The 67,326-nt window shown below is 38.6% G+C and overlaps 1 long non-coding RNA gene across 2 annotated transcripts; it reads right to left on the bottom strand.

Annotated features, from left to right (window-relative positions):
* Positions 1–8,235: 8,235 nt before the first annotated feature.
* Positions 8,236–24,287, bottom strand: LOC120433797. Of its 2 annotated transcripts, none has more exons than XR_005608762.1 (3): positions 24,230–24,287; positions 9,608–9,729; positions 8,236–9,084 (listed from the first exon to the last, which is right to left on the bottom strand). It is a non-coding gene; the product is annotated as an uncharacterized LOC120433797 (long non-coding RNA). The 2 variants fall into 2 exon arrangements; XR_005608761.1 differs by lacking the exon at positions 24,230–24,287 and adding an exon at positions 9,909–11,273.
* Between the last annotated feature and the right edge of the window lie 43,039 nt (positions 24,288–67,326).

Here is a 67,326-nt window from a genome sequence, read left to right as displayed (position 1 = left end):
GGTCTATGAATTTACCTGGACTCTCCTTCCTGGACTGTTTTGCTTTTTGGGTGCAATAATTTGATAAATATTTTATGGCTTATAAGAGTTACTATCTTGAGTCCTACTGGACATGGCCATAACGTCATCATCTTCTTCAGACCATGTACAGAGGAATTTCCTGCTCTCAAACAACAATTGACTTTTACCCATCGTTTTCAATTTTGGTGGCAATGACTGGCATAATATTTCTCCTTCACCTGAAACTTAGTGAATTAGGAAACATTTCCAACTATATTTGGTAATGTCATCTAATTTTTTTTTCATTGTATTACAACACACCCTTGTTTCTGAAAAGTGTGTTGTAATATAGAAGTGAAAACTTCTATAAAACATACATACATTCTAAACTTTTTTTTAACAAGCAGGAAACAAAGAGAAAAAAATTTCTTTGAAAACTTGCTGATTTGCCTCGGTGAAATGCTAATTTTAATTTTAAAAGACCCCTTGCTGCTTCACTGCTTTAGATGTACCTTGAAAAGAAGATGCTGTTTGTTTTGCATTTATCAAAGGGGTCCATATGTGCATTATTTGAAGGAGATGATGTGCTACTTTTTAGCTTGTGCTGTGCCCTTGCTTTTACTTTTGCTAGTGCTTATTTTTCTTTTTTATTTGTACGAGTCTTAGCGCCTTCAGGCGACTGTGTTTGTGATTTGGCGCTATATAAATAAAAATGAAGTGAATTGAATTGTCAGGCTTTTTCTACTACTCTAAGTTGATTTAATGTGAATAAAGCTCTTATATAAGTTTTAATTAATATGTACAAAAAACACTGCAATCAAAGCAGTGTTCAGAACCTGGTTATTACTCACTGTTACATGTGTTCCTACTGATATTCGCACCTTGCCTTCTCTTAGATTCCAGCAGCGTCATTCATTGCCTTCCCTCTCCTGAGTCTGCCTATCTCTTTCTCACCTACATCTTTCTGTGTGCTTTTTATCATCTCTGCCAGCCTAGGCATCCGTCATTTCAGTGTCGCTCCCACTGAGTAGATCTGCAGTACACGCAGACAACCCCGGTGTCTTCGGTGGACCAATTAGAAATGTATCTTTATGTTCATCTCCAAACACAGTATGTACTTCCCTTTCGAAAACACTGATAAAGTACCTTTCGTCCTTCCTCTTATCACCTGCTGTACTGTTGCTTCAGTGTCATCCTTCTGATACAAGGAACGAGAAAGCTGTTTGCCGCTCCCAGAATGCTCTCTCTAACCCCCATCCCCAGTAAAGTTTATCTGAATGAGGAGTTAAGTAGATATATGCTACATTTTTTGTATTTCTTAGGGAGTGTCTCAGGTTTGAAAATTGCTGGATCTGTAAGCTCATATCTGCAATACAAAAATACCCACTCCTCAATATCTCTAAAGCAATGGGTGGAACAGCTCTCATTTGCCTGTGTTGTTATTTCAAGGGATCTTTGAAACTGTCTGATATTAAATATGATATTAAAGCTGGCAAGGTGTGTCAGAAGTGACATGAAAAAAACTGTGACGTTAAGCACTACTTAAATTCAGCTACATAGACAGTGTTACATGTGTGTATATTTTTTACAGCAGGGCTCCATGGTGTAAATTAGCCTTTATACATTTAGTGTTTTATTTACACTTTAAACCTAATTTTATTTTATTTTGTCCAGAACTGGTCACAATGTGATCAACTCACTTTCCATGTCATACACTTGTACTGGAATCAGCTCTGATCTTTTAGACACCTATGATTAAGAGGTTAACACAAAGATTTAACATAGAATGAGTATATTTTGAATAATTCAAGGGGAAACTCACTGATTGGTTAAACTACCTATATGGAAAAGATATATATAAATCTTATAAGGTTTGTATCTGTTTTGTGTGAAACTTGTATGAAAAGCATACAAAAGTGAAAAGAGATATAAGATCCCTTGAAAAATTATATAAATGGAACTTGTATGCTTTGGATATTTCCTAAAAAAATATATATGAAAGTAATGAGAAAGTGGCCACTTTCATGAGTAAATCATATAAGCCTTATATTATTCACTATATGAAGCAAGCTGATGCAAGTCTTTTATAAGTTTTTCCTATTTCTTTTCCATATGGGTAATGACAGATTTTCATGCATGTATACATCATGATAGGAGGTTTCTAATGAATGACTCTAGGCACTTTCTAGCTTTCATTTATTTCAAATTTCTGTTTTCTCAAGTCTGTTTTCTGTGAGAGGACTTCTGAAGGATCTTCTTCATGGCAGAGTGAATGTTGGTCAAAAACACATAATTTCGCTTCTTACTGAAGTGAATTCTGCCTGGTACAAATATGGTGTTGTCATAATCTCTCAGGGAGGGATGCTCAATGATGATACCTCTATAGGAATTAACTGCCTTTCTCGTGACTGAGTTTACAGTTGTCTTGTCCTTATTGATGTACTTTGGATTTCCGTACCTCTACATTTGGTGCTTGTTGATGCAGGAATATATGATTGTAATGGAGGGGAACTTTGCATGCAGTTCAATCATTTCTTTCTTCATTGCAGAGGGTATCCAGGGTGGATATGAGTCTCAAGTCGTTGCGGCCGGCATAAATGACCAAAATATCAGGTGGACACTTTGTGTGGAAATCTCTGCATAAAAACGAGGAGGCACCCATTCCGGCGCATCCCTCCTTTTCCAAACCAGTGAACACTGGCATCAAGTCCAAACTTTTCCTCAAACATCTGGCGCATTGCTCATTCTCCTTGCTTTATGCACCCTGATTCAATGATCCATATCTTAGGTACTCTCTTAATTACCCTCTGCTCTTTCTTTTTTTTCTCCGTGTGGTTTTGGATGTTCTGCCACGATTGTGAGGTCTTAACTTGACAGTGGAAGAGGCATCTCTTGATGTGCTTGCGGTCACTGCTAATTCTCTGTCATCTCTATTTGTTTTTCCTCTGTGTTCTGGGCGACAGATCTCTGATACACATTTACTGCTGATTGCAGTGTGACTGTAACGTCTTTTTAACAGTGCTCTCCCTTCACAGATACGCCGTTGCTTCTTTGCTGGGGAGAAGATTTTTTTGCCATGAAGTTCAACCTCAACTTTGGATCGCTTTCTTTTCGATGCAAACTTGGTGCTTGTTAAAGCAGATTGATCAGCCTTAGATGCTGGCAGCACACTGGGTGGACTTTGCACTCCAGTGGAGGAACTGCTCCATACTTGGTTTGGACACGTGCTCGTCCTTAAGGCTCAAAGCCCAAATCATTCTAATGATGGTCTCCATCTCAGATGAAGAATATTTTTTTGGAGTCAGAGCCATGATTTCACAGCGATGAGTTCAGGGATGTTTTTTAACATTTTTTGTCTAGACGTTTATGAATTTGAGTTTTGTTGTATACTCAAAAACAACAATGAAATGACTCAAGGTTACAACCTCTCTTTATAGACCTTCTTTCATGTGGAATTCTTTTCTCCAGGATTTCTTCTATATTTACTGTGGTATTTATCAATGACATTGCTGAAACTATCAGGATTTCTAATCTGTTTTTATGACTTTATTTTACATCAATGACATAAGAGAGCCTAATAAAAACTAATAAGACAGAGTTTTAAAGTGTGTGTGTGTGTGTGTGTGTGTGTGTGTGTGTGTGTGTTAAGGGGGAGTGAGGAGGGGACTTTAGGATTTCACTGGGGACAGCATGTGACACATAAATCAGCAGGGCCAATCTTAAATGACAGATCATCAGGCAGGTGGTACAGTGTTCTGATGCACCTATGCTAATTAAATGCTAAATAAAGCCCTGCTATGATATTAAATCTCACTTCATTCAACCTGAGCAATTACTGGTTAATCAAATAAGTTACTTGGTGGGATAAATGATTGACTGGCTGATGAAGCTTGTTTTAATCTGCCACGAACAGCAGGTTACAGGTTGCCCCTCAGGGTTAGCTTTGAAATTGTGTCACTAAATGGGGACAACTGGAATATGACTTTGTAAGGCCATGACGAATAGGTTTATATCCAATCAGACTGCCCAGACTATTTAAAATAGTACCCAAAGTGACCCATTGGTCACTTTTTCCAATGCTAGATGTTTCAGCAAATGGAGGCCAAATTGTAGATTTTCACAGCCCACAGAGAGTGAGTTTGCAAACAGCTGCTAATTTCCTAAAATTCTGAAAAAAAAGAAAAAAATGCAACTGGAAAATAAATTTCATTATTTATAATACTTTATAGTAGTTCCCCAGTTGAAAAATGGGGGACATATATTGTATATTATTTCTTTAAAAAAATAAAAGAAGGGGTGTGTGGATGATATGCATAAGAACAGGTCCTACTGGCTTGGCTCTGTCTTTCTCCTTCCCTTTTTGTTTCTGTTGGCCTGCCCCCTCTACACCATGATGACCTGTGTGGTGCAGGCCTGACTCATTTTCCTTTCTCTGCATCTGGCTCTCTGGGGTGGAGTGGGTGCCATTTGCTTTGTCATGGGTGGTGGGAGTGGGAGGCTTGGGTGGACACCCCATGGGAGTGGTTGTCCTGTGCTGCTGGGGGTGTATCCCGGTGCCCGGAGTCTGCTGGCTGGTGTCTTTCTTGGGCTTAGGCTCTGTTTGCTGTACCTGTGGGCTTTCTGGGGGCCCCACATGTTGAAGCATTCAAATTGCCGTCTGTTCATTCATCAGTGTCTGAGTGTCTATAGCTGAATGGGTTAATTTTTGTCCATATTGACATAACAGTGTCAAGCAATTACTGCTGATTTGTCAGTCTCCCATTCCACCACATCCCAAAGGTATTCTACTGGATTGAGATATGGTGACTGTGAAGGCCATTTGAGTACAGTGAACTGTATGGCTGTTTCAGCTTTGTTGAAGCAGTCATACTTCATCAAATGGGTGACGTGTGTTTTGTCATTAAATCATACTGAATTGGTACGGTACTATGCCTGAACTCTTAACACAATGCAGTATGGATCAATGCATTTACGTTGTTTACACTGGAATTCTGACCACACCATCCCAATATCACAAGAGAAACTGAGACTCACTGACCACTGACATTTTCAACCAGAGAATTGCTGTTTACTGGATAATGCTACTTTGGGCTGCTCCTTTATTTACAAGGGGTTGCCAGCAGGTAGCTCGACCTATTTGATTCAGCAGATTTTTACACTGCATGTCTGTTGTGTCGTAACCCTAAAAGGATTTGTGTCTCTTCACTGAAAGTTTAAGATGAATTTATAAATGCAAGTGAATAAATCATTGGCTTAACAACATGGCCAGTGTGTAAATGCCATCCATTTACTTTTTTGTTAATTAAAGTCTTTTCACACACACTTATGTTGAGTGTTATTTGGACACTGAGATTTCTCATTCTCTGGACATCAAATAATGCCTATTTGTAAAATCTGCTGGCATCTCCAAATTACTCATAAGCTGTCCTTTGATGTCTACGCCCAGTTAGGCGATCCTGAGAAAGGTTAATTTGGAGTACTTTGTAAAATCGACAACATGAGGTAGACCCAGCCTATGGTTTATTCTGGCATGCACCTTCCCATATACGTAACAATAAGTACCCATAGTATCGTATTTTCGGACTATAAGGCGCACTTAAAATCCTTTAATTTTCTCAAAAATCAACAGTACCTTGTGTATGAATTCTGGTTGTGCTTAGTGACCTCGAATCTGTCAAAAAATGTTTTAGTACGACTTTGGTAAGCTACGAAGCCGCACCGCTTGATGGATTGTTGGAGCATTACAGCTACCGTAGTCAGGAGCCTCGCAGAGTAATCCAGGTCCAAACTCCACTTCAGGTCCCAAAGCCAAACAAACACTGCGGCATCACTGAGAGTTAAAACTGTTAATAAAATGATCAGCGTTGCTTCTTTACCAGGTGTAACAATTAAGTTTAACATCCAGGCATCCATGAAAACAGAATTTATTAAATTTAACGGAGGTAGAAGTTAGCAGGAAGTTAGCTCACTAGTTTCCCCCTGAGGTGGACTGGCTGGTATATAATGATGTGCTACGTGATAGCTAGCGACACAGCTATATTAGCATAACATAAACACAGTGAAGCTGGAGGATGAACGTTAACTTTGGTTTCCTGATGGTTAGGAACAAATGTAATCGCATGGCAGGAAGCTGTAAACGGACCAAACTACAGTCAGGAGAACAACTGAAATAATCCATCCACAATACGAAGTTAGTCATTAATATACTGCAACAATATGGGAATAGAGCAGCTGTGAGAGAATTCAATATTAATGAATCAATGGTACGGAAGTGGAGGAAGCAAGAAGAATGAGTTGAGTAAAGTTTGACTTATCTGAGTTTTTTTTTTTTCCTTTAATATGGCTTATAATCCGGTGCGCCTTATAGTCCGAAAAATATGGTAGTTATATGAGCACAGTATATTAGTTATCTACAAGGATAGTAGCTCTCTGATGCTGTATAATTGTATCTAGTTCGTTCATTATGCTAATGCAACACCAAGTATTCTGCCAGTACTATAGTACTGGTAAGACACTATTATAAATTATTCTTAACTATAATGCACTGTTTGCATCATATTTAAATACACTGGATGAGGTAATTTTTCACTTCATCTTTCATCTTTTCTTTAACTTAACCAAGTATAGTTTTTAGTCTTAAAGGAATTAAAAACAAATTCAACTGCCAAGTATAAACCAAGCAAATCAAAGATTAGAGCAAAAAGCAAACCATGTTCTCCTGCCACACCTATGGACCTCTAGTACCATTGCCTCAGGCTTACAGTGTAAAAAGGCACAAATAACAAAAGGACACCTTGTAAGAAATTTGGGAATGCCAACAGCATCTCACAGAACAGCATCTCACAGAACAGCCCTGGGATGAAAACACTTTGGTATCACATATGGTGATGGTTCCTTTTGTTGACAGTACAGCTGTTAACAAGTCATTTAAATTCCTGATTCCATCACCAGCACACACGAGTACAAGAGGATTATATTATGCTTTATTACGAATACAAAGCTACTTTATGACGCTGTAAACCATAAACCTATCATAGTTACTTACCCAAACATACTTCAAGTTTGGACATTATTTTAAAAGGGAATTCAAAACCCCATCATCTTATATCATCAACTTCTTTACACAACTGGTGTTTACTCACTTACTTTGCATCTCTAATATCTGCAATTATGGTGCTTTTACTCAAGTGTAATTTATTAGTACAGTTTAATGCTACACTAATTATGTTAGGCTGTTAATAAATAATGATGTTTATCCTCCATAAGCTCCATAAGCAGTTGACTGGAGAGCTAAGCCATTCTGCTTTATGTCAACAACCTCTCTCTCCCACTTCACATCAGGCTCCATAACATTTTGCTGTATACCAGAGCACTCTGAAATGTCTCATTAGATCAATCAAATATATTTGCACCACATCTTTCTCAACAAGACGATCTATTCACTTTACTTGTCAGTGGTTTTAATGTCCCATAACTGGTGTGAAGTTACAGTTAGAAGTTGAGCAGTCTTCTGCTAAAACCACCAGAGTTATAGATTCTGCACATTTGTAAGTGGCTGCTTATACATTGTTCCATGACACTAATTGCTTGTGTATTCGTGTCATATTGACATGATGTTGGTTTCTTCTGATAGTGAGTGGCTCCACTATTAGGAAGAAAAGTGTTTCACAACGTTGAAATACATTCCTCTCCTCTTTTGTGCACTGAAGTGTCTTCGAGTTGTGTCACATTTGTTCCAGGTGTATCATAGGAAGGCTGTGAGACAGAACAGCGTTTGGCAGATAGCTGACAGTGAAGGAACACTGGCATCCGTGACACTTCCGTTTAATTAGCAACCACATTCAGATACCTGCTGTTCTTGTCAACTTTTTGGGGGGGAGGGGCATGCTTGCTAACTGCTGTTAATTGGACATATTCGCATAATGTAATTGTGCTAGTACCATTTTACCTGGCTGGAGTTGGGGTTTTTTTGGTCTTTTTTTTATTATTGATGTGTTGTGAGTTAGTAGGGAAAAGGGGGAGCAAATTTTTTCATTCAGGTGCATAAGGCAGTTTTTTATTGTGTATTTATACCCCTATCCTACTATAGTATGCTTGTACAAACATTTGTGAAAGAACTGGTTGATCTAAAGAGCTCACTGAATTCAAGAATGGCTCTATACTAGGATGTCACCGTTGCAACCATATTCTACGATCAGCTGTAAGTGGAGGTGTCTGGGGACCACTGCAAATCCATTATAAAACAGCAAACCACATAAACTTACAGAGTTGGGTCGCTGTGTGCTGAAGCACGTAATGTGTAAAATTCAGAAATGCTCTGCTGACTCAGGAATTGCAGAGCTCCAAACATCCTGTAGCCATTAATATTAGAGCAAAAGTTGTAGACTGGGATTTCCACAACCAGACAGCTGCATGCAAGCTTTCCATCACCAAGTACAATGCCAAAGGTCAGATAAAATAGTGTAAGGCCAACCTCCACTGGACTCTGGAGAAGTGGAAAGGTGTGACAGATCATGCTTCTCTAACAGGCAGTCAGATGAGAGAGTAGGATTCATAAATGCCAGGAGAACGTTGCCTGCCGGACTGCGCTAGCCGTAAAGTTTGGAGGACAAGGGATAATGCTGTGGGGTTGCTTTTACAAGTTTGGTCCAGGCCCCTTAGTTCCAGTGAAGGGAAATCTTAATGTTTCAGCTTACCAATACATTTTGTACAAGTCTATGCTTCCAACATTGTGGGACAGCTTGTTGAAGGACGTTTTCTACCTCAGCGTAGGTGTGTACTGGCAATCCTTACAGAAGAGTAGAAGCTTTTATAGCTGCAAAGGGAGGACCAGCTTCATTTCAATATGGAGAGCTCAGAAGGAATTAAATATGAGTTATTGATATACAGAATTCAGTTAAGGTATTTGGCAATTAGATTCCCACGCCCCATCACAGCAGAACTGAATCTCAGTGGTGATGGGGATTAGGCCACGGCCCCCTGGAGTTTAGACGCTGGTGGTGGAGATGAAGATGGAGGCTTAAATGGAGCCTGAGTAAAAAGGAAGAGGCGGAGATGCAGAGGTGGTGGTTTCCATGAAGGCATCTGCAAGGTAGAGTAACAGATGAGCAGTGAGATTTAAAGTATGCAAAGTAGAGGCTGATTGGGCTGAAAAAAGGGGCAGAAAGATGATTGGACTAGACCAGTGATGTCACAATAAGGTTAACAGCGTGGGAAAGTGGAAGTGATGTAAAGCTTAAATTAGCCACCAAACACCTGGAAAGCAGAAGCGTGACTACAGATCCTCCTTATTAAAATTATTAAGCTTCATATTAATGCCTGCTAATTTAGAATGAGACGCTAAAAACACTCACTAAAACTCTGGGTAACATGTGTAGATCTTACATCGTGAGGCATCCCCTTTCCTCTTTGCAAAAGAGGAAGGGGGAACATTCATATGAGTTTATGTGAGAATAATATTAGATCCATATTCCCGACCTGTGGTATGGCAAGGGCCCGCTCTATTTGAAATATTAGCCCACTTAACTGCTCTTCTCAGTTCACTGGGCTGTTACCAGTAAGCTATATTTTCGAAGTCAAATACAATATTTGCTACCAGAGATTTTACATGCACTTAGCTGCAGAGAAAAACTTCCACTGGCCATTGGCTCCTCGTCAACATCATCTTCTGGCTGACCTGATGCTACTCTCCTCTGCATGTCTCTCGCTGTGGTGAGTGTGTCTGCTTTTCTGCACGAGTGAAGACAGGTGTGTCAGAGTCAAACAGAGCTTCACCATCTGTAACCACTTCCATAATCAAGAAATCTCCAAATAGTAAGCTCTGCTACCCCCATTAAGCGATATCGTAGTCTCTGCTAACAGCTAGTGCCACTAGTTTGTTGCTATTAAGCATTTTGATTATTGCCCACCTTCCCTGGCTTTTGTTTTGTTTTGTGCCTTCTTGCCTCCTGTGTCCTCCTGCTCAGAAATCAGTCTTAGCACACCATCCTGGAGAATGCCTTCAATCTTAAACTGCATCAGGTAGAAAAAATGAGGAGAGATGATGTTTGCCAGAGCAGCTATGATTGAGGATGCACAAGTGTGACACCAGTCAGTATGACACAGGTGAAACCATGGCAGGTGGACTTCATAATAGTAAGGTATTACACTTGTGTGTGTGTGTGTGTGTGTGTGTGTGTGTGTGTGTGTGTGTGTGTGTGTGTGTGTGTGTGTGTGTGTGTGTGTGTGTGTGTGTGTGTGTAAAACCTGGGAAACCAATTATGAACTCTGTACATGCTTCTGATGTTGTGAAAACACTGTAACCTCAAATAAAAGGCCTATATATGGTATGGTCTTTGGCCGCCCCTTGTTTCCTAAGGTTTTGCTTCCAAGGAGACAGATTTTTGTGTATTTTTTTTTTTAATTGGCTAGAAGTGTAGTTCTTCAGGCTTTCTGATGGCATTTCTTTTTTTTTTGTCTTTGAACACTGGCTGATTTTGTTTTCATCTAATTTCAGTCCAATCCTTGTACCTGACCATTTTCAGAATCATTCAAGCATTACAAAAATTGTTCCGAGCTAAAGGGCTGCATTTCAGCCGGTGGTGTTTCGGATCTTATCAAAACTGATGAAACTTTGAAGGCAGAAAAGTACCGTCAGATTTTGATCCACCATCCAAAAAGAGCCTGACTGGCAACAGCCTCATTTTTCAGCATGACGGCAATCCCAAACACACATGCAGTAAAAGCATTCAGTCATGAATCGGCCTTCTCAGAATCTGGATTTCATCATTAATGAAGCAGTGTGGGAACACGAGACAGTCAACATCCAAAGAAGTGCTTTGAAATGCCCTTCAAGACACCTGGAGAACTATTCCTGAAGACTACTCAAAGAAATTATAAGGAACTCTTCCCCAAAAGACTTCAGGCTGTGTTTAAGAAGGAGCTCATAACAAATATTGACTGTAAAGTTTGTTTGTTTCTTACACACTGTATATCCACATACATTTGCACATGTTTTAAGAACCCATTTGTCATCTTCCTAGCAAAATATGAAGAAATGAGGAGTGGCTTAAGACTTTTACATCGCCCTGAATAACTCACCGGCTCACGTTTCTCTTACTTTTGTCAGCTACAAGACTCTACAAATGTAAAGCAGCAACCCCCAGTTTTCATCTCATTTCACCTAAACTTCATACTTGGTCTACTGAACTATTTCCTGTCCACTTATATGTGATTGCACTTGGATTCAAGTAAAGATAAAGTGTTATATTTTTTTTATTTTATTCATATATTCACATATCATATATTTATTATCTGTTTTATGTTGATGCCAGTACTATCAATGTAAAGTATGATTTGATTCTCTTTTATGAATGCAAGAATTCATGCTGTCACTGCAAAGTATTATTGAAAAATAATATTGAAAAATATTAGTCTGAGTTTCTCCTCTGAGGTTCAAAGAGTGTCTAGCCTTAGTTTTTCTACAGCTAAATCACTGCAGAAAATCTTGTCATGTTTTTGTTTGGGTTATGATATATAGTGCACCAAAGATAAGTGTTTTTCTTTTATTTTCTAGTCTGAACTAGTCACTGTATGACAAATGATATGAGTTCTGCAGAGAGAACAGAAAACTCCATACTTGCTGGCAGGCGATCTTCACACAGATGCCGTAGATGCTCTTTAACAAACTAATTGTCGCAAATGTTTACAGTTTACAGATTCTACTAATCCATTAATCTCTCTTTGTTTTTCATTAAAAATCCAGAAAAATCCATTAATCTAACAACCCAACAATCAAGGCGTCCTGACTCAGATAAGTGATGCATTTATGTTCAAAGACAAACTGGCCAAGTTTTCTCATAGACGGGAAGTTATCTTCACCCACGTATATCGGAGCAATGAGATAGGCGCGAAACTCATTAAATGATTATGTGTGAGTTGTTTGGCAACACTGAATTATTCATGCTTATTTGATTGCTGTGTATGAAGGATTTATTGGGAGGTGGTGCATCAAGAGAGGCACTCCTTGTCTGGGTTGCTGTAGTTCAAATTCCACAGGCAAAGTACTATTTATGTGAAGTGACATTAAACAGCCACTGAGGTATTTGAATCTGCTTGTTCTCCTCATTATTTTTTATTATTTTGCATTTATGCTTATATCTATGGCCTTGTTCCACATGTTTGCTCTCCATCTGTCAAATCTTTTTATTTCTTCTTCTGCTCCTTCACACGACTGGTGATACTGGTATGAAGTCAATGCCAACATCACTTATTTTGCCTGCATATACTATCTGTGGACCATGACTGGTGTCTCCTAGCAACGGCATTTAACAGTTTCGATTGAGTCCCTCCGAAGAACAAAAGAAGATTTAGCTTTAAACACTTAAATTAAGCTCCTCCTATTCCAATGATTCATTTTCCGTTTTAAAGAGCGTGTCCCCCACACTCACCCATTTATTCCTTGCAGCAGGCCAAAGGGGTTCTCCTTAGTCCCCTTGCTAGGCTTTACACTGTCATCAGGCATCTTAGAGTGCACAGTATGCAGATATGTTGGAACAACCTTGTGTGGATGGATTTTGAATGGTCTGTTGCAAAAGCTAAAGCTGCAGTCCCCCCAAAAAACTTGCTGATTGATGTTGCTCAATGACGCAATAAGACTATAAAAAGCTCTGTTCATTCTCCTCTCAGCTGGGTGCAGCATGGGAGGTGAAGCCGAATGCAGCTGTCAGGGTGGGTCATCGGACATCTGGCAATTGTGGCAAGTGGTGAGGAGATAATGACCATTATCTTTATTTCACCAACCTGCTGCCTTACTCTGCCCTGCAGCTCCATTCAAGACAGCCCATCAGCTTGGCCAGAAAGAGACAGCGTTTCATCCATTAGTTTCTCAGCAGGGGTTACAAGCATAAACCTGACAGAAAATGTAGGTAGTGACTAAGTCAAAAACAAGACAGGCTAAGAGAGACTGTAAGTGGGCTTTCCAAAGATAAAACATAGTGATGGAGCAGGAATACCAGCAGATGCATGTCTTTGTAAAAACTGCAGAAGGAGAGCTTTGATGGCTAATCTATATTTTAGTTTGAATTCAATCAAGAGTTTAAAAGACACATGAAACAGACACAGTACTCCCAACCTATTTTTAGATGATGCTTTAAAAAAAAAGTGGAGCAGCACTAAAAAAACGTGGGTCCTCTAACTTTTTCAACAATGTCACTGCTTGGGATGTCTGGCAGGTGTTTGGGAGGTGGTTTTAGGAGGCTTTCCAATTCAGAGGGTGAAGTTATACCTGCCTGCTGTTCAACAAAAGTCACATCAGAAACCGGCTGCACCAGCTGTCTTCCAGTCAGCTGTAAGCAATTTCGAAAATAAGGATGCCACCAAAAAAATGAAGGAAATTTCTCCCTGAGGTTTCTGCTATGAGGCATATTTGCTTAGCTTTGTAAGCTGGATCCACCATTGATAAAGTGCAATGACAAATACAAACTGGCATCTGTGCCCCATAGATCTCAAAGCTGTAAATATTTAGGAAATAAGTTAGAGAATCTCTCTCGGACTCCCTAGTGTAGAACTCTTGCGCACGCATACACGCACCTGGAGAAATAAAGCTCTACTAAACCTTTAAACGTTCTCTTTTTTTCCTCTTTTTATCTACAGAGCTTTTTTGTACTTATCTTTTTATCCAGCCCTAAACTCTCTGATTCTTTGATGCAAACCGAGGCTTACCGTTCTGCAGGCACCCTGCATTGCTGCTTTTAAAGCTTTGTCAGCAACTATCACTGAAATTAGGAACAATCCAACCCATTTGCAGCAGGAAGGGTGACACTTCAGCACACTTTAGTAAAACAGAAATGCAAATAGAGTATGACCAGCATTTATACAACCCCGAGGTGTAGCTCCAACTCGTCTCATTTGTTCAAACTCAGTGATGAGATAAAGAAATTATCAGATTTCCTTGGTTAGCAAGCTGCATCTGTAATTTTCCGTGACGTTAAATAATATGATGATTTCCAAAAGGTCAAACAATGAGAAATCTGAGCACGACTCCTTATTGTCTTGGTCACATTTGACAAAACTTATTGCTAAAAAATGACCACACAACAAGTAAAGGCTTAATAAAAAACCAAATGGATGTTTATCTTAGCTGTAAATCTGGACATTGTAACATAGAGATCAATAAAGATTGCCATGTTTTATGTGTACATTTGGGAAACTGTAGATTTTTGCTTTTCTGAACTGTCTTTGTTTTCATAGCTGGCACTTGGGCTGAGATAGCTTTTTTGGTCAGTATATTCCTCACATAATTCAGATCTGTAGTGACCTACACCTCATTACTCATTAATGCACACCTCAACTCCTTTACCTCACTTCCTTTTCTCATTATTGATTGGCTAATGAGTTTGTTTGTTCCTTAACTTAAACAACCTGGGACACATTATTAAGGACTGCACTCCCTTACACTTGTTCCACTCCCACATAGAGCGGCAGCTAAAGTGAGTTTACTTTGTCCTTCTCTTGAGTTGATTTAATTTAAACATTATTTAGTAACTCATTCATTTTTAAGTTGATGGCTTATAGTCTGACCTTGTTTCCTCTTTCAGAGTGTAGCAGTCCGTGTATGTCTTTCCTTTTGTTATGTTAAGCTTAGTTGATGGCTGTGCTCTTCTGACCGGATTCCTGTGCTGATAACAATCCTTAACTTTGAACCTCCCAATTAACAATATCTATTTTTAGTTTTTAATGCATGTATCCATATCTCTACATATCTATATTTATATGTGTATGTCTATAATATATGTATTAACAAATACTAAAGTCTATATATGTGTTTTGTTACAGTAGAGACAGCATGTTGACGATTTGTCACCTAGCATAAAATATTACGCTTTGGGAGTGAGAACGTGTTGCAAGAATGTGTTGGTATAACATGGGTCTAATAAACTTGCAGAGGTCAATGAGTTTGCATTCATGGAGACTGGATAATAGATAAAATAGATAATAGATAATAAATAGATAATAGATAAAAAAACAAATTTCCCACCTGTGGGACTAATAAAGGTCATCTTATCTTATCTTATCTTATCTTAATACCGACTAAATCATGGGCTACAGTGTAGGCCACGGTTCCTTAACTACTTGTTTTCCTGTCTTTCGTCAGGGTAACTAGAGAGCACATCATACAGAATTTCTGCTGTCAAAACTCAGCTAGAGGTTCTTCTTCGTTGGAATCCTGAACAATTTTTTTTCATATTTTTTCTCATTTCTTTTCCATTTAATTTTTAGAATTCATTTACCTTTTTAACAAGTTCAGGTATCACACTAATCAGTGTGTCATTTCATGCTGCATTTCTATTGATGAGTTACTACCTGCAGTCACTTTGTGAGATGTCACCATTGTTATTTTGCATTGAGTGTCTTTCATTTGGGAAATCTTTCTTTAGAGATGTTTATAGATACCTTTCATAGAGCTATGAAAAGTAAGGTAACACAAATTGAGCAAAAAGTTTAAAAATGTAATTAGTTTTTTCAGCGGATGACAAGAAATTATATAATTTTGCACTAAACACTATAGTCTATAAGCTGGTAGTAAAATCACTTTTTACTTATGATATTAGATGACCAATACTTAGCATATTAGATATTAGATATTGATATGGTTATTACATCATTAGCTATAATGTACAATTTGTAAACTTGTACTTTGGTAACAAAGGGGTCAGATGTGTCAAAAGAGTACCATTCGTCCATCAGGTTACCCCTATGGTTCTTCATCAGCTCCGGCTAGCTGCAGAAATCTCAGTATCCATTCTGATGTTCAGCCACTGTCTAAATACTCATATGCTCTGAAGCTCTGAAATCAGAATGATTTGAGAGAGGTGCTGTGCTGAGATGTCTCTGCAGCTCCTGATTGGTGTCTATTCATACCATCGTTTTCATATTCAAGCTTAACGCAGTGAGATTGGCAGATAAATCTCCATGCATGGGTGCTGTGGGAGTTTAGACTATCATAAAGAAGCAAGGTACTTCTCATAATTTAGAGCTGCGTATGCAAGCAGTAACGACCCCAATCAAGGTGATGAAGGAGAAATATTACAAATGCGTCAAGGGTGTATTTTCAGACAGTAATGAGCAAAGTATTTCAAACATTATGTCTAAGAACTCATCAAAATGAAGCAAATATTTAAAGGTAGCAGCTTTTTTTCAAATATTTAAATGACAGAAAAAGATTGGCTTTAGTGAGTCCTCAATTTCCCCCCCAGGATGTTTGCAAGTACCTCAAACTCAGAAGGCAGTGTGAGCTCTTGAATCATTCATGGCTGAGGGCAATTGCATCGTTTTCTCCTTTACCCCCAGGGTTCAGGGACAGAGCGGAGAGAATTTTGAAAAAGAGAAAAAAGACCTGATCTCATCCTTGCTGGGAAACTAGAAAATGCTGGCCTCTTAGCTGCCACTTACCGCTTTAAAACTTGGAATAAAGTTGGTATACATTGTCGAGCGACGTAGCTGTCATGGAGATGATTGTCTTAATAGATGGAATTTTTAATTACTTAAGTGAGTGCTGTCACGCAAGGCTGGTTTCAGAATTTGCTGGATTTGCAAAATGAGTCTGCTTCCCAACAGAGCTTTCTTTTTTATTATTTTATTTTATTATATTAAAGATTTTATCATAGTGGTTCTAAACAAATGCCTCCTGTCAAACCAATCCTCCTCAAGCAAGTCTACCACTTATAGTCAATCATGATCACTAAGATGACTCTAATAGGCTTGGCCTTGTCAAGTTAAAAAATATGATAGAACCTTCAGCTCTACTTATATTAATTAAAGGCTTTGAGTGGACATAAATATATTTGAGCCCGTGTGCATACTTTTGACGCTTATGTGGATTAGAGAAAATCCAAAATACATTCAGACTTAAACACCCAATTCTTGTTTGTTTTTTTAAGTCATTAAAGCCATTAAATATATATGCTGTACAATCATTCCACCCTGGAAAAGAACAGTTCACAGAAATCATTAAAAGCCCCAGATTATCAATCATTTGACACTAAAGATGGGTGGTCAGCATTTGGGGACAATATCTTGAAAGAAGATTCCCAACCGTGTTTAATAAAGTATATGAGCATAAACAATACACAATACAAAGATAAAGTCTTACTTTCTGAAGTGTTGTTTTAGTCTCAAGTGGAATAAAGGTTCATATACTGACCATTTTAATTATCAAAGTTCCTGATTTTGAGAAAGTTCCGATTTTGACCAAACTGACACAATTAATAGGCCTCTGCTGGCTCCACACCATTTATCTTTCCAAATGCAAATAGGTTTCACATTGGGTGATTGGTCATTTGTAGACTTTTCAGGGTTTTACTCATTAATTCATGCCCCGCAACACTGAAAATGACAAGCCACCCACCACGAATCATTGTTTAGAAGAATCCTTTGTCAGCTTTCGGGATATGAGTGAGCCCACTGGGATCCATTAACAGTGACATTACAGAAAACAACCGCATACCCTATGCTCTCAGAACTGGAGTTTGGGCAGTAGAAAAAGATTGTGTGAATTCTTTTTTGCACACGGAGCCATAATCTGATGTCAGAAAATGAAAATACCATGACACGCTTGGCTTATTAGTACATTCAGTTGGGTGATTGGTTCTGGTTGTTTGTGCTGCCTACCGTCAGCCAAAAGAGATAATGATTAGTTGAAGTCTTGAGCCTGAAACTATTAGTGTGCCACTTGAGAAATATCTTAAATATGCTGACTCTGTTACGCTAACTATATGAAGTAAATAAATGTAATAGCTGACTAAAGACCATTTTTGACAAAAGCAAATATGCCCATCAACTTATTGATGTTCTCACCCCTATGTACTCGGTGTTCATCAGTTAAATATTCAACTAATAGTCACTACTCACTTCACACAACGGCGTTTAAAAACCAGAGGTCAACTGTCTAAAGCAACGGACAGTGAGAAGCAAAGAAAAGAGTGCAGGCAGGGTGGAGTGAGTGGAGATTAATGTTAGGGGAAATTTGTGAGAAAAAGAGCACCAAGAGTGAAAGAGGGAAATTTTCCAAGATAATAGTGAGACCTGCTGTGATGTATGTTTCGGTGGCACTGACAAAAAGACAGGAGGCCGAACTACAAGAGACAGAGTTGAAAATCCTAAGGCTTTAATTGGGAGTGACCAGGAGGGATAGAATTAGAAATGAGTATATCAGAGGGAGAGCTCAGGTTGAGAGTTCAGAGACAAAGTTAGAGAGGCAAGGCTGAGATGCCTTGGACATGTGCAGAGGAGGGATAGTGGATATATTGGACTAAAAGTGTTGAATATGGAACTGCCAGGCAAAAGGAGAAGAGGAAGAACTCAGAGAAGATTCATGAATGTAGTTTTGAAGGACATGCAGAGGGTTGGTGTGACAGAAGACTGAAGAAGAATGCTTGGCATGAGTGACATGAGGACGGCTGTGTGCTGTGGTGACCCCTAAAAGAAGAATTGAAATTTATTTTTTCAGTCAACAACAACACAACAAATTATAATTTTACATAAAAGCACATAAAAGCACTCAAATAGTAACCGAAAAAGGAATAGGCTGAAGCCTTGTGGCTTATACTTATCCTATCCCTTACCCCCATAGAAATAATCAAATCCTTAACCAAGAAAATAAATAGCATTGATAAATAAGTTGTATAACAGTTTGAAAAGAAAACAATGATAAATCAAAAAAAAAATTTAAACCATCACAAAAAATTTTTAACAAACCAAATTTCTATAACCTTGTATAATACAAATTTTTAAAATCCTCCTGAAAAATGACAAAGAAAAACACATCTTCAGTTCATCATTAAGTCCATTCCATAATTTAACTCCCAAAACTGACACACATCTATACTTAACATTGGTTCTCACTTTAGGCATTTCAAACTTATAAGACCCCTCAAATCATATTTTCCATCTCTTAGTTGAAACATACTTAAAATACAAATTGGAACATTCTTTTTTCATCACACGATATATCATTTCTAAAGTTTTAGAATATATAATGTCCATGAATTTTAACATAGATGATCCTACAAAAACTGGTTGGTGGACTCCCTATATCCAACTTTATTTATTATTCTAATAGCTCTTTTTGCAATTTAAATATTGAATCCAAATATGTTTTGTAAGTGTTCCCCAAATTTCTACACAGTAGGTCATATAAGGCAAACAAAGGGAAGTATACAATAAATAAAGATAGTTCTTATTCAAAAATCTTTTGTTTTATAAAGAATAGAAATAGACTTGGATAATTTCGTTTCACATATTCTATGTGGGGCTTCCAACAAAGTTTATCATCAATAATTACTCCTAAAAATTTTGTCTCATATACTCTTTCAATTTCAACATTATTTAAATTCAATTTTACTATAATATTACTTTTACTACCTCCAAACAACATAAATTTTGTTTTACTTTCATTCAATGATAATTTATTAAATACAAACCATCTATTTAACTTCATGAGTTCTGTTTCCACTGTTTTCAGTAATTTCTTTATGTCTTTTCCAGAGCAAAATAAGTTTGTATCATCAGCAAACATCACATATTTTAAAATATCACTAGCTGTACAAATATCATTTATATAAAGTAAAAATAACTTAGGTCCCAAAACAGATCCTTGCGGAACTCCACAAGTTACTTTTCTAAGTTTAGATTTCATGTTATTAATACTCACATATTGGAACCTATTATTCAAGTAACTATTTAACCAAAACTGTACAACACCTCTTAAACCATACCTTTCACACTTCTGTAAAAGTAAAGAATGATCTATCGTATCAAAAGCTTTTACGTAAATCAATAAACACACCTATTCCAAACTGTTTTTCATCCACAGCCGTTGCAATATTTTCAATAAATTCCATCACAGCTAGAGATGTTGAGCGATTTCTTCTGAACCCATACTGATGATCATTCAATAAATCATATTTATCAATAAAAGAATCTAATTTGTTTGCAAATAGTTTTTCAAGAATCTTTGAAAACTGAGGCAGTAAAGATACCGGTCTATAGTTTGACACAATCTGTTTATCACCAGTTTTATATAGTGGGATCACTTTGGCAATTTTCATTTTATCTGGAAAAATTCCAGTTTGAAATGATTTATTACAAATATATGTTAACGGTTGAAGGACACTATGAAGAACTTCTTTAATTAGCGACATATCAAGGTCATCACAATCCATGGATTTTTTACTCTTGAATTTGCTCACCACTTCTACAATGTCACTCTCACAGACTCCACCAAGAAACATTGAGTTACATTTACAAGAAGTAGAATCTACTTCATCATTTCCTCCTGGTACAGAAATCTCTTTTGCCAAGTTGGGACCTACATTAACAAAGTAATCATTAAATTCATTAACTATGCTCTCAATATTCTCAATCACTACATTACCTCTTTTTACAATACGTGTTGGAGAACATATATTATGTTGATTTTTTATTATCCTATTTAATACACTCCAGGTAGCCTTAATATTATTTTTATGTTTTTGAAGCAGCTGTTCATAACATCTTTTCTTTTCATATCGCATAATAGATGTTAATTTATTTCGATATTTTTTATATTTGTCTTCATTTTCCTTTGTTCTATGTGTCAACAAAATCCTGTATAACCTATTTTTCTTTTACAGGCTCTTTCCAGACCTTGTGTAAACCATGGTTTTTCTTTTTAGAATTTTTGGAAAACTTTTTAATTGGACAATGGCTGTCATAGATTGACAAAAATATATCCAAAAATGCATTGTATGCATCATTAGTGTCTTCCACATAAACTTTTTGCCAGTCATAATTTTCTAAGTCTGTTTTAAAAGCCGCAATTTATTCTGGTGTTTTTATTCTACCACTGTAATCAATTTGCTTTTCCTCTTGAAAATGAAGTTGATTGTTCATTTCAAACACTGAAAAGACAGGCAAGTGATCACTTACATCTGTGACTAACAGTCCACTATGTATCTTGCCGTCGATCTTATTAACTGTCACGGTCCTGGGTCTGTGACCCAGTGTTTTGAGTTTCTTGTCTCTGAGTTTTGTATTATGATCTCAGTTCCCTTTGTTCCCCAGTTTATTCTTTAGTGTCTTAGTTTGGCTCTCTAGTATTCTCTTTAGTTCTCTGAGTATTTAATAGCTCCCCTCTGTGTCTTTGTTGTTGTTCTGTGTTCTTAGTTGCTCTGTCTCCCCTAGTCTAGTTTGCGTCTGTGCTACTTCCTGTTTTAGTTTGAAGGTCCATGTCTCTTGTGAGTGTATTCTACTTTGCTCCCTCGTCTCGTCAGTTCTGATTTCTCCCAGCTGTGCTCCCCTTCTGTGTCTCATTCCCCTCGTTACTACCCTGTGTATATTAGCCCTGTGTTTGCCCTTGCTCAGTATCGCGTCGTACCCTCAACTAGCTGTGTGTGTGTGTGTGTGTGTGTGTGTGTGTGTGTGTGTGTGTGTGTGTGTGTGTGTGTGTGTGTGTGTGTGTGTGTGTGTGTGTGTACTTGTTTTCGTGACATCTGAGGACAATTTTATGATAACACACTCACAAAATGAGGCCTTCGGAAAAATGAGGACATTTTTGAGGTCCTCATTTTTCCGAGCCTTCTAAAGTGTTCTAGAGGCCCCCAACATGCTCCCAAACCAAAAATCTCGAATGTCCTGAAATATCACAATTTTATGAAAAGTGTGTTTAAGTGTGTTTAGCGTTTTTGCTCACTTTCAGTTTCGCCGCCTACTGGCCAGTTTTGGAACAAAACACACTTTTAACACACTTTCAGTGACGTCACTCTGTGAGTCCTCATTTTGTAGGTGTGTCAGACACAATAACACATTTGACCCAGGTTATAGTGGCGTCACTCTGCGAGTCCTCATTTTGTAGGTGTGTCAGACACAATAACACATTTGACCCAGGTTATAGTGACGTCACTCTGCGAGTCCTCATTTTGTAGGTGTGTCAGACACAATAACACATTTGACCCAGGTTATACCCTTCTTGGGGCTTAAGCAAGGGTAACAACAGTTAAATCAGGCAAATCTTGACAAAAATGAAGGTCTTTAGATTCAGTTATTAGTGCCTGCACATCTTGGGGTTTTTGTTGTTGACAAAATGTCTCAAAATATAAAGTTTCAACATTTGTGTAATTATATTACTGTTATTTAATGAGTCTTACTTCTCAAAATCAATGCACAAATTGTCTGACCTTCACTAAGCAGAATGATGTGTGTGCAGATTTTGACCCTTGAAGAGTTTATATTAATCTGCATTAATATAATTGCATCTGCAATCTGCAGTTGAACTTAGAGATTCCTGCCGCTGTCATGTGATTCAGTATGATCATCAGGCTCAGTCTCGACTCTGAATTCCAAGAGGGCAGCAGCATGTCTCCTTGTTGAATGTCTGCTTTGAATTTTGGGTTGTTTTTTTGTTTTGGTTTTTCTCCTCTGCTACTACCAGAAGTTGTCTGCACCACACCAGGGCCTGTGCTGCTAGCATAAACCAACTGAGCCTCAACCAGGGCCTGTGCTGTTTTCTGAGGCCATCTGCACCGCACCAGGGCCTAGCTAGACCCATAGGCACCACACCAGGGCCTTTACTGCTGTGTAATCAATTACTGTAAATGTACATGTTATCAGGAAATGATCAGACGGCAGAGGGTTTTCAGGAAACACTGTTAAATGTTCAGTTTCTATTTCATATGTTAAAACAAGATCTAGAGTGTGATAAAAGTGGTGGGTGGGTTCTTTTACATTTTGAGAGAAGCCAATTGAGTCTAATAACAGATTAAATGCCATGTTGAGGCTGTCATTTTAGCATCTACATGGATGTTAAAATCACCCACAATAATTATTTTATCTGAGCTGAGCACTAAATCAGATAAAAGTCTGAGAAATCAGACAGAAACTCTGTAAGGCCCAGGTGGGACGATAGATGATAACAAGTAAGACTGGTTTCTGAGTTTTACAGCTGGGGTGGACGAGGCTAAGCATCAGGCTTTCAAATGAATTAAAAGTCTGTCTTGGTCTTTCGTTAATTAATAGGCTGGTGTGAAAAATTGCTGCCACACCGCCCCTCCGCCTGTGCTTTGCGATTTCTGGTAGTTAGAATTACTCGGGGTGTTGATTCATTTTAACTAACATAATCATCCGACTGCAACCAGGTTTCTGTAAGGCAGAGTAAATCGATTTGTTGATCAATTATTAAGTCATGTACTAACAGACTTGGAGAGAGAGACCTAATATTTAATAATCCACAATGTTTTACTCTTTGGTTCAGATGTGGATACTGTATTGTTCTTTCTTTTGATTTTTTTTATGTTTAAATTGTTTTTGCTGGTTTTAGTTTGTTTTGTCTGTTTGGGAGCTGACACGGTCTCAGTGGAGATGGGTTTTTGGGGGTAGCAGGAGGAGAAGCTGCAGAGAGGCGTGTAAGACTGCAACTCTGCTTCTTGGTCCCAACTCTGGATAGTCATATTTTGGGGCTTTAATAAATTTGTCCATATTTCTAGAAATGAGAGCTGCTCCATCCAAAGTGGGATGGATGCCGTCTCTCCTAACAAGACCAGGTTTCCTCCAGAAGCTTTGCCAATTATCTATGAAGCCGACATCATTTCTGGGACAACACAGACAGCAATTTAAGGAGAAATGCAGCTAAACAGGTCACTCCTGGTCTGATTGGGGAGGGACCAGAGAAAACTACAGAGTCAACATTGTTTTGGCAAAGTTACACACTGATTCGATATTGATTTCAGTGACCTCCGATTGGCGTAACTGGGTGTCATTACTGCCGATGTGAATTATGATTTTACTGAATTTACGTTTACCCTTATGTGGTGGCGCGAATGAGGAATAACCGGGACGGTAACTAAGATGTTGACAACGCCACCTGGGGAGGGAGTTACACCCCAGGAAAGATATCTCTAGCCAATGTAAGTGTTACACTGGCAACCAAAGCCCACAGACTTGTTATTAACGGCAAAGGTGAGGCAGGTGAATTTTACAAATCAAGGTTTATTAAGAAGAACTACTAAAAACATAGAATTATAAAATCAAAGAGGCACCTAAGGTAGCAGGGTTGAGACGGCAAAATAGTTAATTAAAACGACCAGACTCCCTACCACGATGCTACCCTAAAACAATCACAACATGATAAAGAGCAACTAAACAAAATGGTGGAGACCCGCCACTTGAGGAGGCAACCTACAGGGAGGAGTGCCCAAGGGTGCCACCAATTACTCACCCATGTGATTTCACTGCAGACCTCACTCACACTAAACGGTGCAATCTACCTATGCCCGGTGTGTACACTCGCATGCATCGGGAGGATTCCACCTCACGTGCCTAGCCCCTCAACAAGCAGCCACACCTCCACTAAAGCAATAAAAGAAAGCATAAAACATTAAACAGATTAGTAAAAGATCTACATAAAACAAATACACCCCAAATTACTGTTTGTTATAAAAGCATTGCGTAACAAACAAAACAGCATATGACAAGACAGCAGTAGTATAGTGCAAGCCTGCAACAAAAGAGGGAAACAGTTGTCAAAGTCCACCCTACTATGCCACGTTATGATGAACACAAGAGTCCCACTTACCACTCTCTAAAGGGCAATACTAAACTGAGTAACTTTCCTGGAGAGATCTGCAGCGCTTAACTGCCTAATGCTCGCAGCCACCTTGGATGGACAAGACTACCAAATGACTCCTTCTGGTAGTGAAGCGCAGCTGTTTCTTATAAGCCTGCTAATTGTCAACTGGGAAGGTGTGGATGTTAGTGGTGCGTTTGTGGACATCATGTAAAATCCTACCCCAGAATCTACTTCACTACACTTAGCCAGCAGTTTTAAATTTCCTTCAATGTCGCCTGCTCTGGCCCCTGGAAGACAATTAACTATGGTTGCGGTGTCTCTAGCTTCACATGTCTGAGAACAGAATCACCAATTACCAGAGTTTGACCCCGACGGGTGTGTCGCCGAGTGGGGAAAAAGCAGTTAGACACATGTATGAATTTGAGGAATGGACCCAAAATGCAGACACAAAGGAACGTGAAAGAAAATTTTAATATTAACAGAAAGCAAGCTGTTTATTAAGGCTGGTAAAATAGGCAGAACCAGCTTCCAGTTTGGATTCGGGAGACAGACACTATCTCTACTTTTAAGATTAGGCTTCAAACTTTCCTTTTGCTAAAGCATATAGTTAGGGCAGGATCAGGTGACCCTGAATCCTCCCTTAGTTGTGCTGCAGTGAACGTAGGCTGCCGGGGATTCCCATGATGCACTGAGTTTTTCCTTTCCAGTCACCTTTCTCACTCACTATGTGTTAATAGACCTCTCTGCACTGAATCATACTTGTTATTAATCCACAGCATGTCTTTATCCTGTCTTCCTTCTCTCACCCCAACCAATCACAGCAGATGGCCCCGCCCTCCCTGAGCCTGGTTCTGCTGGAGGTTTCTTCCTGTTAAAGGGAGTTTTTCCTTCGCACTGTCGCCAAAGTTCTTGCTCATAGGTGGTCGTATGATTGTTGGGTTTTTCCTCTGTATCTATTATTGTGCGATCTACTGTACAATATAAAGCGCCTTGAGGCGATTGTTGTTGTGATTTGGTGCTATATAAATAAAATTGAATTTAATTGAATTAAAAGATTACAAAACAAAAGGCAGAAGTGAAGCTAAACAATAACCTAACCTGGGGACAAACCATGAAACCTGACATGGATACAAACATACCTGGAACATGGAAACGTGGCACCAAAGACAACAGATGACCTGACACTGAACAAATGAGGACAGGACTTACAGTGGCTTGCAAAAGTATTCGGCCCCTTGAACTTTTCCACATTTTGTCACATTACTGCCACAAACATGAATCAATTTTATTGGACTCGCATGAAAGACCAATACAAAGTGGTCTACACGTGAGAAGTGGAATGAAAATCATACATGATTCCAAACATTTTTACAAATAAATAACTGAAAAGGGGGTGTGCGTAATTATTCAGCCCCTGAGTCAATACTTTGTAGAACCACCTTTTGCTGAAATTGGATTCCATTAAAATTGATTCATGTTTGTGGCAGTAATGTGACAAAATGTGGAAAAGGGGGACGAATACTTTTGCAAGCCCTTGTAAGTACACAGAGAGACAATGAGGGGATGAGGAACAGCTGGGACAAATCAGACCTAACAAGACAAGGGGAAACAAAACTAGACTCACTGCATATAGGACAAGGACTTTCACAATAAAACAGACATCACAAGGGTAATCTAATAAACAAATGAACTTAGCTAACCTAAAGAACTTATAAATAAACATCGACATCCAAACAAACTAAAACTTAAAATGCTGGGTCAACAAACCCAGGAAAGTGACAGTAAAATCATTTATTATACACATTATACTTATTTTCTTAAATTGCTTATCTATTATCTGTATTTTCACTTGAGGGTCTAGGGGTACTGCTCTTCTTTTCATGACAAATTAGGACATGTTTATGATAACACACTGACAATATCAGGCCAATTTTGGCATTACTCCATCAGTGAACAGCATGCCCATGCTAACTTAAACTAGACCAGCAAGCTAACCACATGTGTATTTAAGTGTTACTTAAGAATAGGAACCAAACAAATTAACGGAACGAAATTAACTGTAACAGCAGTTTGCAAAACACTGTGACACTTCTCAAGTGTTCCTACCTCAAATACAGCGAGTGTTGCTGTGTTTTGTTGTTAAATGGACGAGGAGAGCCCGTGGCTGGTGAGAGGATGCGGCATTTCGTCAGTGGAGCATAGAACGACGTCTGTGATTGGACAACAAGTGAGTAACGCTGCATCTGATTGTTCGAAAGCCTCAACCAAAGAGCTGCTGGTCACGGCAAGATACAAACTCGCCGGAGCTCTGAGTGAACTGCACATCCGGGACCTTCAGCACTCAGCAGAGATTTGTCTTGACGTATGTATTTACCTTTGATATCCATGACTCGACGCACATTTAGCAAGGTAAAGTTGTATGTTTAACAAGCTAATTAACGCTAGTTAAACGGAACTAAAACAATACACAATCGATTTGAACAAACTGTGTGATGAATGATGATAAATGCTAAAAATTACTTAAGATTTATCTTCAACAATAGATATTAGAAGTTTAATTTAACTGTTTTTAAATTCCCACTGGAGTTAAAGGGACCTGTGGCCTTGCACGTGCTCTGCATCTTCAACTGCACAGACAGTCAGTCTAAGCTCTTTTAAGTGTAGCTAACTGCAACACACATTTTTTTTTCAACACAAGATATGTTTGGGGGATTTAAATGTTAATAATAATGTTTTCGTATTTAGCACAAACCAATAGGGTCTGGGTCTCTGGCCCAGCGTTTCTGACGTTATTCTAAGTTTTTGAGTTTCTTATGTTTAGTGGCGGGTTAGTTGAGTTTGGCTTAACGTTATTAACATTGTTTTAAGGAGTTTATGTTAGGGTTGTATATTACAACGTTTGTATTTTCATGCCATTTTCCTGTTTTATTTTGAAAGAGTCTGTTGTGTTCAGTTCATTAATCTCACTGACCTGTTGTGTCAATAGAATCATTTGTGCCAGCTACTTCCTGCTCTCCTTCCATCCTGTCTCAACCTCCAACAGGAAAGTAGAAGTCCTCATATGGTAGGACCAGTGATTGTAGTGTGTGTGTTACACTGTCCTCATATTGTTTTAAGCTGTGAAGGACATGAGTGTGTTTCAGTTGCCTTCCTCATGTGGTTGGATCAACAACTCTAGTGTGTGTTACACTGTCCTCATATTGTGGGTAGCAGAACTGTACAGTGTTAAGTTTCTTTAGAATCTGGTATAAGGAAGTCGGATCCTTCTGTAATAATGTTCACTGATACAAATATGATCTGTAGTTAATTATCTAGTCGGGATTTATACTAGAGAATGTTTCTGACGTTATATTGTTGTCTTTTGTTGCAGACACCAAGTGCTGAGGTCCTGTCTCAGCCTCATACTTACCCACTTCATTCTTCCAACAGGTTACACATCATATTTTTGTATTTGGTATCAAGTATATGTGTCAGATGGGCCTAGTGCATAAATGAAATGCACTTTAATTGTATTAAAACAATCAGTTTCAGTCAAAGTTAACCAAAATCAACATTAGCATTAGGAGAAAGTAATTGTCTATACCATTTGTTAGTCCAAACTTTCCCGTAAAGCATCAGCGTGATCTTTATTCTGACTACATTTGATATTTTTGTCCTTTTACACATGTTTTTGTCCATTTAACCTCCCGCTGATCAGTTTACATGATTTAATTTCTGGGGAAATAGATGCCTTTAAATCAGTGTTGGGTTTGGAGCTTTTATTGACAACAGCAGAAGAAGTTAGAAGTCAGGAACATGAACTCTACATGTGTTCAGTCGTCATGTCCTCATATTGTTTTAAGCTGTGAAGGACATGAGTGTGTTTAAGAAGAAGTCCTCATATGGTAGGACCAGTGATTGTAGTGTGTGTTACACTGTCCTCATATTGTTTTAAGCTGTGAAGGACATGAGTGTGTTTCAGTTGCCTTCCTCATGTGGTTGGACCAACAACTCTAGTGTGTGTTACACTGTCCTCATATTGTTGGTAGCAGAACTGTACAGTGTTAAGTTTCTTTAGAATCTGGTATAAGGAAGTCGGATCCTTCTGTAATAATGTTCACTGCTACAAATATGATCTGTAGTTGATCATCTAGTCGGGATTTATACTAGAGAATGTTTCTGACGTTATATTGTTGTCTTTTGTTGCAGACACCAAGTGCTGAGGTCCTGTCTCAGCCTCATACAGACCAATCGGTGAGTGACATACCCACTTCATTCTTCCAACAGGTTACACATCATGTTTTTGTATTTGGTATCAAGTATATGTGTCAGATGGGCCTAGTGCATAAATGAAATGCACTTTAATTGTATTAAAACAATCAGTTTCAGTCAAAGTTAACCAAAATCAACATTAGCATTAGGAGAAAGTAATTGTCTATACCATTTGTTAGTCCAAACTTTCCTTTAAGCATCAGCTTGATCTTTATTCTGACTACATTTGATATTTTTGTCCTTTTACACATGTTTTTGTCCATTTAACCTCCCGCTGATCAGTTTACATGATTTAATTTCTGGGGAAATAGATGGCTTTACATCAGTGTTGGGTTTAGAGCTTTTATTGACAACAGCAGGAGAAGTTAGAAGTCAGGAACATGAACTCTACATGTGTTCAGTCGTCATGTCCTCATATTGTTTTAAGCTGTGAAGGACATGAGTGTGTTTCAGTTGCCTTCTTCATGTGGTTGGACCAACAACTCTAGTGTGTGTTACACTGTCCTCATATTGTGTGTAGCAGAACTGTACAGTGTTAAGTTTCTATAGAATCTGGTATAAGGAAGTCAGATCCTTCTGTGAATAATGTTCACTGCTACAAATATGATCTGTAGTTAATCATCTAGTCGGGATTTATACTAGAGAATGTTTCTGACGTTATATTGTTGTCTTTTGTTGCAGACACCAAGTGCTGAGGTCCTGTCTCAGCCTCATACAGACCAATTGGTGAGTGACATACCCACTTCATTCTTCCAACAGGTTACACATCATGTTTTTGTATTTGGTATCAAGTATATGTGCCAGTTGGGCCTAGTGCATAAATGAAATGCACTTTGATTGTATTAAAACAATCAGTTTCAGTCAAAGTTAACCAAAATCAACATTAGCATTAGGAGAAAGTAATTGTCTATACCATTTGTTAGTCCAAACTTTCCCTTAAAGCATCAGCGTGATCTTTATTCTGACTACATTTGATATTTTTGTCCTTTTACACATGTTTTTGTCCATTTAACCTCCCGCTGATCAGTTTACATGATTTAATTTCTGGGGAAATAGATGGCTTTACATCAGTGTTGGGTTTAGAGCTTTTATTGACAACAGCAGGAGAAGTTAGAAGTCAGGAACATGAACTCTACATGTGTTCAGTCGTCATGTCCTCATATTGTTTTAAGCTGTGAAGGACATGAGTGTGTTTAAGTAGAAGTCCTCATATGGTAGGACCAGTGATTGTAGTGTGTGTTACACTGTCCTCATATTGTTTTAAGCTGTGAAGGACATGAGTGTGTTTCAGTTGCCTTCTTCATGTGGTTGGACCAACAACTCTAGTGTGTGTTACACTGTCCTCATATTGTTGGTAGCAGAACTGTACAGTGTTAAGTTTCTTTAGAATCTGGTATAAGGAAGTCGGATCCTTCTGTAATAATGTTCACTGCTACAAATATGATCTGTAGTTGATCATCTAGTCGGGATTTATACTAGAGAATGTTTCTGACGTTATATTGTTGTCTTTTGTTGCAGACACCAAGTGCTGAGGTCCTGTCTCAGCCTCATACAGACCAATCGGTGAGTGACTTACCCACTTCATTCTTCCAACAGGTTACACATCATATTTTTGTATTTGGTATCAAGTATATGTGTCAGATGGGCCTAGTGCATAAATGAAATGCACTTTAATTGTATTAAAACAATCAGTTTCAGTCAAAGTTAACCAAAATCAACATTAGCATTAGGAGAAAGTAATTGTCTATACCATTTGTTAGTCCAAACTTTCCTTTAAGCATCAGCTTGATCTTTATTCTGACTACATTTGATATTTTGTCCTTTTACACGTTTTTGTCCATTTAACCTCCCGCTGATCAGTTTACATGATTTAATTTCTGGGGAAATAGATGGCTTTACATCAGTGTTGGGTTTAGAGCTTTTATTGACAACAGCAGGAGAAGTTAGAAGTCAGGAACATGAACTCTACATGTGTTCAGTCGTCATGTCCTCATATTGTTTTAAGCTGTGAAGGACATGAGTGTGTTTAAGTAGAAGTCCTCATATGGTAGGACCAGTGATTGTAGTGTGTGTGTTACACTGTCCTCATATTGTTGGTAGCAGAACTGTACAGTGTTAAGTTTCTTTAGAATCTGGTATAAGGAAGTCAGATCCTTCTGTAATAATGTTCACTGCTACAAATATGATCTGTAGTTAATTATCTAGTCGGGATTTATCCTAGAGAATGTTTCTGACGTTATATTGTTGTCTTTTGTTGCAGACACCAAGTGCTGAGGTCCTGTCTCAGCCTCATACAGACCAATCGGTGAGTGACATACCCACTTCATTCTTCCAACAGGTTACACATCATGTTTTTGTATTTGGTATCAAGTATATGTGCCAGTTGGGCCTAGTGCATAAATGAAATGCACTTTGATTGTTTTAATACAATCAGTTTGAGGAAAAGTTTCCCAAAATCAACATTAGTATTAGGAGAAAGCAATTGTCTATACCATTTGTTAGTCCAAACTTTCCTTAAAGCATCAGCTTGATCTTTATTCTGACTACATTTGATATTTTTGTCCTTTACACGTTTTTGTCCATTTAACCTCCCGCCGATCAGTTTACATGATTTAATTTCTGGGGAAATAGATGGCTTTACATCAGTGTTGGGTTTAGAGCTTTTATTGACAACAGCAGGAGAAGTTAGAAGTCAGGAACATGAACTCTACATGTGTTCAGTCGTCATGTCCTCATATTGTTTTAAGCTGTGAAGGACATGAGTGTGTTTAAGAAGAAGTCCTCATATGGTAGGACCAGTGATTGTAGTGTGTGTTACAATGTCCTCATATTGTTTTAAGCTGTGAAGGACATGAGTGTGTTTAAGTAGAAGTCCTCATATGGTAGGACCAGTGATTGTAGTGTGTGTTACACTGTCCTCATATTGTTTTAAGCTGTGAAGGACATGAGTGTGTTTCAGTTGCCTTCTTCATGTGGTTGGACCAACAACTCTAGTGTGTGTTACACTGTCCTCATATTGTTGGTAGCAGAACTGTACAGTGTTAAGTTTCTTTAGAATCTGGTATAAGGAAGTCGGATCCTTCTGTAATAATGTTCACTGCTACAAATATGATCTGTAGTTGATCATCTAGTCGGGATTTATACTAGAGAATGTTTCTGACGTTATATTGTTGTCTTTTGTTGCAGACACCAAGTGCTGAGGTCCTGTCTCAGCCTCATACAGACCAATCGGTGAGTGACTTACCCACTTCATTCTTCCAACAGGTTACACATCATATTTTTGTATTTGGTATCAAGTATATGTGTCAGATGGGCCTAGTGCATAAATGAAATGTACTTTAATTGTATTAAAACAATCAGTTTCAGTCAAAGTTAACCAAAATCAACATTAGCATTAGGAGAAAGTAATTGTCTATACCAGGGTGCCCAATCCCAGTCCTCGAGAGCTACTGTCCTGCAGCTTTTAGATGCATCCCTACTCCAACACAGCTGAATCAAATAGTTGGATTACCAATTCGGCATGCCATCAAGTCTGGCAAAGGCCTGATAACGAGCCATTCATTTGATTCAGGTGTGCTCGAACAAGGACGCATCTAAAAGCTGCAGGGCAGTAGCTCTCGAGGACTGGGATTGGGCACCCTGGTCTATACCATTTGTTAGTCCAAACTTTCCTTAAAGCATCAGCGTGATCTTTATTCTGACTACATTTGATATTTTTGTCCTTTTACACATGTTTTTGTCCATTTAACCTCCCGCTGATCAGTTTACATGATTTAATTTCTGGGGAAATAGATGCCTTTAAATCAGTGTTGGGTTTGGAGCTTTTATTGACAACAGCAGAAGAAGTTAGAAGTCAGGAACATGAACTCTACATGTGTTCAGTCGTCATGTCCTCATATTGTTTTAAGCTGTGAAGGACATGAGTGTGTTTAAGAAGAAGTCCTCATATGGTAGGACCAGTGATTGTAGTGTGTGTTACACTGTCCTCATATTGTTTTAAGCTGTGAAGGACATGAGTGTGTTTCAGTTGCCTTCCTCATGTGGTTGGACCAACAACTCTAGTGTGTGTTACACTGTCCTCATATTGTTGGTAGCAGAACTGTACAGTGTTAAGTTTCTTTAGAATCTGGTATAAGGAAGTCGGATCCTTCTGTAATAATGTTCACTGCTACAAATATGATCTGTAGTTGATCATCTAGTCGGGATTTATACTAGAGAATGTTTCTGACGTTATATTGTTGTCTTTTGTTGCAGACACCAAGTGCTGAGGTCCTGTCTCAGCCTCATACAGACCAATCGGTGAGTGACTTACCCACTTCATTCTTCCAACAGGTTACACATCATGTTTTTGTATTTGGTATCAAGTATATGTGTCAGATGGGCCTAGTGCATAAATTAAATGCACTTTAATTGTATTAAAACAATCAGTTTCAGTCAAAGTTAACCAAAATCAACATTAGCATTAGGAGAAAGTAATTGTCTATACCATTTGTTAGTCCAAACTTTCCCTTTAAGCATCAGCGTGATCTTTATTCTGACTACATTTGATATTTTTGTCCTTTTACACATGTTTTTGTCCATTTAACCTCCCGCTGATCAGTTTACATGATTTAATTTCTGGGGAAATAGATGGCTTTACATCAGTGTTGGGTTTAGAGCTTTTATTGACAACAGCAGGAGAAGTTAGAAGTCAGGAACATGAACTCTACATGTGTTCAGTCGTCATGTCCTCATATTGTTTTAAGCTGTGAAGGACATGAGTGTGTTTCAGTTGCCTTCTTCATGTGGTTGGACCAACAACTCTAGTGTGTGTTACACTGTCCTCATATTGTGTGTAGCAGAACTGTACAGTGTTAAGTTTCTATAGAATCTGGTATAAGGAAGTCAGATCCTTCTGTGAATAATGTTCACTGCTACAAATATGATCTGTAGTTGATCATCTAGTCGGGATTTATACTAGAGAATGTTTCTGACGTTATATTGTCTTTTGTTGCAGACACCAAGTGCTGAGGTCCTGTCTCAGCCTCATACAGACCAATCGGTGAGTGACTTACCCACTTCATTCTTCCAACAGGTTACACATCATGTTTTTGTATTTGGTATCAAGTATATGTGTCAGATGGGCCTAGTGCATAAATGAAATGCACTTTAATTGTATTAAAACAATCAGTTTCAGTCAAAGTTAACCAAAATCAACATTAGCATTAGGAGAAAGTAATTGTCTATACCATTTGTTAGTCCAAACTTTCCTTAAAGCATCAGCGTGATCTTTATTCTGACTACATTTGATATTTTTGTCCTTTTACACATGTTTTTGTCCATTTAACCTCCTGCTGATCAGTTTACATGATTTAATTTCTGGGGAAATAGATGGCTTTACATCAGTGTTGGGTTTAGAGCTTTTATTGACAACAGCAGGAGAAGTTAGAAGTCAGGAACATGAACTCTACATGTGTTCAGTCGTCATGTCCTCATATTGTTTTAAGCTGTGAAGGACATGAGTGTGTTTCAGTTGCCTTCTTCATGTGGTTGGACCAACAACTCTAGTGTGTGTTACACCGTCCTCATATTGTTGGTAGCAGAACTGTACAGTGTTAAGTTTCTTTAGAATCTGGTATAAGGAAGTCGGATCCTTCTGTAATAATGTTCACTGCTACAAATATGATCTGTAGTTAATTATCTAGTCGGGATTTATCCTAGAGAATGTTTCTGACGTTATATTGTTGTCTTTTGTTGCAGACACCAAGTGCTGAGGTCCTGTCTCAGCCTCATACAGACCAATTGGTGAGTGACATACCCACTTCATTCTTCCAACAGGTTACACATCATGTTTTTGTATTTGGTATCAAGTATATGTGCCAGTTGGGCCTAGTGCATAAATGAAATGCACTTTGATTGTATTAAAACAATCAGTTTCAGTCAAAGTTAACCAAAATCAACATTAGCATTAGGAGAAAGTAATTGTCTATACCATTTGTTAGTCCAAACTTTCCTTAAAGCATCAGCGTGATCTTTATTCTGACTACATTTGATATTTTGTCCTTTTACACATGTTTTTGTCCATTTAACCTCCCGCTGATCAGTTTACATGATTTAATTTCTGGGGAAATAGATGGCTTTACATCAGTGTTGGGTTTAGAGCTTTTATTGACAACAGCAGGAGAAGTTAGAAGTCAGGAACATGAACTCTACATGTGTTCAGTCGTCATGTCCTCATATTGTTTTAAGCTGTGAAGGACATGAGTGTGTTTAAGTAGAAGTCCTCATATGGTAGGACCAGTGATTGTAGTGTGTGTTACACTGTCCTCATATTGTTTTAAGCTGTGAAGGACATGAGTGTGTTTCAGTTGCCTTCTTCATGTGGTTGGACCAACAACTCTAGTGTGTGTTACACTGTCCTCATATTGTTGGTAGCAGAACTGTACAGTGTTAAGTTTCTTTAGAATCTGGTATAAGGAAGTCAGATCCTTCTGTAATAATGTTCACTGCTACAAATATGATCTGTAGTTAATTATCTAGTCGGGATTTATCCTAGAGAATGTTTCTGACGTTATATTGTTGTCTTTTGTTGCAGACACCAAGTGCTGAGGTCCTGTCTCAGCCTCATACAGACCAATCGGTGAGTGACATACCCACTTCATTCTTCCAACAGGTTACACATCATGTTTTTGTATTTGGTATCAAGTATATGTGCCAGTTGGGCCTAGTGCATAAATGAAATGCACTTTGATTGTTTTAATACAATCAGTTTGAGGAAAAGTTTCCCAAAATCAACATTAGTATTAGGAGAAAGCAATTGTCTATACCATTTGTTAGTCCAAACTTTCCCTTAAAGCATCAGCTTGATCTTTATTCTGACTACATTTGATATTTTTGTCCTTTTACACGTTTTTGTCCATTTAACCTCCCGCCGATCAGTTTACATGATTTAATTTCTGGGGAAATAGATGGCTTTACATCAGTGTTGGGTTTAGAGCTTTTATTGACAACAGCAGGAGAAGTTAGAAGTCAGGAACATGAACTCTACATGTGTTCAGTCGTCATGTCCTCATATTGTTTTAAGCTGTGAAGGACATGAGTGTGTTTAAGAAGAAGTCCTCATATGGTAGGACCAGTGATTGTAGTGTGTGTTACAATGTCCTCATATTGTTTTAAGCTGTGAAGGACATGAGTGTGTTTAAGAAGAAGTCCTCATATGGTAGGACCAGTGATTGTAGTGTGTGTTACAATGTCCTGATATTGTTTTAAGCTGTGAAGGACATGAGTGTGTTTCAGTTGCCTTCTTCATGTGGTTGGACCAACAACTCTAGTGTGTGTTACACTGTCCTCATATTGTTGGTAGCAGAACTGTACAGTGTTAAGTTTCTTTAGAATCTGGTATAAGGAAGTCGGATCCTTCTGTAATAATGTTCACTGCTACAAATATGATCTGTAGTTGATCATCTAGTCGGGATTTATACTAGAGAATGTTTCTGACGTTATATTGTTGTCTTTTGTTGCAGACACCAAGTGCTGAGGTCCTGTCTCAGCCTCATACAGACCAATCGGTGAGTGACTTACCCACTTCATTCTTCCAACAGGTTACACATCATATTTTTGTATTTGGTATCAAGTATATGTGTCAGATGGGCCTAGTGCATAAATGAAATGTACTTTAATTGTATTAAAACAATCAGTTTCAGTCAAAGTTAACCAAAATCAACATTAGCATTAGGAGAAAGTAATTGTCTATACCAGGGTGCCCAATCCCAGTCCTCGAGAGCTACTGTCCTGCAGCTTTTAGATGCATCCCTACTCCAACACAGCTGAATCAAATAGTTGGATTACCAATTCGGCATGCCATCAAGTCTGGCAAAGGCCTGATAACGAGCCATTCATTTGATTCAGGTGTGCTCGAACAAGGACGCATCTAAAAGCTGCAGGGCAGTAGCTCTCGAGGACTGGGATTGGGCACCCTGGTCTATACCATTTGTTAGTCCAAACTTACCCTTAAAGCATCAGCTTGATCTTTATTCTGACTACATTTGATATTTTTGTCCTTTTACACATGTTTTTGTCCATTTAACCTCCCGCTGATCAGTTTACATGATTTAATTTCTGGGGAAATAGATGGCTTTACATCAGTGTTGGGTTTAGAGCTTTTATTGACAACAGCAGGAGAAGTTAGAAGTCAGGAACATGAACTCTACATGTGTTCAGTCGTCATGTCCTCATATTGTTTTAAGCTGTGAAGGACATGAGTGTGTTTAAGTAGAAGTCCTCATGTGGTAGGACCAGTGATTGTAGTGTGTGTGTTACACTGTCCTCATATTGTTTTAAGCTGTGAAGGACATGAGTGTGTTTAAGAAGAAGTCCTCATATGGTAGGACCAGTGATTGTAGTGTGTGTTACAATGTCCTCATATTGTTTTAAGCTGTGAAGGACATGAGTGTGTTTCAGTTGCCTTCCTCATGTGGTTGGACCAACAACTCTAGTGTGTGTTACACTGTCCTCATATTGTTGGTAGCAGAACTGTACAGTGTTAAGTTTCTATAGAATCTTGTATAAGGAAGTCGGATCCTTCTGTGAATAATGTTCACTGCTACAAATATGATCTGTAGTTGATCATCTAGTCGGGATTTATACTAGAGAATGTTTCTGACGTTATATTGTTGTCTTTTGTTGCAGACACCAAGTGCTGAGGTCCTGTCTCAGCCTCATACAGACCAATTGGTGAGTGACATACCCACTTCATTCTTCCAACAGGTTACACATCATGTTTTTGTATTTAGTAATCAAGTTTATGTGTCAGTTGGGCCTAGTGCATAAATTAAATGCACTTTGATTGTATTAAAACAATCAGTTTGAGTCAAAGTTTCCCAAAATCAACATTAGCTTTACTTCTTTGTGAAGATCTTAGGAGAAAGAAATTGGCGTACCATTTGTTAGTTCTAACTTTCCCTTTAAAGCATCAGCTTGATATTTATTCCTACTAAATTTGATATTTTTGTGTTTTGTGTTACATTGTCCTCATATTGTTTTAAGCTGTGAAGGACATGAATGTGTTTTTGTAGCCTTTCTCAATTGGTAGAACCAACAACTCTAGTTTGTGTTACATTGCTCCTTTAAAGTGCTCCAGTAGAAAGCAAGGTTTAAGAACATTTTGTATTCACATTATAAACTATAAACTAGAATATTTTCTATCTTTTCTTGCATTCACATTAAGATATTTTCTTTTGTTTCCATTTATGACAGCTGGGAAGGTGAGAAGCAAGTGGACAAATGATGAAGTAAAGGTTGCTGCAAAGTACCAGGTAAAAAGGAATGTGACTGCTGCTTCCAAGCAGAGCCGGCAGCTCGTAAAGGCAGAGACTGGGTTGCCATAAAGTACTACATCCACAACAGGATCATTGCATTAAAAGAAAGATGCAAGGAAAAAAAGAAACAACCAAGAGAGATACTTTGTTGCTTCCACAGTTATGTCAATATTGTAGTTTTCTGTATTGCATTGTTCTTACTCATAAATCTGTGGTTTATGCTGGGTGCTTTTTCCAATTAAATGATAAGAAAGGCAGATAATGTTCCACGTTTTTATTGACATGAACATTCACTACAAAATGAATTAATGCATTACAATATTAAGACTTAAAAAGTAGACTGACCACATTTGACCTATGTCTTTTTTTAAGTCTCTACACAGCTCATATTTACTGTTTTATTAACACATAAATGTCTGATATTTCTGTCAGAAGTTACCCGACTGGTGAGCATTACTATTGTGCATCCATGCCTATTATATTGTAATCTCAAAAGGAGCCAAGCTTAAAAATACAGAACCTACCCTTACCTGGTCCTTATAAGTCATATATACTTGAAAATTATGTGTTTCCATGGGCTTCACAATTCACCTAAACATGAAATATCAGTGTGTGACCTTATGGTACTCATAAGTCACATAAACCTGACAGTGTCCTCACAAGTAGCATTAAATTCAGGTTTGACCAAAATTTCACCCTAGCCAAAATCTCAACAGATGGGCGTGTTCCTGGAAGCATGGGTCAAACTTTGTGTGATTCCCATGCCTCTAGGACCTTCAGAAAGGCACGTTCCCATTTGTCACATTTTTGTCATAGGTCCTGATATTTCACGAAAACACGTATGTGTGTGTGTGTGTGTGTGTGTGTGTGTGTGTGTGTGTGTGTGTGTGTGTGTGTGTGTGTTCTGTTTCCAGTGTTCCTTGTGTTTAGTCATCTGCTCAGGTTCAGTTTTGTTTTCCAGTGTTTCAGACCTTAGTTCCTCAGTTCCGTCTTTTGTTGTCTTTTTGGTGAGTTTAGTTAATTCAAGGTTTTGTCCCAGCAATAAAGCTGCGCTTTAAGTTTGAACTCCCCGTGTCTGAGTCCTGCATTTTGGATCCACCTCTCCTGCCTGCCTGCCACACAGCCAACCATGACATTAACAAAAATATTGTCGATCAAAGTAGCACTATCCATCATTATTCTGCTCGGCTTTAGAATCAACGGATGGAATCCAAAACTAAACATTGTATCAATAAATTCTGAAGTCTTATTATGGTCGTTTGCCTTCAATAAATCAATGTTAAAATCACCACAAAAAAAGTCACCTTCTCTTTGTGATTTTCTAATATTACAGAAATTTCTTTGGTAAACTGATCTATACAGGATGCAGGTGTACGATAAATGCAGCTAACTAATATGTTTCTCGATCTTTCACACTGAATTTCAATGGTTAAACATTCCATCAAGTTATCAATCACATCAGTCATATTATTAACAACTTTACATTTAAGATACGAAAAAACAAACATAGCAACACCTCCTCCTCTTCTATTCTTCCTATTTTGCCAAAACATTTCATAGCCCTCTAGTCCATCTTGCAATTCTTTGTCGTCATTCAACCATGTTTCTGAAATTGCTACCACTGCAAACTTATTTTGGAATTGATCAAGATACGCTTTAATTTTAGAAAAATTACTGTAAAGACTCCGACTGTTAAAGTGGATTAATGAAAAACCTTTTATCTTGGGATCCAACTCTTCCCCATTATAATATTCACATGTCATATCAACATTCTGATAGAGGTGGATATCTGGATCAATACTACTGTCCAACTCATAAAATTTATAATCATGAGATCCAAAATATTCCTTTTTTTTTTTTTTGTTCACACATTCACATGCATTTTTTCTCACACTTATCAGATGTTGTTCATATCACAGTCAGCAACACAATTCTTTTCCACACTGAACTCTATTTCTTTTGTTTAAATCTCTCAAGATCTGCAATGTCTCTGACAACAATTACTTTAGCTTGTTCTGGTGTCCCATTAAGTCTTATGAATACCTTACAGTTCCTGGTCCAGGTATCTTGGATGTGCCTTTCCTTCTTCAATAGTCTTGCCTGTCGTGCAATTTCAGCATTTCTCTTGGTGAGATGCTCATTCACATATCTTGGTTTCCTTTAACTTCTTTCCCATCTTTAACAGTTCAACTTTATATTTCCTGTTCACAAATCGTAGTATAATAGTTGGCATCTTGGTATGTTTTTGTGGAACAGTATGACATGCAGCTATGTTTTTACTATCCAAAAGAATGTCTTTGTCTTTGAAAAACTGAATAACTTGCTGCTCAAGCAAATCCTTTTCAGCTCTTGGTGCATCTTCCCCCTCCTTGTCACCTGCTGTACTCCGTGCATAGGTGTAGTGATTTGTCTTCAGTCCAGAAATAATCACATCTTCCATTCTTGTATATTGCTCCAAATAGTCAACTCTTTTTTCCAGCTCTTCAATCTTCTTATCTTTTTCCTTAATCACAATCTTCAGTTGTCTTATTTCTTCAATTAAGTCCAGTAGTCCTGCTTGCTGTTTCACCACCTTACTCAATTCCTCTGACATGAAGTTAAGAGACTTCTTAACTTCTTCAATATCTTCTGTTAGCCTCTTAGTTGTCATGTTTCTTGATCACCAATTTAAATTGTTAGCAGACAAAATGAATTCCAGGCTCCAGGTAATCCAATAGGCCAGGTGTTACTTGTAGAGCACATGTGATGAAAAAAAGGACCCTAAACTTCAGAATTTGTGGAAATACTCACACAAAATGAAGCAGAACTTCTTTGTGAGGATACAAGTCGTAACCAATCTTTTAGATGTTAAGTTCTTTTCGTGATGTTTGTTGGATTGCTAAGAGTAACAAACACAGTTTTCCCAATCAGCAGCCATCTTGGTTTTCTAATGAGCTTTGACAGAACAACACTCTGAACATCAGTAAAGTTTTATACCAACATCCTCCACACTTGTGCTATTGTGTTGGCAAACTGTATCCCTAAGCACACATATACACCTCTGCTAACATATTAAAAACAACATTTGTAGCATGTGACCCCTTCTCCAGGGCCACATGTGAAAACAATATAAGGTACACTATTCAATATGTTTAAATACCTGTCAAAACTACTTATATATGAGGAATAACACACAATAACACATAGAAAATTAAAGTTAATTCAGGCAGAAGTGGGACAAATGCGGGAGAATTGTTCCATACTCATATGTATAAACCCAGCAATACTTGAACTCTTATCTTGCATGGTTCTGTTTTATCATGTTATTAGTAACAGTCATTTCCTGCTATGCATTCATATTTTTCCAAGATACTTGGGGTGGCTGCAGGTCAGGAGGTAGAGCAGGTCATCCACTGATCTGCTGGTGATTGGATCCTTGGCTGGTCCAGTGTGTATACCAAAGCATCCTTGGACAAGATGCTGAATATGTATGGATGTTAGCTGGATGTAGGAAAAAAGTGCTTGTGTGAATGGGTGAATGAGGCATGTTGTACAAAGGGCCTTGAGTGCTGGATTAGAGAAGAAAAGTGCTATAAGAATTGGTTCATTTCAAATTTACCATTTCCACACAAACAGAGAGGGAGACAGAAAGAGAGACTCACAATCACAGACTCACAGAACAATATCAGACTGGCCAGCTGGTATTAATAGATATGGAGACCATGAAAAACCAAAATTAGCACTGAGCACCACACACCGTTTATCTGCCCACATATTTTTGGACATAATGGCAAATGCAGCTTTTTGAGTTTGTTTTTTGCTTATTTTAATTACTGCGCCCTCTGAGCAAGTTTCTGAAGAGTTTTTTTCACTATAGCGAGCCACTGTGTTCCACTCAAGGTGTTAAACTAATAACAGTAGCCAGTATCATCTCAAGTGAAGCGTCAGGAGAAGTAAATTGGAATAACAAGAACTGGAAACTAGGGACATGTCATTATTTTCGCAGTAGCAACTTTTACTCTTCTTCCTGTTATCTCTGTCCAGTTTGCATTGTCTAGCTCACACACTTTGTGCTGCAATAAACTTCTTTTTTTCTTTTTTACATTTTTACAACAACAGACCGAATCTGATATATTTTGCTCTCTTCTCAGAAGAACATTTCTTGCAGTATAATCAGCAAATAAAGAAAGAGCTACTTTGACTTTTATTAGCGCTAACATTTATCTCGTTTTATGACTATTATATTTCTCTTTAGGGACAGCTTCATAAAATCTTTGTCCAGCCAGCAAGCCTGTGAAGTTTTGTCTATTAAATTAAAGTTTGCACAAACATATCCCAGATTCTGTGTAAAAGGAGCTCCTATACTGATCCATATGGTGCTTTAGAGACACAACAAGATGGCCTGGCTCTTTGAATGATACCAGCAGCTGCTTGGTTTATGGCAGTAGAGAGGTAGTGACAAATATGTGGTGGATTTGCCACAGTCATTGCAAAAGGATGAAGGGAAAAGCATGGAGAATATTGCAAAAATTCCTGACTATTAGATCAACTGAGATCCAACATTTCATACAAACACCATGGTGTACGTTTGGTCGACAAAAAGTTAAATAGGGAGTGAAAATAAAGTTTCACTCCACCACTACAGTTTTGAATTGCATAGTGGAAAAATGGATGGATTTTTTCACAAAAATGAAGGGTGATAAGATTTGATAAGAATTGTCAAACTTCTGTTATCTTGTAGAAATGGCCAGCATTTAGCACAAACCGAGGCCCGGTCTAGTTGTTGAAGCAATCAAAAGACAAATAAAAGACAAACTGGTAAACTTGATGATGCAGAGCGTTATTTAGTCGCACACTATCAGCCTTCCTGTCAAAAAAACAGAAAGAAAAAAGACACACAGACAAACCCAGCTGCTGAATCTGGGCTGAAAAGACTCACACTCAGCTTGCAAGCAGCACCCATGTATAATTGATTAGGGTATTTTAGAAGAGCAGGCCAAATATGATAGATGTGCTTTATTAAATGAATTTTATATGCCCTCCTATTTTGTAAAGTTGGATAACCCCAAAGTTTGCCAGAGATAAATCCATAATGTACAATATTTGATGAAGTACTCAACAGTATGTTACTCTATGTGATGTTAATGACCGTTTGGAAAGTGAAAAAGTTGATTATTCAGGGTGCTAGTGTGGAAAAAACACGATTTGATTGATACAATGTTCACCGCTCGTACCAAAATAATTCAGTCTTCACTGAATCGCCACTTTGGAAGTGTTGTATATGTCATGGTTTTAGAACACACATATCTTCTGTGAGTACACACAAACATGCTGAGGAGAACCCTAAAATAAACCACCCTCCACTTTATTCAGGACACCCAAACTCTCAATTAAAGCTCTCTGGATGATAATTTAGACACAAACACTTCACTTCAAACACTGTTACTTCCTCAGACCCATTGTGTCTCTTCTTAGTATTTAAGTGTCCTCTAATTATCCATTACACAGAGAGCACCCACTCTCTAGCTGTAGCCATGTGACAGGTGTTAACGCGACACGTTTTTAATAATGCATTCGGAGCTCAAGTGACCCTCCTCAGGAATTTTTGGTCACATACACTCAGATGCGCGCACCGTCCTGCATGCAACAACACCATCTGCTCCTCCTTTTCCAGCTCTCTCCTTATCGCTCTCCCTTTCCATGCAAGATGACACATATTAAATGGTATTTTTAGCCATTAGCACTTGAAGCAAACAATAAGGTACAATGAATCGAAATCCGGCCTCATGTTATGGTTGCTTAGTGGGAGAAAATTGCTGGCATGTTATGTATTGAGTGTTTATGTACTGCGTGGAGGTTTATATACGAGTATCTCTCTCCCAGTCTGTGCTGAACTGTCTCCAACAAGCCGTCTGATTCCCAGTCTGACTGTTCTCAGCGGGTACAGCCTCAGGCTTTGCTGCCTCACACATGCACACACACAGACACGTCTGCCCGCGTTAAAGAAGGTACTGGCTTCTGCTCAGTATATACTGGCCGTATGGCAACCATACTCCTGGAATATTACCCTTCAGTGTTTCTGAGCACTCCACCTCCCTCCTCCATATATTCTTTGCCTCAGTCTCCTCTCAGCAGTGCTGTCAGCATGTCTTTGTTTCATACCTCCTCTTCCTCTGTCTGTCCAAGCTCTCTCCCCCACCCTCCTCATTTCAGTCTCTTTTCAATATCCAGATTCACAGTGAAGCCTCGCCATGCCGCAGCCCTCCAGCTCAATCTCTGCTTCACAGAATCAGATACTTGCCTCCGAATCTCAAAGTGCAACCTTCTTTTTTAATGCTCCATATAAACCAGAGATTTATACTTGAATTACGTTTCTGGTGGAGTGTCCAGCTAGTGTTCACACATCGCTTATCTATCCAATATTGCTCACACACCTGTGAGTTTTGGAGTTTTAGAGGCTAAGATGTTCACAGGATTTTTTTTTTAATCATTCTTTACAAATTGTTTTGCATACACACTGAAGCTCGAAGTCTAATCCCAAAGTCACCGGTTAAAATATTAAATACTTATTTATTAATAATGAACATTTGTTTTCTTTTTAACAAAATATTCTAGGACTTCTGTCAAAACTTTTTGGGGAAATTTTGCCTGTTATAAAGTATTATATGTGGCATCTCAGGTTTTCTGGCTAAATTTTATAAGGAAGCATCAAAACACCAGTGATGTTAAAAACCATAGTAAAGTGTAGCAAAGTGGTTTATGTAAGTCTATGATGAGATTACATCAACCAGTACAAGTTTAGGTGAAGTACAAAAGAATCCAGTTTGAATAACTGAAGTGAACTGAAACTGAAAACAATTCTGACATATCTGCACCTGGCAATTATGGTGAAAAGTAAAGAAAACAACTTCCATCGTCAAGCTGGTTTCGCCCATCACAGAAGATACTCACTACTGGAAATATCCTTTTTGGTAAGGCAAACATATCTAATGCATGATAAAAACCCTTGTGGATATTTTGGGGTAGTATGCTTTGACAATACTAAATATCAATTGAAGGATTAATGCTAATTAGTACACTTATTGTAAATACACTAAATACTACTAAGAGAGCATTATCTTGCAAATTAGCACAACTGCATTTTGTTGCATACAGGTATAATCTAGAAACAAACTTGATTTTATCAAAGTATGTTGTTTAATGCATTTAAATTTTTACTCTTTTTTTTTTTTGCCCAGTGTGCTGCTTAGGTAGAGATTGCAGGAAAGAGGATACATAACATCCACTTCCCTTGCTGCAAAAATTGCCTGTGCTATTCTTGCACGGGCTCAATCGGACATCATACAGACTTTGTACCGGGGAGCTGGCAGGATAAAGACTGTTTAATGTTCAAACTCACTGAGTCAGACATTTGCATTTTCATGTACAGCTCCACTGAGTAATGCTGAGACAAATTCAGGGCTGTAAAAAACAGATTTGGTAAGCAGTGATACTGAAAAGGATCGGTACTCTGAGCCGATATCATGGATATTCTTGTTGTGCTGTTTGTCTGGTGGGGCAGTCATTAAAAAAAACAAACAAGTTTTAAATAGGTACCATTACTGCAGATCATGGTGTTAAAAAAACAAAAGCCAAATATTTCCTACTTTATGCTAAACTAAATAATTCAAATAGAATGCATGCGCATGTAACAAGAGACAAACCTGCCTTCCAACTTTCGTTTATTTACCTCCAGTGGGGGTTATATACAGTAAGTGGGCTGCTGTGTTTTATGCTAGTTTGAAATCACCCACCAGCCAGAACACAGCCAATGGAGGTCTGCTCACAACCAGGCAGCATATTGAGTCTGCAGGGCACAGAGCATGAACAGACCTGACTCACCTTGTGGTCAAACAGATGCTGTTTTGAAAGTTCGTGTATTGTGAACATGTGCGTTTCTGTGTGCACATGAACGTGTGTGTGGGTGTGTTGTGGGCTGGTAGCAGCGGCTGACCTGTGACCCTACTGGGTCATTTGAGTCCAGTACTATTTTGCATAAGAGCTAAAGGTTTAATGACAATGGCGAGACCGCCTCACAGTCGCTTCCTCGGGGACAAGCCATTGGTAATTAGATACATAGGATAAGAGGAAAGTGCCCTTGTCTGAGCAGCTAGATATCAAAGGAGCTGGCAAAAAACTCTGTGAGATTATGTAATTTTCATAAAGTGTGGTTTTTATGTTTGTTTCATTGTGTGAGAAACACGGTCCTCATGGAGTAGCAAGCTGGGCAGAGCTGCACATTCAAAAGTTACTTCTTCAATTTATGTTTGAAGGGTTTCTAACAATAGTGACCCCTTTGTTTCTTTATGTATCATGGGATCTACTATTATATTTATATATTATTATATTGTGTTATGTCCTGGCAATTTATTCTTTTGTTTTTTTTAATGTCAGTGCGTCAAATTACCCAAAATACTAAAACTTATTTACTATAAAAAAATCCCATTGACCAGACTTTGGCTTTCTTATTGTTATTAAGTGTTTAGATACCAGGATGCATTGTTCACATAGATGTTTGAGTTGCTGCTTTATTCTTTGGTTATGCAACTACAGTGTCAGGCTTATCTGCATTGATCAGCTATGAGTTACCAAAAAATATAAAATGTTAGAATTAATTTCTGAATCATGAAGTCTTCTCTCTGCACGATTTGTCTGTCTGATCATCTATTCCAAGTTTTCTATGAGTTCACAATAAAAGCTTCTTTATGAATATGTGTTTCTGTCCATTGAAAGGTTGAAGCCTTTTTGTGTTTAGTTAGTATAAACAGTGTATTGCAGTAACTATAACACATCTGGAGCAAAAAAGACTGATGGACTGTCACATGATCACTGTTTGATATAATGCCAGTCAGATGGATTAAGAAAAGAACAGAGGCCTGTACTACAGCAAGATCCAGGTAACTTCAGGATTAAACCTGGATTTTTGGGGTGACAACGGTGGTTCGCTTCTCACCAAGGTACACTGCCATGGTAACTCATGCCGCAAATATTAAACAGTTTGAAATCATTACCAACTGACCAATCAGTTTTCCAGAAAATAGTGTCATCATTCCTAGAAGATCCCTCAGACTTCTGTGTTTAAGAATGATCAATTTTAAGATCCAGGTTTATTGATTTTTTCTTGTTGGTTCTTGTTGGTTGCAAAACATTCTACAATAGTTTTATTGTTCCATAAGCATGAATATATTTGATACTAAAACACGGCACCAATTTGTACTTGCAGATCCTGTTTTCGAATTTGGACGTAGCCTGTGTTTTTATATTTGTTCTCATATGCTCTCGAACCCTTAAATAATAATAAATGTATTAACGTTATTATTAAAGTTGGCCTTTTCCAGGCTTACCAACTACAGCCCTTAAAGTGCAGACACACTCATGCAGCTGTTTTACTTATAATAAATGACTGTACAGAGCATTTCCTCTCACACGCTGCTTCTTAGTCTGCAGCAGCTGTTCATATTATCTATTCATATTATTCCCATAGTATAGTTTTATCTATCTTTGTAAAATCAGCCGCTCTGCTGCAAGCACATTTATCCATGTTTGTGATTGGTCAGGCGCTGTCAGCACCACCCTTTTCATGTGAACGCACAGGAGAGACCCTGGATGAACTTAGCAAGCTGATAGTGAGCCAGCGTTAAGGTAAGTGAATCCAAATAATGGAAAAATACCCTCAATATGCTGAACTTGCTTTATATTACAAGACCTAATTCTCTATGGCTTCTGAGGTAAATAATGTGAGTGTATGAGGAAGCACAGTGTTCATGTGAATGAAGCAATAGTGATCCTAAATTTGATCAGCCTTTAGCTTTTGGAGTACTTCAAAAATTTGGGGTAACTTTGCTGCTTTTTTATTTTTACATGTTTTTGTGTAAACCTACGCTTTAACATTCTCCTGCATCGTACTTCATGCATAAGCTGACATTGTGAACCTGTGAACACTTTCAGGACCAAATTTACTATGTGGAGGAAATGATTGTGTAGAATATTAAAAATGTGCTGTTGGAAGTGTAAAGTTCTGTGGGTGTTCTACCAATAATGTATTAATTTATAATTATCCTGTTCATTTTAATAATGACACATTACATGTATTATAGCAAGAGTTTGCAGGGCAAAAGGAAGCAGATCTATTAATGGAGCGAGTAATCTACTAACTGAAGTAATACAGTGTAAGCAGGGGTTAAAGTAAGCCGGAACAATCCGAAATGGCATTCCAGCACCTTCAGTTAATGAGCAATTAAATCCGATCCAGATTAATGGGTAACACTGTGGAATGAGTTAATTTTTTATGCCCTGCGGCCTGTTGTTTCAATGACAGCACGGACATACTTGCTCAGTAATAAGAAAATAATGACATCCCACGGCCTCCTTACAATAAAAATTCTTGTGACTTATTTCCAAATAATTCTTATACCCGTGCTGCACTACACCTAATGTTAGGGTTCCCCTACCTGCCCAAAACCACTTTACCCCAAAGTATAAGCACTGTTTTTACTCACGTTTCTCTGTGGAAACAGCAATTCAAATCAATTTGAAGTCAACAGAGAATTAATGTTTTTGATATAAGGATGAACACTTTTAGAAATAGCTGGGAACTTTGTGTAGACAAATGTGTGTGTCATCTCTGGATAAATCTAATCAGGAAGAGTGTAGGATTTATGCAGAGGAGGGCTGCATTACCGCAAACTATTCCATCATATAAATGTGAAATCTGTGTTATAAATGACTTGCAGGAGGTCCAGAAGAAGAACACAAAACATTATTTACTGTCAGATCCTGGCCCATCAGCGTTGATCCGATATCAAGTAAATATTGCAGATACCAATACCGATACTTTGAACTTATAAAGGCAGCTTATGCAGGGCAGAGCAGTGTGTCATGATTTACCAAACTCTGAACACATTTTAAAGACTTTTACTTTTCTTTCCACAGTAATTAGTTAACACAACAACAACACACCTTTCAGCTTTTCATGTATTTTTAAAGATCTGGATTTTAAATGTTCCTGACTCTGAAGGACTAAAGGAACTGTGCTATAAGTTATAGATAAAATAGACGTTACAGTCAACACAAAATGGTTCAGACACTTTTCATAATGCATGTTTGAGGTATATTTTCCTTATTTATTTTATTTCCCGCCCAAATTTTTTCGATTGTATCAATAGTGTCAATCCAATACTATTGATATTTGGATCGCTCCGCCTACCTCTACTGAAAAGTATTAATGAAGTTACAGAGTGCCAAGTGTGTGTTTGTATTTCTTGAATGCCATGTGATCATTCAGCTATTATTAAAGTCAGCATTATATATTCCAACATTTAAACATTAATCTAACCCACTTTAGGGTTGTCTGAGTCTGATTAATTGTTGTATTTCGGTAAATATACCAAGCCGTGTTCATTATAGACCCATCTCTGTGTAGAAAAGTGATTAAAAGTCAGAAACATCCATCGACTAAGTGCAAAAAGTAAATTGACTTGCCCGTAAGCACTTTAGGTTTATCTAATAATGTGCTGTCACCAAAACATGAAATAAACCACTGTTCTCAAAATCCCATGAGAAGAGAACAATCCAGCTAAACTATTTATTACAATACCAATGATTAAAAATGCTGCATACGGTAGCAGGATGAAGACAAAGCAGGTGACGCCCTCAGATTACCTTGTTGCTGAAAATAAAAGTGATTGTTTCAGACAGCATAAACAGAGGAAATTGCCTTTGATGTCAGCATGACAGGTGAAAGAATACAATTTGCTGATTTCACTTGTGGGTGGAGAGTTTTGTCAGATCTGCAGAGGCCCCGTGCACACACCTTGAGGGCAAGTAGTTTTTGTGTAGAGTATTGGTATGCACGTCCTCTTCAATTTATACTCAACTTAGTGCGGTGTGACGGTGCACCACTTTCATGTTGGAATCGGTTTCTCGGGAAGACTGACTCAATTTATTTGTTCCCCCCCTCGTTCTGTCCTTTCTGTCTTCTCCATCTTTTCAGCTGTTTCGTTTCACCTGCACAGCTCTGACTTACGAGGGCTAAAGGGTGACAGTGTATTTCAGTACCTATCTGTGTTCACTGTGAGGCACATCACACACAGTTCTCCACTCTCTAACCTATACTTTTAGATTTGTTCATCCTCAAGCTTGTCCAGCCATGCTCGTGTCTTTATTCAGGTCGTTTCTGTGTGTGTGTGTGTGTGTGTGTGTGTGTGTGTGTGTGTGTGTGTGTGTGTGTGTGTGTGTGTGTGTGTGTGTGTGTGTGTGTGTGCATGAGAGAGATAGAGAATAGGTGGCCAGCTGCTTGGCAGTGTGCTGTGAATCTAAGACAGTAGTCTCCTCTCCATCCAGCTGTCTTGCCAGTCTCCCCAGTGTTTCTCCGACACACTCTGTCAGCCAGCCTTTCCCACACACAGATCAGTCTGAATTCACTCCATACCTCGCTGTCATGGTCTGTACATTCTGTTCCTGGATGTATGGTTTTCTCTGTATATTCACCTCTTTGTCTGCATCTTTGACAAGTTCTGTAATACATCGTAAATTCCTCATTTCAGGCATGCTGTGTCTTTTTTTGCATCACTGCAAAATGAATAACAGTGAATGGCAGCTGACACTGTTATTGTCTGTCACTTTTTTTTGCAACCAATGCTCCATAAATAAAGCAGGGTAATTAAACTTTCAAACCCATCATACAGTATGCATGTGGTGAGCAGTTTATTATTTTTTATACTGATTCATGGGCTACTTTAGGAAACTGTGTGGGAGACACAAACCTTAATACCACGCACACATTTGTAGAGTAGGTGGGTTGTAACAAAGTAACTGGGTTTGTATGCGTGCAGAAGGTAGAGCAGGTTGGAGTCTTCAGAGTAAAGAAAGGCAGAGTGCATCTGTGGCCGGGGATCCTGACCAAACGTCCATATGTTAAAAGTTAGGAGTGAGACCTAAGTCACCACCTTGGCCTTGTGCTTCACAACAAGTTGGCCAAGAAAACGCTTTTGGTCATCTCTCTGACACCAGCAGCTTTGAATAAATTACAGCACTTCAACACCCAGTTGACCTTAGTTTAAGATATGTAAAACTGGTCAAAAATAAAAAAGTAAAGCAAATTTAGGCATCATCTGCATAGCAAAATAAAATGAAGGCTAATTAACATCAGTCAAAGTTCTAGCCATTCACTATCTTCTCACCATTCGACAAAAGTGAACGTAAAAGCTAAGATGATCAGTTCAAAGATGACTTTTATCCTGTAACAGAAACATCTCACCAAATCTGTCAACAGGCCTTTTTTCTCTTTGGCCCTGTCTCTTTCACACGTTCTCTCACTTTGTGTTTCTGTGCCTTGTACTGGCCCTGTAGTGCTGTCCTCAGATTGAACAATTACCTGGTCTTAGAGCTTGAGAGCGAGAAAAGACATTTGTCAGCTAGAGCAACTCAAACCCTCGCACCCCCCCACTTCCACCTGCCCCCCTTCACACCGGCAAACTTGTGGGCAAAAGCCCTGCAGATGATTCACTGAATTTTCTGTGTGTGTGTTTCCATCCGTCTATGTGTAGGTGTGCACTTACATTCCCTAGAAATACACACACACACACACACACACACACACACACACACACACACACACACACACACACACACACATCCATCAGTGCAGCAGAAGAGAGTCAAGCGGGAGATTGACTTTAGCAAAAGGAGCAGACAGCCGTCGCCAGCTGAACGCTTGAGATGTTTCCTTCATAGCACTCAGCTTTCACAGCAGATTACAGACACTTGCTGACTAGTCTTCAGTTTAGTGGCCAAGGACCTTTCCAGAATACTGATGACAGGCAGTATAGATCTCTATCGCTGGGTTTGCTGTATTTCTGCTCCCATTCTGACTTTGATGGAGGAGATCTGAATATTCTATCTCTATTTAATCAAGTTTTAAAAAAACTTTTAGTTTTTGTATACATCTAGAATAATTCATCAGTGACTATTTTTTTTACAACCTGTGATAATGCTGTGTCATGCATTAGAACCATGATGACATTTTAGTTTTATTCTTCCTTAACAAGATCTATTTAACCATCTAACCTGTCATAATTAATCATACTGTAGACCATCAGATATTTTCATTATTTTATTTACATTGCTTTCACCTAAGCCAGTTGGATCTTGAGAGATAATTTACCATTAAATGAGCAAGCCCTAACTTGCAGAGCTGAGACTTGAGCTTTTTTTTTTTCCAGGGTCACAGTTAGGATATGAATACTATACAATACTGTAAAAAAGTCTTGAGCCACCCCTTATTTCTTCAGATTTTATTTTTCTTGTATTTTTTTAATTGACATAAACAGACATAAAACAATATTTCTGCACCAACAAGGTGTTTCCCAAAGAGCTATTAGCTGAAAATTTTGCATATTCCAACATGACGTGCCTCGTGTCCTTGAGGAAACTGGGCAAGTGGAGGACACTCCACAGGTATCTTGTGTGCTGCGTGTAATTTTTCTTCCCTTGCCTGGTCTTCCTTGATCAGTTTCAGCTGTGTTCCCCCAGTGTTTCCCATTTCCCCAATTACCTTGTGTGTATTTATAGCCTTTGTGTCCCCTCAGTTCTGTGTTGCATTACACTGATGGTTTGCCTGCCTGTGAGGTTTCCGCTCATGTAGCTTCAGTTTAGGATCGTTAACTTTATTTAAAGCATTGTTTTTTTTGTCTGTAATTTGTGCTGTCATCCCACACAAACTCGCATCTGCTTTTGAGTCCAGTAAACTAACACAATATACACATGACAGATGGTTAGGATGTTCTGAGCAAGTCTGTAAACAATAAAATAAGAGTTTAATTCATTTTTAATAAATTGTTATGTCTGCAAATAATAAACGAATTTTTCATTTATTTTAATTTATTTTATTTATTTACTTTTTGTCACATAATGGATGTGACTGTAGTTCCGTTTTATCAGTTGCATGACTGTGTAAAAGGACATTATTGGTGTATGACATAGAAAATATTTTTTTTAGTTTTATTCTTACTATTGGTTCAGTGTATTATTCCATAAGGTCTGCTACAAGCTATCATTACAAGCAAAATATATCAATGGTTAGAGCTTTGAATAGCTGGTTATACCAACAATTAAAACTGATTCGATAAAAATGACCATGAGATAGATAGATAAACACATCTAAAACCTGCAGGGACACTGGCCCTCGTGGACTGGGATTGGGGACTCCTGTACTAAATGTTCTTACTCATTAACTTGTGTGTGTGTGTGTGTGTGTGTGTGTGTGTGTGTGTGTGTGTATATATATATATATATATATATATATATATATATATATATATATATATATATATATATATATATATATATATATCACACATTCAATACACTTTTTAGGTGACTGGAAAAGAGAAACAGCAGCCCGAGTACAACATGTCACGGTATCACTGTAAGGTGAGTGTTTGGACAAACTACAAATCGAGAATAAATCTATACAGTTGAGGCATGGCAGAGTCTTTAGTGGATTTTCATCGGTGGAAAACAAAGTCTTTGGGGCACAGCTCGTCCCCACCCTCCTGTCTCTCCTGGCCCTGCAGAGTGCAGCCCATTGATAAGGGTTTCTGTCCTTGTCACCAAGGACTGATGTCTTTCTGTCAACTCCCAGGCAGCCCTGTTCCTCATTTTGTGCTACTGTTTTGTTTCGCTTCTATACCTGACAGATGCCCTATCTCCCCTCCCTCCTCTTCCTCACTCCTCCCCCGTCCCCAACACCATTCACCGCCCTTGCCTAAGAAGCAGTTTTTTTCGTAGCACGGGTGCCAGCAGCTGCAGTTTACGAGTTATTGTCTCAATCACAGCTCCTTCTTTATACTCACAGCCACCATCTCATAAAGCTCTGGGAGGGTGCTTATCTGGTGATTCCTTTCTCACGCTTTCTGTCTTGAGCTCATCCATGCATTAGAGCACCAACACGCTTGCATTACATTGTTCATTGTCATATCATCCAATCAGAGGAGAATGCTATTTCAGTAGGCACAAATAAGTCTTTTCTTCTTTTAAGCACACAGGAACATGCACAGCCATTTTGATTTCACCACCCACCTCCACATTACAGCAGTGACTGAGTCCCCTGCGGCTTAACACCTCTTGTGTTCATTAGTACTGTGCAGCACCGTGTCAACAGCTCTTATTTACTAATTAGTGACTGATGACAATAGCTGAGGCACACAATAGAGGACAATGGTGATCCTCATCTCTGATGCTTGTTGTCCTATGACAGTATGAAGTATTAGTCATTCAACTGTGTAATAAGCTCTTCTGCTCTCAATGAAAAGTGTAAGAGCACAGCAGAATACAGCTTTGTCTCGGAATCGCAAAAGCTGATGGAAAAATTGTTGTGATTTTGGAAAGAAAAAGTTTTATTTCGGACGACTCTTCGTCCAAGGTCAGAAGCAATGCTCTGACTGCCACTTGCTGCTGGGAATGGAGATAAAAATGTCAAAGCCATTGTAAATAAGAATATAAATAATAAAGTCCCCTACCAGGCTTGTTTAAATTGAACAGCACAGAGTTGGCTTTCTCACCATCCCTTTGAGATTTTAATCTCACCCACTAAATCTTTTTCACCCTTTCTTCTTTTGTCTTATGGTTGCTCCTCGGAGAGTTGGTGCATACACAACTGCCGCATGACGCAACCCTGAAAGGACAGGCCCTCCCAGCCGACCCTGAGGGCCAGTGAGTCAGTGAGGGTAGATTGTGAATTTCATCACTTCTTACAATGACTTCTAAAAACAGATGGGATGTATTATTCCTAAAGTGACGTCTGGTGATATTTATCCAGGTACAAGATTTTGTATTATCCAGGGCGGTGTTCAAAAACTAGTGCTACTACTGATGTTCACGAAAAGAGAGAAAGAATGATTAAAATTACTAGATATAATTATAAGATAATATTTATTAGATTTGCCTACTACAAAAAACAAAACAGACAAAACTAATTAGTGTTTTAATCATCATCAAAGTAAAAATCCTTTTGAATGTGTTAGTTGCTGAGGTAAGGCACAACTTTTACTTTGAAGGTGAACAGTTGAAATTTTTGTTTTATGATTAATTTTTCACAACTTCACTACTGCTCAGAGAGCAAATGGATTAAGGTCTTACTGGGCTACACACCCGGTAGTCACTAACCTACATGCCATTTACAGTTGACTGAGGAGGGATGAACTTTCTCGTGACTGACTTGTTGTAATGGTACTATACCATCCTATTAAGATACCATATGTGAATTCAGTGAGCTCTTAAAGGAGACTGAATGGCTAGGTGTTTAGTTTGATAACCCTGTGACAATGAGTGTGAAAACAACTGACTTCAAATGTTACCTGGTGTAGCCCAATACTTTTGTGCATGTATTGGTCCTAAAAGCTTGTTTAGTTTCCATGAGGGAATCCACAACAATTAATATTTCGTCATATGCTAATAACAAAAGAAATATGCGTTTATTATAATCAGTGCTCTGAAGGTACGACAATCAACCTGTCATTTGATGGGAAGGTTAAAAAATAACTGCAGTGTTTACTCTAATAATCAAGGACTTACTTAAGTGTTTTAAAGAATCCTGACTTGCTATGTGATGGACGGATATGTTGTCCTACAAATTATTGAGGATATTACAACAGTGATATCCTGTCTGCAAACCCGTCTTTTTGTACTACAGAGAGAGAAGTGTGGAAACAATGCAACATCTGCATCCTGGGTGGGAATTTAAAGCATGCGTTTTTTTGTTTATGCACTCTCATAAACAAAAAATGAACTACCTGCAAACTCAGATGCCAGAGAGCTCATCAGCAATGCAAATCCATGAACAACGCCTTATGTTTTCCTTTGACAGACTATGGATACCTAAAAGTTAAGCACCCTTCATTCATTTCGATCCTGAAGGTTGATGAAAGCATCATGATGCTCTACATAGAGCTTGTCTGCAGGTCCTTTTCATGGAAGTTTTAGCCAACAAACTTAATTTTAATGTGACTTTTTCATCATTGTTGTGCCGCCTGACATTTTTCTCATTCAGAAACCGATGAGGCGAAAATACTAAGCAGCTTTTGGTGCATTGTGTAGTTTTTTGACATCATTCCCTCCATATTTTCCAATCATTTTTTCCTCTGACCTTTTCGTAAGTCTTGAGCCCAAATGAGTAGGCGCCAGCCACTCTGATCCTCCCTACACTCAACCACGCCTGACCCTGATGTATCACTTGCTCGTGGGCATGGAGGAGAGAAACACAGAAAGGGAGAAAATAGAAGAGAGGGGTTTTATACTTGTCTTGTAGAGTAGATCAGTAGTCTTCTGCTGCTTTCATCTCCAAACTCCAGCAATCTGCCACCTGGCCTCTGCACAAAACCTGTTCATTTGAGCCTTGGAGGTTTCTTTCTCTTTCTAAGTTCTCCTTCTCTTCTTCTGCATCTGCCCTGACTAAAGCTAAGCTAGAAAAAAATCAAGAGACGTGCACATTCACCCATGGGCGCACATTAACCATTGTCATAATGCCCCCTTATGAAACAAACTATAAAAATTCTTGTGCTTTATTTCTGAAGGGAGCAACATTTCTGCCTTGGGCGAAATTCATCTGTTAAAAGTCGTGCATTGTTTCTCCAGCTTTTATTACCGCTGGCCTTGATCCACTTTTATTTGTTAAGATCGGCGATCACCCCGCTGCACACGCTAAAATTAAAATTACCGGGCCAATGATTGTAAGATAACTGTACGCTTGTAAGATAGCTGGAGGTCCTGCATGATTTCCAAGTAAGTTCCTCAGAACCCAACAATCTGAGAAAAGAGAGAACTGTTCATTCCATTTACCTACTTACTTGAAGTATAATGTATCTCCCTCTTCTTCCAACCTGAAACACTGCCTCCTAAGCTTTTAACTAGAGACTTACCTGGGAATCAGTTACTTACCTGTGATCACTTTTTGTTGCCTTTCATCTTTTTGTTTGTTTTCATGTCTTGGTGTCTGTATTTGTCCATGTAGCAGTTAGATGTCTTGTTGGGCATAATCTAAACTTCCATGCTGAGACGTACCTGTACAGAAAGTCTTTCTTACACGGCCATCGAAAAGAGGTTTATCACAGTTTATTACTCAAGGATGAATGATCAAGGTAGGCAGTTTAATAATACTTTAGAATTGGCTCTGAATTTAATTTGACAATAATTTCCCTACACCTGGTGTCTGTTGCAGTGACAACATCTCCTTCTGTCCCCAGGCTTTCTTGCCAAAGTCATACATAAATTTCAAACCTTAGAAAGTGATCACCTTTCATTAATCCATGGGGGTTTAAATCTTCATTTTCTCCTCATTTATCACTGGTAGTCCATCTTTGGAAGTTCTGTCTTTAACCACATTAACCTGTTTTCACTGATCGTTTCTTAAGGTTAATGGCATTGGGATATTCCATGTTGTCTTAAAGAGGTGAAGTACAGCCTTCCGGGGCAATGGTACAAGATTGTGTCCAGACAGGATAGGAAATCATTACTTGCTGCTGACAGTAAAAAGCCTCTCATTTTATCTTTTTTTTTTTCCCCTTTTCTTCAGTGGTTGACCCTCAAACATGGTTATGAAAATGTTTTAAGGGCAGGTCACACTCCAGACTCCAATGATTTTCATGGAAGAGACAAAAAACACTGAGTTAATGGACTGGTCACTAAAAATGATTTAATGTTATCTTCTTCTTTTTTTTAAAGTCACCTCACTGCACTTTATTGCTTCAACCAGCTGCCTCCCCTACATACTCGACTTTCAGAGCTATCATGTCCCAACCCCACCCTGTGTTCCCCCAGGCAGCTGCCTCAGGTTGTTCCTAACTCGCACTTGAACAGAAGGCCTTTGAACCGTGTTTTCCGCACACACTCTTACATTTTTTTTTTTTTGTGAAGAGTAGACTGGTTCATATTTTAAAAGGCCACTTTTTTCTATTAGCATCGAGCAGACACGGTATAGTTTCACTGGTACTGAAATGTTGAAATGAAAGCATTACGGCTTTAGCTTCAGTTCACTGTGACCCATGGCTTGGTCATTGAAGAATTTCAAAGATTTTGGCTGCCGAAAAAAACTGGAAGAAAACAAACTAAAAAAACCCCCTCCTAAATCTTTTTTTTTTTTCTAACAGTGCTTCTTCAACACCTGAATATAAATTATAGAGCTGGTCCATGTTAGGTCCATTATGTTTTTGCAATTTTGCCTTGGTACACCACCACCACTTTTTAGGAATTACAGACAGTTTTTATGGATTATCCCCCCGACTTGTCGATCTGATGACGCACATGTGCAGAAATATACTGCAAGGCAGAAGTTTAAAATGAGTATATAGACTATATGAAATCACATGGAGGAGCTAATAATCTGTTGTGTGTGTTCTTGTTGTCAAGCTACATACATATATTACTTACATACTTTGTATGAGTGATTCTCTTTTTTCAACATATCTCTGTTTTTAAGCAGGTACATGGGTCAACAATGAAAAGCAACCTCAGTGATTTTATGCATCAAAGTCATTTTAACAGTCATGGAGAATCTTATGCAGCCTGTTAAAGTAGCTGTATACTATCTTTTTTAATGGCATATTCAAAGACCTTTGTTCAGTCAGTGGATTTGGCCTCACTGATAACAGGGATTATTGCTACTTAAACAATAAAGGCAACATTTTTTAGAACAAGTTGTACAAACTGGGATTTGGTATGTGAATGTTTGATGTTTGATGGTGATCTTGTGAATGCATTCAATCACATATTGTTTTTAACTCCTTCAGCTGAGCAGCATTAGAAGCAGATTTTTTACACTGTCCATCATTGAAATCTATTCCTTCGCTTTGGCTTTCATTCACTACATGAATGAACTTTCATTTATTCTGTCATTTAAGTGTCCAAGTGATGCGACCCAAATCACCACCAATCGTTGCAATGAGCACATCATTTAGATGTCAACCAGATGTCAGGCTTATTCTTCACTCCTTTACTCCTACCTGTACCACAATCACCAAAGACTTGACATATATCTCCATCTTCATCGCATAAATGATTTTTAAAGCCCTGCTGATAACTCTTGACACAATTGGCTTTAGTGTATGCCTCTTTTATGAGCATGCAGAAAGAGGCTCTTGCCTTGTGCCTGTGGCTCCATCTCCAAACACTGCTCACTGGCATTATGCTTCTTAAAATAGTGCTGAACAGATGTTATGTTTTGAGACATTAAGAAAGCAGCGCACAAACACAAACCGCCATATAGCTGGAAGCAGTTGTGGCAGAGTTTCTGTATTTTTTGGGTTTTTGTGTCATTTGTGACTTAGGGCTATTATGTCAACTTCCTCTGCACACTTGCAAGGCTGAGGTGGCTCCTGCAAGACGGAGCTGAGCTGGCTGAGCATATGGCAAGAGGAAGCTGCCTGCGGAACCCCTCTTTTTCAAATTAAGGAGAACACAGTACTAACAATTTGCATTTCTCCTCCTCAGTGTTGAGGAGTCAGTGTAGCATGATGATATCACTTCATGATTTGTAACACAGAGCTCACCAGTCCAGTTAAAAGAACTGCGCTTTTTGATATATGACTCAACTGTTTTTCTTTCTTTGCTTTTGTTTAGCTTTGGGGAAGTTTTTCATTTACCTTTTGATTTCAGAGGGACAGTGCCTCAGTTTTAGACATATTTCTATTGTATTTATTGTATATTTATTGCTTTATTTTGTTGTTGTTAACAAAATCAACACCTCTTTCTTGCTTGTGTTTGTGTCTTTAGAATAATGCACAATTGCCAAATGGGTAGGGGCCAAACTATTTCGATTAACCTCTAAAGCCTGACCACCTTTCTGGCCATGTCACCAAAACAAAGCTAAAGACCATCAGTGGTGCAACACACGGGCTCGCAACTATTACTATTATTACTACTATTTTTTTCTAGAATAACCATTTTGATATTTCTTAAAGTTCATTTTTAACAGTCCTAAACATCTATGCATTCCTTCTTCAGGAAAATCAAACCAGTATAGGTGAACAAACAGTGTAAGATTTTGTCCCATGTCCAAGTTAGGTAATGATCTAGCTCACCTCTACAAAATTATCTGACTCTGTCACTGGGTGAGTGAGTTCTGGAAGTAAGACTCCCATTCATATTATCCATAGGGTTTCTGATTTTGGGCTACAATGTTGTTACCATCCGAAGAGGACTTACTCTTCGGAGTTACAACACTGTGAAAGGATGGTATGTGCTTCAGCCTCTTACCATCCATATGATATCCACAAGTCCATATGATATCAACTCCTAATCAGTAAAAGAGTAGTCAGTCACTGTTGCGCTCTATTGCACTAATTCATATTAGTTTGCTCTTACCAGCCAAATCTCAAGCTATTATTTCCATCTTGTCAGAAGGGTTTAAATTCATTTATATAATGTACCTGTGATGCAAAACATTGTGGGCTAAGAGTAGGTTAAGTGTCAGGCAGAAAGAGTGAGCAGGAACACAACTCCTTTTGAAAATAATGGAGTCGCGAATGAAAATATTCATCACAATGGAGATGGTATGACTTTTCAAAGCATGAAATGTCAGGTTCACTTATTCATGAGCCCCCTTATCATACTCGGCTTCACTCTTTGTGTGAAGCCAAGAGTTTGCACTGACAGATCAGCACTCACGGGGAATTTGCATTGTTAGGACAACCGTTAATGATTTAATACACAATCTCTCCCCTCAGGAGGGAGGCAAGAAAAAAAAGAAATGTGAGTGACAAAGCACCGATTCAAAAGTAAAGTGGGTCTGAATATAGCATTATAAGGATTGTTAGGACGAGTCGATAAACTCCCTGCAGTGAGCTCAGCAGGAGAGCTAGAATGTGGGTAAGTCTGAGCCCTGCTCCTCATTTGTGATTGGTGTGTCGGCCACAAGTCTGCCTTCATCATTAGATGACCTATTAAAAGTGGAACCAGCCAAGTGAAAACAGACAGGAGGGGAAAAGTGTCTGGAACAGAGGCGGGAACAGGAAGATCACTTTTATCTCTGGCACAGAGTAGTAGCCTGCCTGGAGACATTCTGTAAGGCAGTGTTACTCACTGCACCACTCACAAGCCGTATGTGATCTGCCAAGCTTTAATCAGTGCCCACCAGGTATATTATAATATATGGTAATGTAACCAATGCTCACAATCTCTTAAAAAAATTCAAGCACCTACAATAGGCATTTAGCAGTGAGGGCAAAGACACAAGACATATTCTCTGCAGTGCTGGGAGCTTCGGTAGCCCTTGGGAGTAGCCCAATGGCCGAAGTGTTTCTGGACAGATAAGTACATAGAGAGCAAGTGATAATTTTAAAAGGACTTCTTGCGATGAAGTATCTACACAGTTTCTTCCTCAATTGAAAACTGACTAAATTCTGTAACTGAAAGTCCTTACTCTACTTATCATGTAGTAGATACTGTAGCATTTCATTCACACTCACAGACATTTTAGAATCACCAATTAACTAAACCCCATTAACTGCATGTTTTTAGACCGTGGAAGAAAGCTAGAGCACTTGGAGGGAACCCACGCAAACACTCAAACTTCACACAGAAAGGCCGTGGCCAGATGGCAGACTCAAACTCAGGATCTGCTTGCTGTGAGGCAACAGTACTAACCACTGTGCCATCATGCTGCCCTTATTTCTGCATCCTAAGTTGCAATAAAGTTGGGGTGAAATACAGGAGGGTAGCAGGTAAGGAAAAGGTCTAAGGAAAAATCAACTGAAACTCAGAACAATGTGTAGGTAGTCACTGTGAGAGAAATAGAGAGGAAACCTTGGGTGCTAACATTCATGTGAATGTTACTAAGATATGTACCACACACCCAAGCATTGCTGCAGATGAAGCACACCACTCCACGGAAATAGCACTACTCCACAGCAGCAGCCTTCCTCATCAAGACAGTATTCACCCCACCATAGTGCAAAAAAACTGCTCAGGAACAAAATGAGATCAATACAAAGGCCTGCGTTCAAAATTCCCCAGATCCTGACTGAGCATGAGAAGAAAGCAGTGGAACAAGCCTCCACAAGAGAGGCCGTCCCATGACACCAGACACCAGCATTCAGTGACTCAAGGTAGATGTTTTAAATTTTATAGCTGATTGGTGTATAAGATGGGCATGCAGAATCTGGACAACTCATTTATCCTTTACACATGCAGATTTAAGTCATTAAATTTAATATGGAACCAACATTTCTGCTTTCAAGTGAAGTGACTTGGAGTGCCATTACCCAAAACTGTGGTTTTCTGTGACATAGCAAAAGTGTCAGTGCAGCTACATGGAGAAAAAAAATAGTTAAGATCACCACTGTAGGGGAATCTTGGCGACAGTTCTGCCAAGTATCTGACATCTGCTTAATCAGAAAGGTAGAGCTGTTTCACCAGCCACCTGTCCACCTCGGCACGTAGGCACAGGTATATACAGCAGGAGATATTCTTAGTAGTTAATGGAGAATGTGCCAGAAAAGACTGGTGGAAGTGGTTTCAAAACCAATGTATGATTTTGGGACAGAGATGTACTTACAAAATCCATGCACACATCTCCATGGATTCAAGTGTCAGATTTTGCCACTAGACGCAGTCAAAAACTGTGCCTAATAAACTGGACTGGTTAAGATGTGAAATATAAAAAAAATGGCTTACAGCATTTCAATCTGGTTGCTTTAGCATCCAAGCCACAACTCAGAATTGTGTCTGAGGAAATGACTTGACAAACATCTCCTATCATGCCTTCCTCTTTTACAATCCTCCCCCAAGTCTTTTTGTTCGAGCTAGTTCCTCTCCTGGGGCATTTGCAAGCCACAGCACTAGTACTGGGAGGTGTCAGTATTTGCTTTCAAGGCATTTAGCTATTGCCAACATGCCTCAGGGTGTTGAGGGGGAAAAACACTAGGTCCCTCTACATATGGGTGCATACAACAACTAAGTCACTGGCTCAAGGACACTGCCCTGAGGCTGTTCAGTGACGGCCAAAAGAGCTACTGTACTTAGTCAATTGGGCATGTCTGCTAATGAATCAGACAAGGCATACATGTAATCTTCGTTAATGCATCTCAGTACCCTAGTGTTACAAAGCAACTGAAATATTAAAACATCTACAACTACATTTCTAATACACTCAACTTTGCGAATCCTCATGCTGATACATGTGACTGCTCCTGAAGCATTACCTGGGGATTTCATACAGATTCTACCATTACTGCATTGCACTACTGCACTGCAGTTCAACATACCTGCTGTGTTTTACCTGCAGCATAATGGGCTTCTGATGGGTATAGGTAACTATGGAAGCAAGCACAATCTTAACATGTACAGTAAGGGATTTAAGGGACAATTAAGACTTACTTGACAATGACTTATGAACTCTCTTGTTAATTCTGAGTGACAATTGACCAAAAAAATGTCCATTATTATTGAGATAATGAAAATAGCAATTACTTTATCTAAGATGCTGTTTGGTGTAAAAGGCTATGGTTAAGCCCCCTTTGAGGCAAACCAACTATTAGCACTGATCTGTAAATAAACACATGCTTCTTTATATGTCTGATTAGCTACATAGTTTATATCTTACCTTCATTTTCATTCATAAATAAGGCCTTTGGCTCTGCAATTACTACCTCCAATGCAAAAGGTACATTTTTGCATTAGGTAGTACAAAGACTCCTGTGAGAGTTGTGATGTACAATTGGATTACAGCTAACGAGTTTGCAATCAATTCGCTACCTAAAGGGTAGGAACAGGCATCCCACTGGAAATGTTTGTGTGTTTTCTGCCTGCTATAAAGCCAGTATTTACTTGAGTTTTGGCCCAGTTTTGGTCAGTCATATCAAAGGACTGGAGTCCTGAATGGAGTCAAATAGTAGAAACACAATATGGTGAACATATTAAAAGAACAGAAAACAACAGTGGTATTATTTACATTGCTAATTACTAATAAAAAGGATTTGTCTTGCAAGGAGGCACAAACCCTTGTCGAGCTTCAAGAGGCCACTATACAAGCAAGAACTTGAATCAACTGTAACAAATAAGCCACAGTGACCACTTCTTAAATTTGAATATCCAGTCATGATGTGAAACCTTTTGGTCAAATTAAAGAATAGAACTGTAATGCTTTCAATAGCACATACCATTAGCCTTGCAGTGCTTCACAAAACACATGGCAAGTGTTTTTAACAAGTTCCAGATATATTGAGCTTCTGCAGGCAGAAAGGTCTGTTAACAGTCTATACATGTTAAATAAGCAACATGGCACCGCGCAGGAAAAAAAGCCACAAACCCTGCAGCCTTTCAGTTGAGGTACCAATCAGAAACAATAGCAGAGACAACTGTTTACCTTCTCTTTATCCAAACAGCCATCTGATCAATAAACATACCCTTTTCTATACACTTTATTACAAGTTTAAGCCATTAAACCCACCCAAATACACATTAATTGACGCATGCATGACTTGTCTAGCTATATACTTGCTATTTGCACTGAGGAAGGTGATGGGCTTAGTATAAACTACACTTGGTGCATAAATAGGCCTAATAGACCTACTCCTCTGACTATAGATGTCAGAGTGTGGCTATGGGAGTCCCAGAGGTACTGTTATATCTCTTTTCTCAGCCATTGGTGCTCTCTTGACTTTCAATCAGAGCGTCTGTTGCTTAATTAGTGATTTGATAGAGCAGAGGGAGTGAAGTCAGAAATTAAATGTCTCAAAAACTGCATTTCTATCACAGAGGTCAACTATGCAAATGTTTTTTGCTTGTTTATTTGTTTTCTCATGTTGCACTGTTTGATATAATTTATTGGTTGGAACTTAAAAACAGCCTCTGTGCAATGCTCTGTGGATCCATACACAGACGAACTGTAGGCGTATTTATTTGTTTGTTGTTGTGTGTTGCTGAATCCATCCGCAGATGCTTTGATGCTGTATTGATGCACAGTATTGCAGAGGATCATTTGCTGTGCCTGGAACTGATTGGTGCAACAGGAGTGAGCAGGGATCACCTTTTTTTTTTCCCTGTGTTTACACCTACACATCTTAATGGCTCTGACCAAGCTGTGAGACTGGCTATTGATCAATAACCGCACTCAAGTGATCTCTAAGGAGAAGACAGAGAAAGACGCTGAGTGTTATCAACATATAATACACAGTATTTATTTCTATTCCCAATGTGTGTTTGCCCTTTCTTTTATTCCCACTGTAAACACTGCGTTGTTGATGGAACCAGTGATAAAACGAGATGTTAAATCATATTGCCTGCCTTTACTCTTTGGGCTCTTTTGTCTTGTTGTGCACAGCCACTGCAAGCAGATGATGCGAGCCACTTGATAGTTGAGTTTATTCAGTGTGGCCCGATAAATCCTGAATAGAACGGTGCGTCAAGAGAGCTGCAGAGATGGCGTCAGCATTGGATAAGACAGCAAGAATAGAAAATGGAAATTGAGAACACTCACTTCAAAAGACGAAGGCTTGGATTCAATCTAAGTTGTATTCACTGGTCAACTGGAATCAAATGATAGGCGCTGGCTTATGGTAGAAAGTTAAGAGAAAAAAAGAAACGTAGTCCTGCATAAAATATGGTGATGGGGAGGAAGGATTGTAAAGGTAGTGGAAACATGTTTTGTAAAAAAAACTAATTAGAAGGGCAGCATAATGTGTTAGTGATCCTTGATTTATTTTTAATGTGTCCTGTGCAGAATTTCAAATTCTCTCCTCAGCATTATTCCTGTTACAGTAATGACTGCTTTGCTCTAGGCCATGGCTGCTCAGGCCAGAGGGTCTTCTCATAATTTACACCTTGCCACTTGCTGTTTCTGTATTTTCACTTACCGCAAGTCAAAGAAAGTACTGCATGATATCATGGCTTGTGCTTGCTAATGCAGTCCAATTTGACCTTGCTCTTGTAGGTCCATGCAGTTTCTGAATGGTAATAGTTATTGTTTTGAAGTCGTGACCTTCTATTTAGCTGGGCCATTTTCATCCAGGCATGAGAGCGAAACTGACAAACAGCCTTGCCTGTAAGCGGTTTTCTATTCTGACCTTTAACCTTACTGTAAATACTGTTATAGCCTGGGATCAGCGTTATTACTTTCACAGACTGCTAGAGTTGTGCACACAATATACAGTATGCAGCATTGTAGAACATTCTTGAGATGCCTCATTTCTTTAGGTTTCTTAAGGTTTTTCTTTGCACATTTCACTTAATTTCAGTCCAGTTCCGCTCAGTCAATTTTCACAGAAATGCTTTGTTTTTTTCTTTTTATTTGTTCATCCACTTAACACTGACCTATGAATCATTCAAGCATTAAAACAGCACTTAACTCAAGGGGTGAAACAGTGTTGTGTCTCCACATAACAGACAATTTAGCAAAGAACAAATTTGTATCTTTAGGCACTTGTTACTAATGGCCTGTTGAAAATCATGTAATTTGTTCCCACTTCTTTTGTTGAATCTGTAAAAAATGCCAAACATACCACAGTTTGACAGGCATAAAATAGAAAGCGCTATTAGCCAAAAACTTGTTATATTTCAGATTGGTGCGCAGGGTGCCTTTAAAAAATTTGAGGAAACTGGACAAGTGGAGCATAAAAGAAGAAGTGGCTGGCCTAAAAAAATATTTACATCATTTTTTATTGCATACTTTAGTAAGAGCTACAAACTTCCTCTCCATTCATTTCTATAATCAGCAAATAACATCAGTTGTAACAGTATGGGGGGGCATCCCATGACATGTGTTTCTGCGCTTCCTCCTTGGTTGTCATGCTCTACTTTGTGCACACATTCACACGTGTACAAGCACAAGAGCACACACAAGTGAGATAACACAGCAATTTTTGTCCCACGATAGCTGCTCTCCATTCCAACCAGGCTAAGAGCTTCAGACACCTCAAGTCTTGAATTAGCAACAAGTGCACCCATCATCTATACTGACTCCTATTATGGTAAAGCTTGTGCATCACGTGAGACCGGCCTGTAGGAACGAAAGTTCAGAGTGTACTCGTCTTCATGCGTTTTTTATCTCTTTGTCCTCTCTTCAATGACAAAATGCAACCAGCTGTTGTGAAACAATCAGGTGCACATGAGGTGATAAGGATTAAGAGGCAATAACGACCCATGGAAGGCGGGGGGGGGTATTTCATCAGTCAGATTAGTGCATTAATGGAA

This window comes from Oreochromis aureus, linkage group 17 (assembly GCF_013358895.1).
Source record: "Oreochromis aureus strain Israel breed Guangdong linkage group 17, ZZ_aureus, whole genome shotgun sequence".
NCBI classification, from domain to species: Eukaryota; Metazoa; Chordata; class Actinopteri; order Cichliformes; family Cichlidae; genus Oreochromis; species Oreochromis aureus.
The sequence above is the reverse complement of the archived record's forward strand: the minus strand, read 5'-3'. Positions and strand labels throughout refer to the sequence as shown.